At 54.3% G+C, this 69011-nt stretch overlaps 2 protein-coding genes and 1 long non-coding RNA gene across 6 annotated transcripts; all 3 read right to left on the bottom strand.

Annotated features, from left to right (window-relative positions):
• Positions 1-19787: 19787 nt before the first annotated feature.
• RHOD (ras homolog family member D) lies at positions 19788-27171 on the bottom strand. Of its 3 annotated transcripts, none has more exons than XM_027089815.1 (5): positions 26980-27170; positions 23844-23931; positions 22966-23075; positions 20967-21076; positions 19788-20416 (listed from the first exon to the last, which is right to left on the bottom strand). In XM_027089815.1, exons 1-5 carry the CDS (start codon positions 27109-27111, stop codon positions 20254-20256), a joined length of 603 nt encoding a protein of 200 aa, XP_026945616.1. In that variant the 5' UTR covers positions 27112-27170; the 3' UTR covers positions 19788-20253. The 3 variants fall into 3 exon arrangements, with proteins under 3 accessions (XP_026945616.1, XP_026945615.1, XP_026945617.1); XM_027089814.1 differs by having other exon boundaries at positions 20942-21076; positions 26980-27166; XM_027089816.1 differs by lacking the exons at positions 22966-23075; positions 23844-23931 and having other exon boundaries at positions 20942-21076; positions 26980-27171.
• A 5512-nt stretch (positions 27172-32683) lies between these two features.
• SYT12 (synaptotagmin 12) lies at positions 32684-54447 on the bottom strand. The gene is made up of 8 exons (XM_027089813.1): positions 53919-54447; positions 48278-48334; positions 43406-43599; positions 40914-41306; positions 38064-38279; positions 37252-37372; positions 36252-36385; positions 32684-34874 (listed from the first exon to the last, which is right to left on the bottom strand). Exons 2-8 carry the CDS (start codon positions 48309-48311, stop codon positions 34701-34703), a joined length of 1266 nt encoding a protein of 421 aa, XP_026945614.1. The 5' UTR covers positions 48312-48334; positions 53919-54447; the 3' UTR covers positions 32684-34700.
• LOC113611194 (uncharacterized) lies at positions 46975-48271 on the bottom strand. Of its 2 annotated transcripts, XR_003429381.1 has the most exons (3): positions 48180-48271; positions 47715-47874; positions 46975-47536 (listed from the first exon to the last, which is right to left on the bottom strand). It is a non-coding gene; the product is annotated as an uncharacterized LOC113611194 (long non-coding RNA). The 2 variants fall into 2 exon arrangements; XR_003429380.1 differs by lacking the exon at positions 48180-48271 and having other exon boundaries at positions 47715-48154.
• Positions 54448-69011: the final 14564 nt, after the last annotated feature.

Here is a 69011-nt window from a genome sequence, read left to right as displayed (position 1 = left end):
GGCATTTTTCACCATCAGATCAAATGTTTGTTCATTCGTTCCTTCCTAAGAAAGAGCACCTGTCTGTTTGAGACAGTGTGTTTGGCCCTGGGGTTGCAAGGTGAGTGTGAATGAGACCATGTTGGGGCAGGTCAGGTGACCATATAAATTAACCACCAAGCTGAGACCCTTTGAAACAGTGAAAGGGTCTAATAATAACTATATGCACATCAGGTGTAATCCAAGACAAGTGCCCTGATGGCCGCCAGGTCTATGCAGGATATATACACGGTCTGTACAGGATACTGTGAGGGCACAAAGGTGGGAGGGGCCAAGTCTGCTGTCAGGGAGGGGTGTCCAGGCAGGGAAGGCTTCATGGAGGAGGTGATGCTTGAAGTTACTGAGGTTTCTTTTTGTTTGTTTGTTTTAATTAATTAATTTATTTTTGGCTGTGTTGGGTCTTCGTTTCTGTGTGAGGGCTTTCTCCAGTTGCGGCGAGTGGGGGCCACTCTTCATTGTGGTGCGCAGGCCTCTCACAGTCACGGCCTCTCCCACTGTGGAGCACAGGCTCCATACGCGCAGGCTCAGTAGTTATGGCTCACAGGCTTAGTTGCTCCGCGGCGTGTGGGATCTTCCCAGACCAGGGCTCGAACCCGTGTCCCCTGCATTGGCAGGCAGATTCTTAACCACTGCGCCACCAGGGAAGCCCGAAGTTACTGAGGTTTTGATGTTCACCAAGAAGATGGTGGAGGAAGGGTGCTTCCCATCCGTGGTGTGCTCTAGACACAGCAGCACAGCTGACAAGGACCAAGCCTACAGAGGGAATCCTAGCCTAGAGGACTTCTCCCACCATATTCAGCAAGTGGATGGGGCTTTGTCCTCTGTAGGGGATGGTTATTTGGTTATCCAGGCAGCAAATATTTATTGAGTATCTACTAGGTAGCAGGCACTGCTGTAGGCACTGGGAATACCGTGGGCAAGACAGATACCTGCTCTGAGAGGGAACACAGTTTAGTGGTCCAGCAGGGACCCTTGCAGTGAACATGTCACCTTGCTCAAGCTGCACAGCTTCAGGGGTTCGGTTTCCTCATTTATAAAAAGGGTTAAGAATCCCTCCTCATAGGTCACTGTGGCAGGATCTGAATGAGTTTAACATTCACAATGTTAGAACAGCGCCTGGAACATAGTAGATGCTCATAAACAAGTTTGTGAAATAAACTGAGCTTATAGTTAGTTGGGAGAACCACAGCAAATTTATTACGTAAAGTCTATAAAGAAAATAGGAAAGCGGGACTTCCCTGGTGGTCCAGTGGTTAAGACTTCCACTGCAGGGGACATGGGTTCGATCCCTGGTTGGGGAACTAAGATCCCACATGCTGCGTGGTGCGGCTGGGGAAAAAAAAAAAAAAAAAAAAAAAGACTATAAAAGAAAAAGAGAAAGAAAATAGGAAAGCTTCTCTTACAGTTGAAGCTGTCATACAGTTGCGACTGTATGACAAAAAGGAACATTCCAGGGAGAGGCAACAACTTAACCAAAGCCCTCTGTGGGACGGGCATTGGTGTGATCAAAAAGCAGCAGACCAGAGAGGCCAAGGTGGCGAGGCCGGGCATACAAAGCTTGCCGTGAGCTGAGAATGTACTCCCAAGGTGGGGGTAACCCATGGTGGTCGCGGAAGCAGGGGAATGACAAGGTCAAATTTATATTTCAGAAAGAACTCTGAAGTGGAAAATCCAGGAGAAGCAGGGGAGGCAGGGCCAAAAGATGGGTTCACATTCGCACTTGAGGCTGAGAGGCTCTGTAAGGACTTCAGTGGAGAGCAGTCTGCACCCAATTTGGAGCTTCAAGAATCAGCAGTGACAGCTTAAAACCATGGGGGTGGGGGGAACAAGATGTCTCATGGAAAGTGTAGAAGGAGTCCAGAATCCCAGGGACAGGGCTCCATCGGGGAGGACCATGCCTGGCCCATTTTTGGCGCTCCATTACTGCTTGAAGAATGAATGGTTGTAGGAAGTGGCCCACAGAGGAAGAGGAGCCTGTGAAAATAGCTGAGAAGGAAAGACCAGAGGGGTAGGACACAGAGAATGAAAGCAGCGTAGAGGAGAGTGGAGGAGAGTGTCAAGCAGGAGGGAGGGGTTGAGGGGTGAGATGAAACTGGAAGACCACCCCTGGATGGGGAGCCACTATGACATCACTGGCAACTTTTGCCAGCAGTGTCGGTGGAGTTGGGGGTGGTGGAGTTGGAATGCAATGATTGGGAAGTAAGAAAAGATGGGGTGCCTACACCCTTCTTTCAAGGAACACAGCTGTGAAGCGAAGAGCAGAAGGAAAGAAACAAGCTTGTGTGTGGCCTACAAGAAGGTGTCAGGAGAGATAAAGGGCTTGAAAATGGAACCTGGAAATAAGGGATAAGGGATAGAGTAGGAGGTGCTCAGTGTGCGACAGTCAGGGTGACAGACTGGTCCCGAGATTAGCTCCAGCTGAGAGAAGACATGCCTTCCTCTGACCCTGCAGAGAGGTCGTGAGGGAGAGAATTTGGTGCAAGAGGTCGAGGGAGTTTACACTTGAAAACCCTTGGAATAGTAGTCTCGGGCGGAGAAGACAGTGTAGTTGATGTAGGCTTTGAATTCCAACCACTTTCTCTCCGACAGAAGCCATGTCATACTGATCTTAACTTCCTTGATGGGAGAAGCTGTGCCAGTGATAGCCCACAGAGGAAGCCCACTTCCTGTGACCACTAGTCATGCCAGAGGTCGGTGAGGACCCAGGCAGGTGTGCTACACAGAAAGGAGAGCTGAGAGTCCAAAGGACATGATGGCCCCAGCTGACAGATAAACAGGAGTTTCTGTCCTGACCTTCCCGCACCACCTGGCCAGCAACTTCACTGTTAGAGCTCCCCCCGGACTCCCCTGTGAGGGACGCTGTTTCCCACCCGATCCTCCCCTCCAAACAGGGTTTGGCTATGCTCCCTCCTCCCTGTGCCTTCCTCTGCCCCCAAGCCCGTGCACCAGGCCTTCCCTGCTGCCTGCTGTGAATTCCCGCAGTGCCCACCCACCTAGTTTGGCATTTTTTAAAATAAATTTATTTATTTTATTTATTTATTTTTGGCTGCGTTGGGTCTTCGTTGCTGCACGCGGGCTTTCTCTAGTTGTGGCGAGCAGGGGCTTCTCTTGTTGCGGAGCACGGGCTCTAGGCACACGGGCTTCAGTATTTGTGGCTTGCAGGCTCTAGAGCGCAGCCTCAGTAGTTGTGGCGCATGGGCTTAGCTGCTTCGCGGCATGTGGGATCTTCCCGGACCAGGGCTTGAACCCGTGTCCCCTGCATTGGCAGGTGGATTCTTAACCACTGCGCCACCAGGGAAGCCCCGTAGTTTGGCATTCACTGCATGCCCTCTTGCAGTTAAAAACCTCTAGTATGTCTTATTCTCCCTCCAGTGGAGGAAGCCCCTGAAGGCTTAACGTGTGCTTGTTTCCTCCACTGTGTCTGGAATCAGGCCTTGAAAATAGCCATTTTCTCACTCAGTAAATGCTTGGGAAGATAGTGGGAGAGCAGGCCACCATGTAGTGGCTGAGGACACAGGTCGACGAGAGGGATTGCCAGGAAAGAGGTGGAATTTATAAAAGTAACTATCAACTATCAGAAGTAATTCAAATGGGATGAAATGGTGGGAGGCAGGGGATGTTGAGTCGCTTTGCCAGGAAGACCCAGCCAGTGGGTGTAGTTGAAAGAGGAAGAGGAAGCAAGAGGGCCTGGGGAGAAGGAACTGGTGGCGAGTTAAGACTGGGTGGGAATGGGTTGGTCACTGACAGCCACAGAAGGCTCTAGAGAGATTTGTATCATATGCTCCAGGCAAGAGCTGGAAAAAGCAGCACTAGGTGACCGGCAGGCCATCCATTGCTGGAGGCCGAGAGTGAGAAGGTAACCGACAGATGGAAGAGGACTCTGGTCAGAGACAAGAGTGAGAAGGTAACCGACAGATGGAAGAGGACTCAAAACGTGGCAGAGAAAGACCAGTGCTCGGCAGAGGGCATGGAGTGAGGAGGGTGGCGGAACTCACATAGCCCAAGCTTCGCCCCGTGAGTGGGAGAGAAGGAATAAAGAAAAGCTAATGAACACTGCATTTTCTGGTGATCTCCATCCAACCCTATTCAAAGGTGTTGTTCCTGCGGGTACCCCAGTCTCTCTCTCAGAGATCCCCCCTCGGTGGTCTTGAGGGAGAATGCTGGCATCTTCCTTCTGTGGAATTTGAAGGGGCCAGCCCCTCCTCCCCTCACCTGGTGTAGCTGGGGCTGGTTTGTGACATAGGTTTGACCCAGCAGACCCTCCCTGGCAGGATGTTGACAGCCGAGCAGGAGACCTTAGGATGTGGTGGAAAGTGGAGATCATTCCTACCTGGCAGCCTGTTCCTACTAAGTCACTAGCAGTGGGACCACAGAGCTCCCTGGCCTCCCACCAACCCAAAGCTGGTCCCCCAGCCCCCAGTCAATTCTGGGCGCCGTCTCTACCACCGCCTCCACCTCCACACACGCACATACACGCTCTCCTTCAATTCCTCTCTGGTTAGCTGGCGTCAGTTTCTGTTGTTTGCAACCAAGAACTCTGACGATGCGAGAGTTCAATCCTGTTAATTAAAGGTTGAGAACGCCATCCGATTCCTACGCAGATGTGGAAAAATTTGGAAGGACTGCAGTTTGGTTCATCTCTTTAGTCTCCTAAGTGCCAGATGCTGTGTGCTGAGTACTGAGGATAGAAAGACAAACACAGCAGGCCCTGCTCTTCATGTAAGCAAGTGAGTGTGTCTTAGTTTGAGTTCACCCGGAAGCAAACCCCGAGACGAAGATTCAAGTGTAAGTAGTTTATTTGGGAAGTGGTCTGGGAAGCACAGATAGGGGAGCAGGGAAATAAGACAAGGAAGGGAAGGAGGCCAACAGAGGGCACATCATCAAAACTACTGCAGAGGGCCACTGAGCTCAGCCTGGCTGGGGCCTGTGGGAGACCATGTAGCACAGGCCTCAAAGCGTCATTTATCTACCAGCTGCCATCTGCCATTGGTTGAGGGCTGCCTCCAGAGGCCCTGGGCCCCCTGACACTTTCACTGCCTGGCCCATGTGCAGTTAGCAGCCTGAGAAGCCCTCGGGCAGAGGCACAGAATGGGGACTGCTGAGGGGCCATGTGTGGGCCACCACATCCAGGGCTGCAGAATGCAGTGGAGAGAAAGTTCTATGGTTCTTTGAGAGAACTAGGACAGGGACAGTGAGAGAGCTGTCTATGAGAGACAGTGAGAGAGCCAGAAGAGAGCTGTCAACTCCTGAAAGAAAGTGTCCTCAGACTTGAGCGAAGTCCTTCACTAAGGCTTTCTAGGTATGATGGATTTTGAATTCGAATCTGCAGATGTGGTAAAGGAAGGTCATATGGGGAGAAAACTTTCTGTGCCAAGGTCCCACGCCAAGAGGAGCCAGCCTAGCTGGAGGCAGACTGCTGGGCAAGAGGAAGGAGATGGGTGGGGGGAGGCCTGAGCCTGGCAGCATCTCCCCAGACCCCCTGCTCCCAGGGGCCACCCACTGCCACCAGCTGCCAGAGATACCCTCTAAACCATTCACTTTTTCTTTTTTTAATTTATTTATTTTTGGCCACGTTGGGTCTTCGTTGCTGTGCGTGGGCTTTCTCTAGTTGCGGCAAGCGGGGGCTGCTTTTTTTTGCGGTGAGCGGGCTTCTTATTGCGGTGACTTCTCTTGTTGCGGAACACGGGCTCTAGGCGCGCAGGCTTCGGCAGTTGTGGCACGCGGGCTCAATAGTTGTGGCTCGCGGGCTCTAGAGTGCAGGCTCAGTAGTTGTGGCACATGGGCTTAGTTGCTCCACGGCATGTGAGATCTTCCCAGACCAGGGATTGAACCCGCGTCCCCTGCATTGGCAGGCGGATTCTTAACCACTGCACCACCAGAGAAGTCCCTAAACCATCCACTTTTATTGAGGGCCCAACCCTGTCCCAGCTCTTCACACTGATCTTTAACTCCCCATGAGGAGGTGCAATGATTACCCCACTTCAGAGACTGAGGGAAAAGCACGGGGAGGATAAGGGTCTTACCCAAGGTCATGTGGCTAGGGTTTGAACCCAGGTAGCCTGGTTCCCAGGCCTGTGTTCCCAGCAGGATTATTTAAGCATACAACTGAGCGTGTTCCTGCTCTGTTAACACACAGATGGCTGTGTGTGTTGAATGATAAGTGACATAAAATGCAGTTCTCAGAGGGCAGGTGGCTGCTTGGATGGCTGCAGAAGGATGGCCAGGCATGGGCGGAGTGTAGAGGTATGGTGAGGAGTTTCCCCTGGGTGCCGGGCATGGCTGCAGGCTGGGGGATGAGACATGTCACACGACATGGCTGAGAAACCCAACCTGGGGTCACTGTCGGGCACCAGCAGCCACTAGGTTTGCAAAGGCCGTGGAAGACCCTGCCTGCCCTTTCTCTCAAACAGAACCACAGTCCAGTGGAGGAGATCAAAAAGGCCACAACAAATGGCAGAGGGAGGTGACAGCTACCATGCAGGGTGTGACAGCAGCCTGGAAGTGGAGGAGGACTTAGGAAGTAGGAGGGCAGTGTGATCCGAATCCTGCTTTGTGGGAGCAGGCCCTGCTCCCACATCCTCCCCCTCCACACACCCCTCCCTCCTGCCTGCCGGCTCCCGTCCACCCAGCGCCCAGGCTAAAGGCTCCTGCCTGCTGCAGGCCCAGCAGTCACAGCTGCACACCCCTCTGCCCACTCCTCTCTCTGCACGAAGTTCAGCAGGTTGCAGTTAACACATGTGTGCTGCAGTTTTCTGTTGGAAAATGCCCCATGCCCCACCACCCAGAGGTCTACTGTCCTCTTTGATCAATGTTGGGCATGAGGACGTTGAGTTTCGGGCAACGGGCCGGCAGCAATGTGCTCTCTGGGGCCCAGCCGGGGCCTGGGAGCTCATGGGCTTGTGACAAGTCTGAGGACATCAATCCCTGGGACAGAGCCCTGGGCCTTCGCTGCTTAGCTGTGCCTGGGGTGATGCTGTGGCTCTCTGGGTGCTGGGGTGATGCACCGGATAAAAAGAGCTGAGCCTCACAGGATGCTCTTCTAGAGATACTCTGGACCGCCCAGCTCAAGCTTGCTTTCATCTCAAGGTTCTCCAGGGTAGGCATGAGGCAAGGTTGTTAAATTGAAGTTCTGCTTCCTTCTGAGAGAGAGAGCGAGAGAGTGAGAGCCCAGCCAGGGGCCTAGGTGCCTTTAACTTCTTCAGCGATTGTGCCACGGATGGGCCCTTGGTTTGCAGGGGCTGCAGCTGAGGGGCAGGTAGCAGAGGGTGGCCCAGCTGTGAGAAGGCTGCTCCACGCCCACGGACACACTGCCACCAGTCCGCCTTGGATTCCAGCAGCCTCCCCCTGCAGTTGGGGGACTGGGGCGGAAGCTGTCCTCTCAGGGAGGAGACGAAGGATGTGGGGCAAGGAAGGCAGGCTTGTCTGCAAGGCTCCGGCAGCTTCTGTGACTGGAGCAGAAGCCTCTACTAAAAACTGGGGTACGTGGCTGTGTGGGCAGGGTCCCTCCAAAGGGGAGATTTGGCCTGGGTCTTGTCCACAGCTCTGGGTGACCTTGATGTCCTAGGTGTCAGGTGTGCACTTGGCGGGAACTGGACAGAGCAGCTTTGGGGGAAGGGAGCTGGGGTGGGGGAACAAGCTGGGCCTTTGCCCTTAGGTGAAGGGTCTCTGTCCTGGCCTGACTAGCTGTCAACCTGAACGCATGCTTGAGCATTCTCTGTCTAGGTGGGTCTGCAGGCCCATCCCACCTGTGGTTCTCACTTTGCCCTGCACCACCCTCAGCTCAGCTGCAGAAATTCTCCAGGGTTCCCCCCACCCCGCCTGGCTTAGCCTGACATTCTTCTCTCACCTCCACCATGACCCCCATTCCAGAGCCCAGCCTCATGCACAGGTGGGCGCAGACCCCTGCCCTATGAGGCTGGACTGGATAGAATTTTGGCCAGAGGCATAGGGAGGCTCTGGCTAGGTGGGTTCAGGGGACCAGGGCCTCTTCTGGCCAGTGGACAGCTGTGCGTTGTGCCCCAGCAGGTGCCCTGGCCTCCCTGACAGGAGCCCTGCAACTTCTGCCCTGCCCTGGCAGGCTTTTAATACCTGCCTAATCCTTTCTGCTGATGAGGCTGGCTGTGGGGTGGGAAGAGGGGTCAGTGAGCTGAGAGAGGCCCTGGGAGCAGCTCTGAGACCCTGGGAGTGGTGGGCCGGTGTTCTGGGCCCTCAAGACCAGGGTCACTCAGGCAGGTTATCAGCCCAGGGGCGGGGCCGTGCCCTGGGGCTCCAAACTCTTGAGGACAAAGTACTTAGATGTGATTTGAAACTGTTTGGATAATTGACTGTTGGTAAGTGACTTCCCCGACTCCTGGGCTAAGGGAACTTGGCCTTGGCAGGGCAGACAGGACAGACACAGTGAGAGTGAAAACGTGTGAGCAAACCCATCAGGGGCTGTTAACATCTCTACCGTCAGCCGCCAGCTTCTGTTTGTTTAAGCTTCAGGAGGTCTTGCCGCTTCATTTGGGTGTCTGCTCCAGGTGAGAACTTGAATTTCACAAGTAGGTGTGAATTGCACCCATCTTATCTGTCTTGCCTGGAAGTAGAGCACTTCAGGCCTTAGGCAGTCCACATTCATTTAATGAACACTGTCTGCACCGAGGGAGCCCCCGAGGGGGTGTCACGAAGTCTCTGGGACCTGCCCTCAGCCATTTTGCCATCGAGGTTGGTGAGGCTGTTGCTCAGACCCTGATAATTAGGGTCTTCAGAGGCTCTCAGCGGAAAGAACCTGGGGGCCCACCCTGGCAGAGTTAACAGGACAGCCGTCCAACTCCCAAGATTTCTCCGGGTGACTATTTTGACTAATTTTTAAATAACCTTTTTAGTTTAGAAGTTTTAGATTTACGTGGAATTCCCTGGTGGTCCAGCTGTAAGGACTTGGTGCTTTCAGTGCTGGGGCCCGGGTTCAATCCCGGCTTGGGGAACTAAGATCCCGCAAGCCGCTCGGAGCAGCCAAAACAAAAAAACCTCCCTAGGAGTTTTAGATACACAGAAAAAGTGAGGAGATAGTACAGAGGAATTCATATACCCCTGCACCCAGTTTTCCCCCATTAGCACCTTATGTTTGCCTGGACAATAAGGTACATTTTTTACAAGTAAGGAAGCAACATTGATACATTAGTATCAGCAGATTTCCTTAGTTTTTACCTAATGTCCTTTTCTGTCCCAGGGTCCCATCCAGGACACCACTCATTTGGTTTTCTTCCCTTCCTTCCTCCCTCCCTCCCTCCCTTCCTTCCTTCCTTCCTTTCTTTCCATACCATGTGGTTTGTGGGATCTTAGTTCCCTGACCAGGGATTGAACCTGGGCCCTCAGCAGTGAAAGTGCCGACTCTTAACCACTGGACTGCCAGGGAACTGCCAGTTTTCATATCTTCTTAGGCTCCTCTGTGCTACCGTTTCTCAAACTTTCCTCGTTTTTGATGACCTTGACAGTTTTGAGGAGGACCTGTCAGGTAGCTTATGGAATATCTGTCAATGGCGGGTTTTCTCATGATTAAGTAGGGGTAACGGGTTTTGGGTAGGAAGCTCACAGAGGTAAAGTGCTTTGATTAATTTTTGGTATAAAAATACAGTTATTTCCAAAATTGTAACTTTTCGCTCCCTCCATCCCTTCCTTCCCTGTTTCCTTCCTTCCGTCTGTCTTTTTCTTCTGTGGTGCACCTGCTTTGCCGGCCCCGAGAGCTTCCTCTGTCTCTCTGCTGGGTAGTGAGCACTGGGCCTGGCATCAGAGCTAAGAAGTCGAGGGGTGGGGCGCTCAGTGGGATCGGAGAGCCTCAGGGAGGCTGCTGGGGGCGGGAAGGTGGTCTGCGTGGTGCAGATCTGCTGCTTGAGATCATGGACTTCCTGGGGGTTTGAATCCCAGGAAGCCTTGCACTTCCTGCTTCTCTGTTAAGAGCACCCTTAGGTACTTGCTAGGGTTGTTGGGAGCACTAGGGAGATGGTAGATTATGGCCCCATCAAAGGGGGTGCTTGAGGTGAGCCCTAAACAGTCCTGCATGACTGGAGTGATGGGAGATGAGGGGCAGCACCCCCTTGCCCTCAAAGACCCTTCAGTAGCTGCTATAAGCTGTACAGCAAAACTGTCCTCCGGGCTGACCCTTGGGCTGCAGGCCATCACTAATGACAGAATGGCCTCCCTAGAACACCCACTGGGCTCTCATCTGCTGGGCGCTCACTAGGCCGGGAGTTATGTTAAGTCGTCCCATACACAGGTTGGACCTCTTCCAACCTGTGAGCATGGTACATCACAGATAAGTGGTATTATCATTACCCCCTTATAGAAGAGGAAGCCCAGGCACCACTCACTGAGTTAGCCACTGTATACTGATCTTGATCTGACAATAAATCAATGTATCTGAAACCAAGAGTGTCATAGAAGAATCCAGAACGAGTTTTTCCTTCTCAAAAACCTTTCTCCTCTAGTTTACTGATTCCTGGGTGCCCTTGAACAGTCCTGAATAAAAGCCTCACTAGCACTTTGATGGAACAGAGTTTCAATTTGAGGACAGTCACTCCAGTCCTGCAGGAAGACCTGTGTCCTGCCAGCACCCTGTGACCTTGGGTGGGGCTGCTAACCCCTGCTTCCTTATTAGTGCACTGTGATGTGTGCATGGGTGTGTGGGGAGTAATCCAGTGCCCTTGATTGATTAAGAGATACTGCTGATCCGCAGGGCTACTATTGAAATAGCATTTGTTGTCAAGTAAGCTTTCTTAGTTGCAGAAAAACTAGAAACAATGCAAATAAATTTACAACAGGCATAATAAATAAAGTTTTAAAACTTTAAAATATTCACTAGATGAAATAATATGTGGCCACTAAGAATGACAGTCACTTAAATGCACCGTGGTATCCTGGATTGGATCTTGGAACAGGAAGAGGACATTAGTGAAAAAACTGGTACAACCTGAATAAAGTGTGGAGTTTAATTAATAGTGATAAAGTTAATTTCTTAGTTTTGATAAATGAATGTTAACATTAGGGGAAGCCAGGTGAAAGGTATATGGGGACTCTATGTACTATTTTTGTAATTCTTGTTTAAATCTAAAATTATTCAAAAAAATTGAATGACATTCACAAGTTGTTTGGAATATAGGAATAGTTTAGGCTAAAACATTCAATGAAAAAGACAGAATTCAAAATTGTGTGACAGTGTGATTACAGCTATGCAAAATTATTTTTCATAGAAAAAAAGAGGAAAAGAAAATACGCAATTATTGGGACTTCCCTCGTGGTGCAGTGGTTAAGAATCCACCTGTCAATGCAGTGGACACGGTTTCGAGCCCTGGTCCGGGAAGATCCCACATGCCATGGAGCAACTAAGCCCGTGCGCCACAACTACTGAGACTGCGCTCTAGCGCCTGCGAGCACAACTACTGAGCCCACGTCCCACAACCACTGAAGCCAGCACACCTAGAGCCCGTGCTCCACAACAAGAGAAGCCACTGCAATGTGAAGCCTGCGCACCACAACGAAGAATAGCGCCCCATCGCCGCAACTAGAGAAAACCTGAGTGCAGCAATGAAGACCCAACGCAGCCATAAATAAATAAATAAATAAATAAATAGTTGGGTGACTATGAAATTGAGAGTTATTCAAATCCTAGGTTTTTTTTTGTTGTTTTCCAATTTTTCCTTAATATGGGATCTCAACCACTTAGAGCTTTTCAGAAGCTGGGAACATCAGAAGGGAGTGGTTAATTTCAGCAGGAAAGAGCCTTATGGAAAGGCTGTCTGATCACTCTCTGAGTCAGTAAGAGGGCCAGGGAGCAGGTCCCCACCACTCGGATTACAGCCACTGGCTGTTGTCTCTGGGCCCACCACCCCTACCCATTGCCTGCACAATGCAGGCATCCAGCCTGGGTTCAAATTAAACTTGTCATTTGCTAGCTTGAGACCTTGGACAAATTTCTTAATCTCTCTGCCCCTCAGTTTCCTGATCTGTAAAATGAGGCTTCTGCTAGCTGTGCCTACGTCGTAGGGCGGCTATAAGGATTGAATAGGTCTGGCATGTAGTGAGCTCCATATACTTGTTAAAGGAAAAGAAACATCACCAGTGTCAGTGGAACAAATTTAAACATCCCTTTTTGTCTCTTGCCCAGATTCAAAATCCTAAGTGAGGGGGCTAGCAGGTGACTTGACACTGGTGATGTCCTACCTGCCAGAGTCAGGAGAGAGTGAGAGTCCAGTGGGCGGTTCGGCTTCCATAGAAGAAGGGGTGTTGCTTCCCCACAAGGCTCCACAGAAGACCAAGAAACCAGAGAGGGTCCAGGTACTAAGCTGCGAAGCAGGGATTTTATAGTAAATGCTCAATAAATAATTATTGAATGTATGAATGGGCAACCAAATAAATGCAACAGCTGCAACAAACAGTAGAGCTCATTTGGGAAGAGATGCCAGGAAGCAGGAAAGAGTTGGAGAGCCCAGGGTGTCTCAAGTGGCAGGGCTGGGCCAGAGAGAAACCCCGAAGGCTGCCACCTCCTGGTGCAGTGGCAGCAGCCCTTTGTCACGTGACTCAGTGCTCAGCTGGTGGCAGCACAGGGAGAAGAGGGTCCGCAACTCCGCTAACTTTTCCCAGCACCTTCCCGCCCCCATCACAGGGTCTGGATCTCCTTGTGGGCTGGTTCTCCAGCAAGAAGGACCCCAGGGTTCTCCAGATGCCCCCCCTTCTTCCCTTCCCTCCTCCTCCTGCCAGTCCCCCAGGTTCTGGCCACAGTGGCAGGGTGTGCCCCCAGGTGCTGGCTCATAGCACCTTACTTTCTGGCAGCACTCCCTTGGGGTTCCTTGTTTTTAAAACAAATTTTTTTTAATGTATTTATTTGGCTGCACGGGATCTTCATTGCAGCATGCAGGATCTTTTTCAGTTGCGGCATGTGGAATCTAGTTCTCTGACTGGGGATCGAATCTGGGCCCCCTGCATTGGGAGCGTGGAGTCTTAATCCCTGCACCACCAGGGAAGTCCCCCCACCTTGGGGTTCCTTGACATTCTGAAGTTTTTTGATCATCTCCTGAACTATGTTACAAATTCTGGGGTGGGATCAGGGGAGAGGAGGGCAGGGACCGAGACCCCTCAGTCCCAAGCTGCCTCCCCAGGTGTAGCACAGAGGAAGTTAGATGAGGCTTGGTTACATGGCCCCGTGGAAAACTCTTTGCCGAGCTGTCTCCTTTGGTCTCACTCTGGACCACGCACTGGACTATGATCCTGTGAGGTGGTGCGCGCAGGATCGGGATTCAAACCCTAGATTCTGACCCTAGAACCATGACAGATGCGGGACAGCATAATTTTCATTCTAGGTCTGCTCAGACTGGCCGAATAGTCAACTCACTTTGGCCACTCTGAGCTTATCTTTTCTTCAGTAAAATGTTGGGATGGGTGGGGCTCAGTGGGTGGTGGCTGGTGGGAGCGGCGTGTCCCCAGGCAGGAGCGATGAGGTCGCTCTCCACAGCTGGCCAGCCTCCCCGTGCTGGGGAAAGTCTCCTCTCCTTGGGCCCTGCTGCCCTCTGCTGGTCGAGGTCCAGCTGCCTGGCCCGTGCCCAGGGGCGGTCAGGAGCTGGGGCTGGGAGTCCCGTCCTGTCCTGTCCCGTGTCCAAGTCCCTAGCTCTGCCACTCACTGCTTTTGGTCCCACTCTTTGGCTTTCTGAAACTGCTTCCTCAGCTGTAAAGTGTGGGGATGGTGAGGGCTGAATGGGGTAGGATGTGCAGAATGTCACGTACAGCGCGTGGCCAGACAGGACTTTGTGATGCTGCTCTGGTGGGCAGACAGGAGCGGGAGTCCTAGAACAACTCTGTCTCAGATGCCTGGGTGTGAGGGGTGAGCTCGATGTGTCTTTCGTTCATTGACTCCCCCAGCCCCCTGGAATCCCCAGGTTCCTTCCCGTTTATCTCAATGGCAGGAGCAAGCCGCTCAGTGAACATCAGACACTCCCCTCCCCCACTGGTTGTGTCCACATTGGAACTCCCACACAGGATGGGGGCTGGGAAGGCAAGGACCATATCCTGCTCACTCCTCCACCCCTGTGCTCCGCCCTGGACCGGGCTTGGTGTCCCCTCAGCAATCATGAGCCCTGGAGGAAATTCCAACCTATCCTCCCAGCTCCCCTCAGAGGGTTCAGCCAGCCTTGCAGAAAGCCATCTGCCTCATACTCCATGTCCACTCCCCTCTGAGGCTGCCCATCCTTGTCATCAGGAGGGTCTATGTTCCCTCTCAGGCCTGGGATCCAGATTGGGAAGAGGGGACCAACACCCGAGAAACACTTCCATGCTTGCCCCTGCTTTGCAGCCCCTGCAAGAATGTTGCATAGCAAATAACCCTCACTTCATAGTTAATAACTCTAGTTGACACTGACTACGGACTGAATAAGCCCTAGTTGCATTAACTCATTGAATCCAACTCTGGGAGGTAGGTCCTACTCTTACCCTCATTTTACAGATAAGGAAACTGACACAAAGAGGAACCTAGTGACTCCTCCGAAGTCACAGAGCTGGTAAATTGCAGAACCAGGATTTGAAACTAGGAAAATCCCCTGCTTTCCATAAGCTGGCCTACGTGTCAGAAGCCTTTAGCTTGGAGATCAAGCTCTGGGTAGGGTGGGTGGTCAGGTATTCCATGCTGTTTTGGATCTCTCTGCCCCTCTGGTCTCAGGCTCTGCTGGATCCCTAGCTAGTGGCTTCGGGATGACTTCCTGGAAGCTGTGAGTTCTCATCCTCCAAAGGAAGGGTCCCCAAGAGCAAAAGGCAGGAGAGAGCAAACAGGGTGGCCTGAAGTGGGTGATCTGCCAGCCACCCACCCCTTCCCACACCCAGACGCGGGCCCAGGGTGCTGTCTGGGCAGAGGGGAGAGGAAAGCTTCGTGACTCACAGATAGTGTGCCCCACCCTCCCTGCGCAAGGATGCCAGGGAGTGGCCTGTCCTGGGGAAGATGACTTGGGGTCCCCTCCCCTACCCCTTGCTTTCCTGGCAGACACCCCCAAGGCTGGGCGGAGGCGGTGTGAAGAAATGAAGACACTGGTTTGTGGCTCTTGGCCCCAGCTGGCCTCCGGGCTGCACCTTCCCCAGGCTCCCACTCGTCTGGCCACGCCGCCCTGCCAGGCCGGTTGTGAGAAACTGAAAGCGGCTCCTCAGCTGGGCATCTCCAAGTGCTGCCACTCACCCTGCCCTCCCGTGACACCTGGGACAGCTGTGCGGTGGCCGGGATGGCTGGGGGCCTGAAGCTGGAAACCAGCCACCGAGTGGTTCCCACCTCTCCCAGAGCAGGTGTCTCAGGAAGGGGCTCGCCTTCTCACGCACGCAGGGGTGAGGCCTGCATTCTTCCCTCACTCTCAGCATCCCCACCCTTCCCACACGCAGTCCACCCTCTCTGCAGCCACCGCTTCCCAGCCCAGAAGTCACCCGGCCTTGACTTGTGGTGGCCTGTTTCTCATGTCTGGGTGTCTGCAGCTGCCCAACTGGTCTCCTGCTCCCACCTCTGCCCTCCTGGCCACCCTGCCTGGTCTCGTCACCAGATGTGTCATCTTAAGGAATCCAAACTGGTCTTTCCCACAGCACGGGAACAGAGGTCCAGTTCCTTAGCCAAGGGGCCCACGCAAAGACAGTAAACGCTCTGGTGTGCAGGCGGGTCCGTGTGTGTGCGGTGATGCAGGAGTGAGGAAGCCAGCAGAGCCACAGGCTTCCTGGACAAGGTGGTGTCTGAGCTGGGCACCGAAGGATCTGGGGGTGGAGGGGGGTTTGAACAAGCGGTGACTGGGAGGAAGGGCAGGCCGAGGTGGGGAAACAGCCAGAGCAGAGACTTGGAGGCTGGTCCAGCTACCCTGGGTGTGGCTGGAGTGTCAGGTGTCCTAGGCGTAAGGTGGGGAAGGTGGGCTTCAGCCAGATGTGAGAGACCTCCCAGGTCTCCACCTGGCGAAGTTAGACCTCCTCTGGACAGGGGGGCTGCAGAAGGCTCAAGGTGACGTGACTGGATCTGTGCTTTGGAAGATTGCTGATGGGGAGGATGAAGGAGGCCAAGAGCCTGGAGGCTGGGAGACCTTTGAGGTGGTCCAGGCAGGCGCGGCTGACAGCCTGAAGTGGGGCGTTGCCTCGCGGCACTCGCCCATTTGTTCATCACGTATTTCTTTAGTGCTTCTTCCATGCGAGGCACTGTTTGAGGCACAGGGGATTCCAACAAACGCAGTCCGTGCTCTCAAGGAGTTGGCAATTCAATGGGAGACAGGATCCCGTCAAAAGTTGATGAGCTCTCCAAGAACGTAAAAGAGAGCAGCCAAGGGTGGGGGGCGGGGGGAGGTGTGGCTGGAGAGAAAGTAAAGGTGTGAGTTCCTGCCTCAACTGCTCCCCTGCAGGCACTCTCCTCTCCAGCGGCCCCCATCAGAGCAGGCCCCTGCCCACTTCCCCCTCTGTGCAGTGGCCCCAGAAGCCCCCCTTCTCCACCTCTCACACCTGTGGATCCTTCCACCTCCTTGACCCCCATCCTGCTTCCCCGCTGCTCACAGACAGCAGTTGTTCCCAGACCTTGACCTCCCAAACTGTGTCCTGGGTGAAGTACAGCAATGGCCAGAGTTGAACTTCAGTCCTACTTCTGGCCACGTGACCCTCTTCTTCCGGAAACCTCAGTGCAGTGTTTGAAGGCATTCACCTCATTGGATGAGGCCCACACACATTATACAAAGTAATCTGCTTTACTCAAAGGCTACAAATTTAAAAGTAATCGGGGGCTTCCCTGGTGGCGCAGTGGTTAGGAGTCCGCCTGCCAATGCAGGGGACACAGGTAGGATCCCACATGCTGCGGAGCAACTCGGTCTGTGCGCCACAACTGCTGAGCTTGCACTCTGGATCCCGTGTGCCACAACTGCTGAGGCCTGCGCACCTGGAGCCCCTGCTCCACAGAGGGAGAGCCACCGCAAGGAGAAGCCCACGTACAGCAAAGAAGAGTAGCTCCCGCTCCCAGCAACTAGAGAAAGCCCACGCACAGCAACAAAGACCCAATGCAGCCATATTTATTTTATTTTAACTAAATAAAAATAAAAGTAATCGGGACTTCCCAGGTGGCACAGTGGATAAGACTCTGCGCTCCCAATGCAGGGGGCCCAGGTTCAATCCGTGGTCAGGGAACTAGATCCCACATGCATGCTGCAACTAAGAGTTCACATGCCACAACTAAGGAGCCCACATGCCGCAACTAAGGAGCTGGCAAGCTGCAACTAAGACCCGGTGCAGCCAAATAAATAAATATCTTTTAAAAAAGGTAATCCTATCAAAAAAATACCTTCACAACATCTCAACTGGCATTTGACCAAACAACTGGGCACTGTAGCTGCATCAAGTTGACATTTAAATTTTTTTTTTTTTTGGCTGCGCTGCATGGCTTGTGGGATCTTAGTTCCCTGACCAGCAAACCTGGGGCCAAGGCAGTGAAAGCACCGAGTCCTAACCACTGGACCACCAGAGAATTCCTGGGAAGTCCCAACATTTAAATCTGGCCATCACACCTATTTATTTATCTATCTAATCATCTCTTCTTGATATTCTTAACCCTGCTGAGAGATAAGAGGCAACAAGGCAGAATTTATTCTTCCTGTTTATCAGGTGAGTAGACTGACACTCTCCAGAACCAAGCCCACCACTCCATCACCTTCTAGTTAATACTCTCAGCCCTCCTTGGCCTGAGCCTCTTGTCTCGTCTGCCTGGCAAAACCTCACACAACATTCGACGAGACTCTCAGTGGCACTCATTACCCCCCAGGCTCACCAGGCTGTCTCTCTTTTCAGGGAAGTGCCTTTTCTCTCCTGGTAGCTTCCCAACCACCCTGGCATGCTGGGGTTAGGACCCCTCCTCTGTGGCACTGCAAACAGATCTGGCTTTGAGAGCACAAACTGTGGGTTCCCTGTATAATACCCCTAGTTCTTGTCATGGTGTTTTGGGCACATCAGGGAGCTCCTTGGACACCAGGCTGTTGAAGGCATGGATGATGGAGTCCCTGGTTGTCTCAGGGAAGGAGTCTGAGCCAGCGCTCAGGTCTCCTGACATCTGGTTCAGTACCTTGCCCTCCCGTATAGGATACACTGTCCAGTACAGCTCTACTCCATGCAATCCAGCCCGTGTTTCCTGCACACCTCCTTTATTCCTGGCACTGTGCTAGGCGCCTGACAAGCAGTTTGTCACTTTACCCTCACAGCAACACTCTAGGACGGGCATGATTACCTACATTTGCCAGATGGCATGTTGAGGCTCAAAGAGTGTGACTCTCATAAAGTCACATGGCTCTGGAAAGTGGCAGGACTAGGATTCACACCCAGATCTGCTACTGACTCGAGAGACGGAACACTCTGCCTCTCTGCAACGCCAAGAGGCCAAGCCACATCCCCAACTAGGGTCTGGGAACAAAGAGATGAGGGAGACGAAGAGCCTGACTTCAAGGGAAGCCCAGGTCTGGTGCAAGAAGTCAGTGTGAAAAGCTTCCTATAGCCAGATAACTATCAAGGGTTCCAGGGACCCACATTTGGGGAAATTAGAGGAGATGTGTGAACTGGGCTTAGCTCACTGGGCTGGGGAGGGCAGGCAGGGGGAGAAGAGGGAAGAACATTCTGGGCATGGGGTGTGCTTGGGGAAGGAGCAATCAGGCGAGAAATCTAGGCCAGGAAGAGTTGTTTCCCACCCCTGAGCAGCTTATATTAAAACACTGGAGTGGAGCCTGTAATCCAGGTGGGGTTTTCTGAGCAGGTCCCTAACATCACTTCCTCTGCCTCAGCTCAGCTCTGTAACCTGAGCCATGAGCCCTCACCTGGAGGAAGTGGTCCCACCCCTGGAGCTGTTTCCTAATGAAACTGAGGGGGTGAGTGTTAGTGGCTGGTTCTGTGTGGGTGCACCTCATCCAATCAGTTGAAGGCCTTAAAAGAAAAGACTGAGTTTTCCCAAGGAAGAAGGAATTCTGCCTCAAGTCAGTAACACGGAATCCCTGTCTGAATTTCCAGCCTGCTGCCCTGCAGAATTCAGACTCAAGACTGCAACATTGGGACTTCCCTGGTGGTCCAGTGGGTAAGACTCTGCGCTCCCAATGCAGGGGGCCCGGGTTCGATCCCTGGTCGGGACACTGGATCCCGCACGCATGCCGCTACTAAGAAGTCCACATCCTGCAACGAAGATCCCACATGCCGCAACTAAGACCCGGCACAGCCAAAATAAATAAATAAATAAATATTTTTTTTTTAAAAAAAAAGACTGCAACATCGACCTCCAGCCTGCCCTACAGGTTTCAGACTTGCCAGCCTCCACAATCGCGGGGACCAATTCCTTAAAATCTCTCTCTGTATATATAGAGCCTATTGGCTCTATTTTCCTGCAGAACCCTGACTATCCATTTTATCAATCATATTACATACATCTATAGAATATTGTCTATTGTATTTATCATAAATAAAAGTGACACCTGTGAACCTTTTGTGAGCACTTACTGTGTGCCAGGCACCTGCTACGTTCTTCACAGGTGTCTCACGATGCTCTTACTCATCCCAAAGCTCCATGAGGTCATCTGTGATTGGTCCTATTTCACAGACGAGAGGCCCAGAGAATTCCAGTAACTTGCCCAGGGTTCTAAAGTGATAAAGCCAGATTTGGATCCAAGGTAGTTACACTGGGTCCAGTGCCTACGTGGGGTGTGCTCTTATCCACCATGGAACGTGTGTGTAAAGGCATTTCGAAACAAGAGGCGTGACGCAACTGAAAAGTGATGTCATTTTAGTGTTACAGTTACCACTGGGATGGGCAGGGCGAAGGGGGACGGGGCAGGGTGTGAGTTCTGGCTGGAGGGTCCTAGCACCACCGGGTCCTGAAGGTGCAGGCCCGGGAACACCCACGAGGTGGCGCCAGGCTGCACAGGCCGCTCCAGGATGTGTGGTCCAGGGCTGGGAGCTGGGAGTGATTCCAGGGGTCTCCAGGCCTAGCCCTCCACAGGGCTGGTGAGCCCGGGAACCCCCTTCCTCAGGCTTCAGAGGGGTTTCTCTCCAGTCCAGGGATACCAGCGCCAGAGTCAGGGGCCCGGCCCCGGTGGTGCCCATCTGTTTGGGGTACAGTTCGGTGGTCACAGCCTGGGGACTGGGTCCAGCCCAGCCAACTGGCCAGGTCAGCGCCCAGCTCCTTCCTGTGCCGCTGGTGTGGTCAGGGAAGGAGCGCCCCAGCCCATCAAGTCACCACACAACAGCTCTGGGTAATCCGCTTCCAGAAGTTGCGACGGCGGCTGCTGAGGGCCACCTTGGCCGCCTCCTGGAAGATGGTGTGGACGTTCTCCTGGAGCAGAGCCGAGCACTCGAGGTAGGCCACGGCGCCCACGGCCCGTGCCATCTCCTGGCCCTAACAGGGAGAGCGGACGGGGCTGCCGTCAGGTGGGTGCCGCTGGGGCCTCACGTCCCGCCAACCCCCAGCCCCCTTGGCCATCCTAGGTGCGTCTTCCTAGGACACCCACAGCTCCTGTCCCCTGGCCTGACCAAGCCCACTGATGGCTTCATCGGGTTTCCTGCCTCAGTTCCCGGCTGGGTCTCTGCCTCTCAAGGCATCAACGAATTAACTTCCCGGCCTGACCCAGGCATGCTGCAGAGAGGGGCCTGTGGACTGGAGACCTGGGGGTCCCCCCCGGCTGTGAGGCGGGTAGGCAGGATCTGATGTGCACCGCACTCACTCACTCTCCATCCCACAGCTGGAAACTTCCAAGCCCGGCAGTTCTTGACCATGACTGCCTCCAAATCAACCCCTACCCTGACCCACACCCTGCAGGTGCCAGATGTCTGGTGCTGCTGAGAGGCTGGGCCGGAACAGCATTACCCCAGGGGTTTCCTCTCCTGGCACCCCTACCCCCGTGCCCTGGGCTGGGTTTCCTACCCTGTGGTAGGTCACAGGTTCCAACCTATTTTTCTGCAGCTTCTTCACCAGCAACTTGTCCTTGCGCAGGTCAGTCTTGCAGGCCACGACGATGATGGGCACCTCCTTGCAGAAGTGATTCACCTCCGGGTACCACTGTGGGGAGGGAGGTGGGGAGGGGGTGTGTGTGAGCCATCAAGGGAGTGGGCCGCTCTCCTGCCCTCCAGGTAGACTCCCACAACAATAATCAGCAAAAGCCAGTGTAGGGAGGACTACTCTGTGCCAGGCTAAGACTTTACATGTAATGAATACATTAACCCCCCAAGTCCCTGTGAAGCAAGTTCTATTATCAATCCCATTGTACCGATGCACAAACTGAGGCTCAGGGACGTTATATAACTTGCCCTTGGTCACACAACTGGAAGTGGCAGAATTTGAACCCAGGGGGTGGCACCCAGAGCCCGGTTCCCACCTGCTCTAGAATCCTACCTCTGCAAGGTAAGGGGTCCCATGACCGTCTCCCCAACAGGGTAAAATATATAAAGAAATCAGTGAGGCTTTAAAATTAAAGCAGCTCACAACATGGTTGCAGCAGCTGTTGCCTGTTGGAGGGGGCACTCCTGTCCCATGTCAGCTGCTCTTCGGAATGTGAGCCTCCAGGGCCTGGTTATTTCAGTCTGGACTATAACCTGGGAGCCTGGAATCCAGGCTTTAGATCTCCAGCAGCGCACGCCTGCTCAGTTTCAGGAAAAATTTACATCAAACCGTCTGGCTTCTGGAGCCAGATGGGGCCGGTGTGCGGTCCCAGCAAGTCCTCCCCTCCACAGAACTGCCCTTGAAAAGGGTCTCCTCCCCGACTCCACTTTGCTAAACGCAACAGGGAATCCTCAGACCTCATCCTACCTGAGCCCTGACATCAGCGATCACTCCCTCCTCTGAAACCTGGTCTGCGCTTCACCCCAGGGCCGCGCTCTCCTGGTTGACCCCAGGTCTCCAGGTGACAGCCCCCCTCTCCCCCACGCCCAGTCCACAGCTCTTCCCCACCAGCAACTCCTAAATGGATCTGCCCAGCCCTGCCCCCTCCCAGGAACTGCAGCCTCAGACTTCTGCCTGCCTGCCTGACCCTCCACTGGGACGCCCAACGGGCCTCCATCGCCCACCTCCCTGCCCCCAGCTTGCTCCTTCTCATCTTGGGAAATGGCAAGTCCACCTTCCAGGTGCTCTGATCAAATGTCTCTCTCCCACCCATGTCCAATCCATCTGCAAATGCTGACGGTTCGGTTCTGCCTTCCGAACAGATCCGCTGGCCTCTCACCACCGCCTCTGCTGGCACCCCGGTCCCAGCCACCACTTGCCTGGTCCTTGGTGCCTACAACAGTACCTGGCACACAGTAAGTTCTCGATAAATGCTGCCATCATCGTTGTGGTTACGGTTACTAATGCTGTCACTGGCTGTGTTCTGAGGAACCCTGGAGCACGCGGTTCACACGCGCATGGAGGCCCTGGCAGCAGTGGGGGCGGGGCTGTGGCTGCTGGGTAGGAGCAGAGGAACTCAAGGGACCGTTTCCCTGACACCTGTGTGCAGCCTCGGGAACCTCTGAGATAACTGGGGGACATCCTGGGAGGCCGCTGGGAGCCAGCAGTCACACTGATGGAGGCTGAGGGCTGCTGGAAACTGATGGCTCATGTGACCTTGGGCAGGCCCAGGCTGGGGAGATGCGGGGGCCTCTGGGTCGCCCAGAATCTTCAGGCAGGGTCACGGTAGAAAGAGCCACAGCGTTCTGAGTCTGCAGTATGGGGCAGACAAGGAGCACTGGACCGGGAGTCAGAGGGCCGGCCAGTCCAGACCCTGCCACCAAATCCCTGGGGGACCCTGACTAAGTCTCTCTAGGCCTCAGTTTCCCCATATTTATGCCAAAGGCACTGGACCCGATGCCATCCAGGGCCTGCCGAGCTCTGACAGTCTGCTGGGTCAAGGGTAGGGGTGGAGCAGAGTGGCCCGGCTATGGGGCTGTGCCTGTCTGCCCCCCACCCGCTGTACCCACCCGGTTAGAGATGTTGTCAAAGCTGTGTGGGCTGGTGACGTCAAAGCAGAGGAGCAGGACGCTGGCATCAGGGTAGAACAGGGGCCGCAGGCGGTCGTAGTCGACTTGCCCTGGGTAGAATAGGGGTGGTCACTCCCTCCAGATCTCCTGCCCATTGTCAGCACCTCCCCAGCATCAGGGAGGTCACCCCAACCAAGACTAGGGGCGGGTGTCGATGGGGATGGTCTGGATCAGGGCCTAGACCTGTGCCTCAGGATCCAACACGTGAACGTCCCCCTCGGGGCTGTGTTCCCCTGGCTGGCCTGTGGGATGTGCCAGCGCTGGCCTGGGCGAGACCACTGCTGAGAGAGCCCTGTTCTGGAAGGAGTGGGGGATGTCTGAGGCCATCACTCAGAAGCCTGCTTTGCCCTGGACTTGGGGCGGGGATGGGGGATGAGAAGAAAGAGGCAGGCGGGACCTGGGCAAAGATATCACAGCCCAACCAAGGTAAGGGGGCTGCTGGGATTCCCAGAGTTTAGCTTTGCGTTCTGATGTAGATTTGACTCTGAACCCTCTTATGGGCTAGGTCAGGAGGCTAGAGGGCAGAGGTCACGTTCAAACAGACCTTACAGAAGCTAAAGCCAGGGTGGACCGCTCAGGAGGCCAGAAACGGTCCATCCCTTGAGGGCTAAGAGCTCCGGTTCACCTCCAGGACATGGTGGGCTGCTCTGGGCTGGGGAAGCAGCAGACAAGATGCCGAAGAGAGGAGGGTTCAGGCTCCCGGGGGCCCTAATCCTGGCCAACACCTGTTCCCTGGAGACTGGTTGGCCTCCCTGGTTCGGAAGGAAGGTCGTGGGTCCCTTCCTCCCACTCTGTCCCTCCCCCAGCCTGGCACCCACCTGCTGTGTCCCAGATTTGGAGGTGCACGGGTTTGCCCTTCACGTGCAGATTCACGGTGAGCTGCTCGAATACCGTGGGGGTGTAGCTCTGAGGAAGAAGGGGTCAAGGGGGCAGCTGAGAAGGCGGCATCTGAAGCCGGTGGTCACAGTGCCCAGGCCAGAGCCCAGGAGTGCCCGCGGCACTGCCGCTCTTTGGAGTAGCTTGGAGCAGAGTGGAGTAGTTTCTGGGGGGGAGTCGGCTGGTAGGTGGAGGCCTAGAGCTGCCACTCTGTAGCTGTGCACCCTCCCAAGGCACTGAGCCTCCCTGGCCTCCTCTGCGCCTAAAAAGTGGGTCTATTAAGGCCCCCAGCGCAGCACGTTGCCGAAAGGATTCAAGGAGGAGCTCCATGCGGAGCCCTGAGCACAGGGCCTGGTAGAAAATAAGCACTGTACACATGCCGGGACTGTTATTTTTATCTCTGTCCTCGTCCAGACTGTCCCATTTCTGAGCCTGCCTTCCTGCCGTCCCCTCCTCCTGGAATGACATTAACCTATGTTTGTTCATTCACTCACTTACTCATTCATTCATTCATGAGCACCCTCTCTGGATCCGATTCAGGACACCCGGGAGCAACTAATAAAGACTCATTGCCTGCCCTGGGGAGCTCCTAGCTTTTGGGGGCCCCTCCTTTGCCTCTCAACCTTTCACAATCCAACCAGGATGCCCCTGTTTCTGCCTGGCCCCAGGGGGAGGTCACCCAGGCCAGAGGCCCCTCCGCCCCAGGCCTGCTGAGCCTGAGCTCACCCTGTCTCCACAAAGGCTGGATGAATGGAAGCAGGATGGGTTTTTACACAAGTGCAGGAATAAAGAGGGGGAGCTTTTAAGGACGGGGTCTGAGCAACAGGGGAGAAGGTTTTCAAAACCCTGCCACGACACAAGCCCTTTGCACCAAGGGGCGTGCTGGACCGCCTGCACCTTGGGTGCCCAGGCCTTGCTCCCTTGCTCAGGGCTGGGTGGGGGGACCACAGACGGGAGGACACTGTGGGGCCCTGTGCCCTGAGGCAAGACTCTTCTCTCTGGCCTCAGTTTTCCCATCTGTAAAATGAAGGCCTTGCCAGCTCTCAAACCTTGTGTTTCTTTTAAATGAAGAGGTCTCTTGGGAATTCCCTGGCGGTCCAGTGGTTAGGACCCTGTGCTTTCTGTGCCAGGGCCTGGGTTCGAAACCTGGTCGGGGAACTAAGATCCCGCAAGCCGGGCGGTGCCCAGATAAATAAATAAATAAATAGATAAATAAATAAATAAATAAATGGAGAGGTGTCTCTTGTGCCTGGAGGCAGACAGGTCCCAGGAAATCAGGCTCCCCAAACAGGAGAGGAACCTAGACAAGGCAGGTCCAGCCCTTTGGTGACAGGCATGTTCTTCTCCCTTTCCCTTCAGAGTGTCCTTCACCATGCACTGTCTGGACTTCCCTGGTGGTGGAGTGGTTAAGGATCCGCCTGCCAATGCAGGGGACACAGGTTCGAGCCCTGGTCCAGGAAAATCCCACATGCCGTGGAGCAACTAAGCCCGTGCGCCACAACTGACGAGCCTGCACTCTAGAGCCCATGAGCCACAACTATTGAAGCCCGTGCGCCTAGAGCCCGTGCTCCGCAACAAGAGAAGCCACCGCCAGGAGAAGCCCCCACACCACAACGAAGAGTAGCCCCCACTCTCTGCAACTAGAGAAAGCCCGCGTGCAGCAACAAAGACCCAACGCAGCCAAAAAAAAAAATTAATTTTTTTTAAATTGTGAAAAACACACTGTCCATCAACTGTGAGATGCCCATTTCCGCACTGTAACCTCTCTGCAATTGGGATGGGTCTCACTCTCAAGGCCATCTCAGAGCCCAGGACAGTGGTGGTGAGCGACCACCCCTCCCAGCACTGCTTCTGGGCCCCGGCTGGCCTAGCCTCTCTGTGGCACTCTGTGGTGCTCCCCACACTGCCATAATTGTTGGGTTCTAACAGGCAGCATCTGGGGGCCTGGAAACACATCCCTCCCCCCAGCTAAAAAAAATGTGACTGGCCAAAGGATGTGACATCAGCTCCAAAAACCACAAAGCAAGAGTCGGCTCGATGCTGCCATAGTGGAAAGAAAGGCTGACTCTGGGTTAGCAGGCCCGGCTGCTCCTGCCTCCCGCATCCAACCCCCCAGTGCTGTACCACCCCAGGGCTTTGGCGGGGGCTGGGATCAGCAGGCAGGGGGACGTGATGCTGGAAGCAGACCCACGCATGGACTCCCAGGGGAACTGGGCTGAGTGGGGCACGGTGGGTGGGTGTGTCCAGCCCGTCCTGGTACCAGTGAGTCCGCTTGGACAGGCAGTAGGCATGTCAGTGAAGGAGTGACAGTCCACATGCTCAGGCGTCAAGGACATGCCAGGTACTCGGGGCCGTCTCTCAGCCTTACCTTCCACCTCACCACCACCCTCGGGTCTCTCCACCCGGCAAGGTCGAGCGAGGGGTCAGAGGCTCACAGAGGCTGAGCAAAGTACTGAGGGCCCCAGAGTTTGTTGGAGGAGACTGAGGTGCTAACCCAGCTGTCTGAGCGGCTGGTGTGCTCTTACTCTCCAAGGCTGAGCCCACGGGACATCCACTGTAGGGGCAAGAGCTGGGGGAAGACACGATGTCTCCCAAGAAAAACGCTGGCCACTTTTCAGTGAGTCCTTCCTGTTGCAGCTCAGAGCTGAGCCCCTGACCTGTATGAACTCTCTCATCACTGCGACCCTGGGAGGTGGGCACCACGGTTATTCCTATTAAGCAGTTAAGGAAACAGGCACAGAGAGGGTAAGCGGCTTGCCCCAGGGCGCACAGCTGTAAGTCGCAAAGCCGCGATTCGAAGCCAAGGCTGTCCGTCCCACTTACCCAGGCTGTGCCGCCAAGTGCTCTCTTAGGACCCTCTATGTTCCCCAGGCTGCCTAATTCAGTCCCCGGGACACCTCCCCCGGGTAGGTGGCATTTTTGGCACTTGACAGGCTATGTCACTCCCGCGGGCAAAGTGAGAACTGCTTTCGACCCCACGCTCTGCGGGGAGGCAGAACGGGCGCACTTCCCTCCCGGGGTGGAGAAGGATGCACCCAGGCCGCGGCGCCCCGTTGAGCCTGAGGGGCCGGCACTCACCTCGGGGAAGGCGCCCTCGGCGAAGACCATCAGCAGCGACGTCTTCCCGCAGCCGCCGTCGCCCACCAGGACCACCTTGACGGACCGCGCGCCGGGCGGCGCCTCCTCGCCTGAGGCCTGGGCCGCCTTCATCGCGGGGCAGCGGAGGGAGGGCCAGGCGCAGCGGAGCGGCGGCCTCGGGGCCGGCGGGGCAGGAATGTGGAAGGGGCGGGGCGGGGCGGGGCGGGGCGGGGCGAGGAAGTGCGGGCGGCGGCTGGCGGCTCAGGTGAGGGGCCGGGCGGATTCCGTGGCCTGGCGCCGGCTGGGCCCTGCCCCTCGCGTCCCAGGTCCCAGGCGGCCCGAGGAAGACACACCTCTGTGTGGGGCGCTAGGTCACAGGAGTGGGCACCGAGACTCGGCCTCCGTCCTCAGGAGCGCACCCTGGTCTGATGGGGAGCAGACACGTAGCTGGGCAGTGATGGTGTGGACGGGGAAAGAGGAGCGTCCTGGCCCCCTTCCCCGGGAGAAGGGAGGTGGGGGTCAGCCCTGCTGGCCCACTAGCTTGCTGGGGACAGGGACTGGGTACCTGGTGCCCAGCCTAGGCGGGGCACCCAGCAGGAGCTGGTGACTTTTGATGGATGAATGAATGAGTGAATGAATGAATGTGCATTTCCCCAGGGCTCTGGAGAAGCCCTCCACACCACGGCCTCCCTACAGGTGTTTCAGGGCAGGTGGGAAGGGGGTGATCTGGCAGGCCTTTATGCGTTAGTCACTGGCACTGCCAGCTGGGCCTACCCTCCCCCAGCCAGCACCAGGAAGTCTCACTACAGGCGGGTCTCACCTCTGCCTCGGTCATGGTCTGGAGAAAGCGATGGAACCTTCCATCTGTCAAGCGCTTAGAGTAGGGTCTGGTACGTGGTTGGTGATGCCATGTGTGAGTGATTCTTATAATTTAACCAACACTGATGGCCCCCTGTGCCCACGGACCTGGGGACCCTGAACCGTTGAAGTCAAAGTCTCCCAGGGCCTAGAATGGGAGACAGGCAGGACATCACTGTGATAAGAGCTACAACAGTGGGGGGGACAGGCAGCGGACGGGAGTCGGGAAGAGGGGCTCCTCACCGGGGTTGGGGGTGGTCAGGAAACCCTTCTGAGAAAAGGGGCCAGAGTCTGCAGGAAAAAGTGAGACACAGTTAGATAGTGGAAGGGTAAAGTGTTCCAAACGGAGGCAACAGCACGTGCAAGGTATGGAGGCAAGGGGGAGGGGGGGATCCTTTGCTGGGGGTTGGGGGGCGTGGTGTGGTTCTTCCCTGTGATGATGGTGAGGCTGGTTTGGGGAGTTGGTGCAGGGGGTGAGGCTGAGGGTTAATTAGGGCCTGGAGAGTGAAGCACTTTGGACACCAGGAATAAAGACAGAATTGAACTGGAAACTCACTGTCACCCGACCTCCCACCCCTGTTAGTAGACAGAGTCAAAACATGTATTTAAAAAATGGGCACAAGGGCCCCCAGATCTTGGACTGTTTTCACTGAAGCTCAGACAAACAGAGGGCAGAAGTTTTGGGGTTTCACACCCTTCCCCACACAGGTCATGACATCATTCCTCATGGAGTTCCAAGCCAGGCAGGTGAAAAACCACCCTCAGCCCCCTTTAAACCTCACTGTGGCCCAAAGAGGCAGCCAGGGCAAGAGTCACGGCCCCTCCTGCACAGAGGCAGAGCCCAGACCCCTGACTCCCATTCCAGGCTCACCCAGGACCACAGTCAGCAGGCTGAATGAAGCCTCACCTGGATGGAGGGAGTGCCCCAGGACATCCCCAACCTTTAGGCCCCTTCCTCCCCAAAACCACCAAAGGGCTGGACAGTGACCTGGCACCAGGCTGGGTGTGTAGCCACTGATCAGGACTCCCCGCCCCAAGGAGTGGTGGGGAGGGACCCCATCCCCCAGCGATCAGCTGTCAGCCTCGTCATCCCCTAGTCTCTCCACTACTGCTGTCATCAGGCTTTGGGTGGCAAGGCTGGGAGGCAGGTGGGGTCAGACAAGGGGTGGAGGGAGCTGAGAGTCAGACAGAGGCTTTTGGCCTTGGTTGCTATGGGGATAATCACTCTAATGACACTCCTGATATGCGTCATGCTTTAGAGTTTCACTGAACATTTCCTAATAGTAACAGCGCCCATTAATGGATTGCCAACCGAGTGGAGGCACTGTCCCCTCGCAGGTGGGAAGTGTTAGCCCTGGTTTACAGATGGGACACTTGAGGCCCAGGGAGGTTTAAGCTCTTGTCTAAGATCCAAGAGGCTAGCAGGAGGCAGAGCTCTGAGTTTGAACCCAGGTCTGGTGACAAAGCTGGGCTGTCTCCCAACATCACACCTCATGTGCATTATTTCATTTAGTGCTCAGACCGTGAGCTGGGCAGGGTGGGTGATTGGGAGCTGAGGCTCAGAGAAAGGCATTGGCTTGTGGCAGGCTAGCACGACCCAGAGCCAGGATTTCAACCCAGGTCTCCTGATGTTAAACCCAGCCTCACTCCCACTCTGCGTTCCTGATTCTGTGAGAGGGAGATTAGTCACTGGGCTGGGGAAATCTGCCTTGGTTGGCAGGGAATTTCTCCAAATCTCAGACATTGCCAGGCCCTGGACGGCACCGTTTTCCTGGAGTTTATTTTGGAGTGGGGAGGCGGCCCAAGTCACAGTCCGCCTGGTCAGGGTACTGTTAACTGTCTTACTGTTTTCTGTGGCTGCTGGTCACTACCGGCTTGCGGGTGACTCATCCCCTTGAGGCCCCACCAGTCCCGGGTCCAGAGTCCTTCAGCACCCTGCTCAGCGGGTCACTGCCCTGCAGACCCCAGGCCCTCGGCCTGAGGTGGAATCCCCTCCTTCAGATGCAGGTGGCCAGGCAGGATCTTCCAGTCCCCAGCCAAGTCTTGAGCACCTCCAGGGCAGGGGCCAAGTCCCACCCATCTCTGTATCCCAGACAGGAGTGCCTGCCCCAGGCTGGCATCCAGCTGTGGCTCAGGATGTTATGTCCAGTTCACTGGCTGGACAAGGAAAAGGAAGGAAAAGGAAGGAGCAAGGGAAAGAGAAAGGAAGGAAGATGGACTGCTTCAAAAGCATTTACAAACTGAAGAAACAAAGGAACAACAGTTGCATGGATGAGTGAATTCAGCGAATGACCTGAGTGTCGGGTCAGTAGACAGGTGACCACCCTCCGGCCTCCATCTGCTCCAAGGCCCCCCTGGCCTTGGCCCCTCTGCCCCATTTTCTGACCTCCCACCCCCATTCTCCCTGAGGCCGGAATCCCCTGCTGTCGGGGCCGGGTCTCTGCTGCCCCGTGTGGCCGCTCTGCTCCCTGCACCGTCATCACCCGGGGCTGCCGGCTCTGCTTCGGGCTCCTGGCTTGGGGTCTGGAGTGTTTATGGATGGTTGAAGGAGTGGAGGGACATGGAGGCACCCTGGAGTTGGTGCCAGAGGGGGTGGAACTTCATAGGCCCAGTCCTGCCCCTTGGGATGCCTTGGAAGGGGACACAGACTCTTTGCTCCCGACGCCTCCTGGGATGTCCCCTCCCGATGTCCCCTCCCCTCCCTTTCATCCCAAACACCAGATCCCAGAGCTCCAGAACTCCTCCACCCAAAGCCTTGACCTCACGTTTACTGAGCACCCACTGTGTGCCAGTCAGTTGGCATGTGGCATTTAATTCCATCCTGTGAAGTATGTATAATTCTTATCCTCCTCTGACAAATGAGGAAACTGAGGCACAAAGGGGCTAGATAATTTGCCCAAGATCCCACGGCTGATAAGTGGGGGTGTGGGTGCTTTTAGAGGCCTTCTTGACTAATACGCTCATTCTCCAGATGGGGAAACAGGCTCTTGAAGGGAAGGAATTGTCACACAGCAAGTAAGCAGCAGACCCAGCCTATGGCAGGTGGAACACAAAAGGGCTTCTTCTCCCAAGTTCCCCTCCGTCTGGCCTCTCCAGACCAACCCAACTCTGGCTGCCATTTAACTGGAGCTCAGGGCTGGGGCCGCAGGCCACCTGTCCCTGCCTCGCCATTACTGACCCTTCTGGGTGGGATGGGAAGGTTGATAACGGGGTGGGAGGGGGTGGAGAGTGAGGGAGCCCCGTGGCCCAGTCTGAGTGTTCCTTTAGTTGTTTGGTCTGTCCCTTCAGGTGTCTGCAGGCAGAGACAAGGCAGGAGGGAGGAAGTGAAGCTTCGAGCTGCTGTGGCTCACCCTGCTCCTCCCACACGCAGGCGTGGACCGCCACTGCCGCTGTCAGGACAGGGACCTCCATACCTGTCCTCTTGGGTGGGACTCGGCTATCCTGAGGGCTCCCAGACAGAGGGGGCTTGGGACCCTTGAAGCAGGCCCACGGGCCTGGGGCTGGAGGAGCGGGGAGAAGAGTGGGGTGGCAGGGGAGGAAGAGGCAGGAAGAGATGGGAGTACAGTGGTTTGGGCCCTGCTAAAGGCGGCTGGGATGCTCCTCATTGACCAAGAGCAGCACTCGCTGATGTCCCTCGTCATCACTTCAAAGCGGCTTAGAGCAGCCCCTCCTCCCTGCCTCCCTCCCTCCCTCTGACCTCTCCTGTCCAGGGCCTCACTGCCAGCAGGACCAGGACCTTCGGCCTCACCCAGGACATGAAGCTTCCCCAGCTCAGCCCCACCTGGCCTTTCCAGCCCCAGCTGGCTGCGTGGCTCCCCAGACACCCGTGGCACCTTTGCATAGGCAGTTTCCCTGCCTTGAGGCTGCTCTCCCTTCTCCACCTGCACAGCCCTTGCCACCCAGCGAGGCTGGTGCCTCCATCTCCTCCAGGAAGCCTTCCCTGGTTTCCACCCTTCCTGGGCTCCTGTAAGGCCTGTCTCATTGGTTACCTCTGTCTGCCGGGCTCTGCAGGGGGTGGGGGTGGTGTTCCACAGAAGCTCTTCCTTCAGGCCCTGTGGTGGGCAGGCCTCCTGAGAATTTCTACCCAGATTCTCCTCCTTCCATGCTTGCTGTGATCTTCCAGGGGAGGGGAGGGGAAAACCAGAGCAGCCTGGGATCCAGAGGGGCTTCTCTGCTGCCCCTCGGCCCCACTGTCGAGAAGCTGGGGAAGGCGGCATTATGGTCTAGTAGTTAAGTCATGAGCTCAGGAGCTAGACAGCTTGAGCTCAAATCACAGCTCTGAGATGCTCTGGCTGTGTGATCTTGGGCTAGTTACCTAGCCTCTCTGAGTTTCAGTTTCTACATCTGCAAAAAAGGAGCCAACAACAGACCTACCTCTAAGTCTGCAGGGTTGCAGGCCAGGCAGCAGTACTCACTGAACTCACATGGCCCGTCTCCCCTCCAAGCCTTTCCCCGGGCTCCCTTCTCCCCATCCTCCCCAACTTTAGCAAAGTTGATGCATTGGCCAACTTTTTGTCCACTCCTGCCCTTTTCTACATGCTGTTCCCACAACCAGGAAGGCTGTTTTGGTCTTACCCCCCTTTTCTGGCCTTATCCCTCTCGCCCTGAAGACAGCGCAGCAACACCACTGGGCGGCCTTCCTTGATATTCCCTTCTGCATTCTCCCTGCCAGCCTGGCTCGGGGCCGCTTCTCGGAGCTTCCCCAGCAGCCTCGTGGCACTGGTCCTTGTGACGGTCTCCCCAGCCAGACAGAACCCTCCTGCTCCTCCGGGCGCCCAGCAGCAGGGGAACACGTGCTCACAGCAACCCGCACCAAGGCCCGGGGCCCTGATTTCTGGAGACAAAGGTGATTTGGGGCAAGCAGGGCTCCCCGGAAGCCCCCTCCCTCCTGCCCCAGCTTTATTTTGGTTCTAGAATTATTCCAGTCAGCATACTCGGTCCCCACCACGCCCATCCGGGTGCACAGTCAGCATTTCATGCAGTTAGAGGGAGGGATGGAAGGGGAAGAGAAGGCAGGCGAGTAAATGGTCTGCACAGCAGAGCCACTGGGGTGGAAGGGCGGGGGCCTCTCCCCGGCGGCAGGGGCCCCCGCCAGCTGCGTGTCCCCGGGCCCTGGGCTGGCCTGGGCCGCGCAGACCTCCTGGCGCCGGCCACACAGTGGGCAGCCCGGCCTCGGGACCGGGCCGCAGCTGCGTCAGGTGGGGAGAGCCACCACGCTGCCTCAGGTCCCGTGACCACCCTGGGCTCCCCGACATCACTGGGGGTAACTGGCTGGGCCTGGGTCTCCGCAGCCCACCAGGTCCAGAGGCAGCCAGCCTGAGGACCTACCTCTCACCTCCCTTCCCCCCATCGCTGTAACCCGGTGGGCCCCCCACCCCTCAGCTGCGAGGGGCGCACAGCGCCTGCTTCTCTGGGGCTGCCTTCGGCGGCTTGGAGCCGCCTCAGTGACACCTAGAAGGCCACGCACACCTTCCCTCCAAGACTCCTGTGGGTGTGTAACGGTCCAGCCCTTGGCTCCTGGGCAGGACTCCTCTGGGGTGCCATTCGCACAAGCCCTCACCGTTGGGACTCCGCGGAAGCCACAACCTGCCGGCTCCTTCGCTTGCCCCGAAGCCCCCTCTCTGCCTTACAGGGTTTTCCTGAGGGCTCTCCCCCAATAGACCCCTTGCCTGCGAACCTCGGGGTCTGCTTCTGGAATCAGCCTTGGGCAGCTGGTGTCCTGGGGGTCTGAACCAGGCTCCAGAGCCATGTCCCCCGCTGGCATTCAAGCCTGCCCCCCCAACTCCATCCTGACCCCCTCAACTTCCCCTCACGGTCGCCACTCAGGTCGCCCCTTCCTGCAAGGCCCAGCCCAAGGCCTCGGGCTCCACTGTGTCCTCCCAGGTGCCTGCTGCCCACAGAGGCCTCTCCCATGCCCCTCGGCAGTCTGTATTCTGCCTCCCCATTGCCCACCAGCACCCCCCAGAGGCTGAGGCATCTCTCTTCCCCGCAGGGCCTGGCCTGAAGGGACACCAACCAACGCCGTGGAGCCAATGCCTGAACACAAGGACCTGGCTCTGGGACTCTTTGGACCCCTGGGCCTTATAAGGGTTACAGTTCTATTTCATAGAGGATGACCCAGCGTCCCACATGGCCTGAGGGCCACCGATTGGCCTGGTCCCTCGATCTCTCCTCCTTCCCAGAAAGAGGCCCTTGTGTCCACGGCAGTAGGGTGAGAACTGCGTTTGTGACAGGGATGTTCTTACCCTGCCATGCTGCGGACGGGCCACTGGCCTGGGACACTCAGTTCTTTCCCTGACCCTCACAGCACAGCTCCCATCTTGTCCCCGCGCTCCCCGGCCCCAGAGCCCTCCCCAGGTCTACGTGGAGGGGCCGCCATCCGCAAAGAGCAGATCACCAGGGCAAGGGGATCTTGTCTTCCCGACGTCCTAGGGGCTGTGCCTTGTTCGTGTCACCCCAGCCTGTGCCTTGCACAGCACCTGGCCTCCAAGACTCATGGTCCTTATGCGTGGCCTCCCAGCAGGGATGGGATGTGGGGAGCTCTGAGAGGCCAAGGCCCCGCCAAGGCCAAGGGACAGGCCTGTTGGGGAGCTCAAAATGGGAGCACAGCGGGCCAATGCCTGGCTGCCCTCCCCGGGCCCTGGCCCAGCCACGGCTGGTCCTCAGTGGGAGACAACCCTGGGTCCCTAGACATCCAGCCAGGCCTGTTCCTCCACCGCAGCCTAGATAGAGGGACCAAGATGGCTCTTGGGGACTCCACCGGGGGACCCCAGCGTTCAATGGTTCCAGCCAGACTACAGAGAAGGGTGTTGGAGCTGAGTTCACGCCGGGCTCCGGTGCCCACCCGGGCCCTGCCCCGGCTGCTAGTTTCGACGGACAGGGTGCCACATGGACACGGGCCTGCGCAGCGTGGCCAGCATCTGGTTCCAGTGCGTGGTGCCCATGCCACTGGCCGACGGCCCAATGATGACATGGCCTACGTTGTCCCCACGGCCATCACTGCTGCTCTCAGCTACCGTCACACGGAGAGACAGGTCCTGGGGAGGAAGTGACATGGGTGCTAGGGACCAGGGGCAGTGCCAGAGGTCCCCCATGGCCCCCAGGCCCCAGCGGGGTGCCAGGCACGGCCCCGTGAATCCTCACCTCTGACCTGTCTAACCTCACAGCCCAGATGTAAATGCTGGCCTCACCACTTCCTTGCTGCGTGACCTTGGGCAGTGACTTGGGCTCTTCCTACCTCAGTTTCCCCATCTGTAAAATGGTGATAATCATAGTTCCCACCTGTTCTGGGAACGAAATGAGTTAAAAGGTGTAAAGCACTTAGAACAGTGCCTGCACACCATCAGCGCATTATAGATGTCTGTTGTTAATCCTGAGATAATCATATGTTGGACTCATAACAGGAAGGGAAAGAACTTGCTTGAGATCAAAGTGGTGAAGCTGAGACTGGAACCCAGCCTGACTTCTCTCCTTCCCCTCCCCCCTCCCCTCCCCTCCCCGCACCGCCGGTCCCAAGAAGTGTCTCGCCCTAGGAGGCTGCAGAGTAGGAGTAGTGGCACTAGAACACCCAGGGAAGCAGGGGGCAGACGGGTGGCCTGTCCCATGAGGGTGGCAAGGCAGGACCAACCAGGGATGCTGAGATGTTTTTCTGGATTCCGAACACCCAGAGTGCGGCAGAGTTCTGGGCTTTCAAATTCAGGCCGGCTATCCCAAGAGGGGAGATTAGGGGGTTTCTGTACAGCCCCAGGGCCAAGGGGCAAGTTTTGGCTCAAGGCACAAAAGGACTTTCTCACGTGGTCAGGAATGCCCAAGGATGGAAGGAGGGAGTGAGGGAAGGTGGTGAGCTCCCCATCCTCTGAGGCATGCAAGCCGGGCCACTTCTGTGGCCCAGGGCACATCCTCTGCAGTCCTCCCACCCTTGGCCTGTGATATCTGTGCTGGGAGGGGGTCTCCCTGGGGCACATCGCCTGCTGAAGGCCAGGGGGGTTCTGGGGAGCTCCACAGGGCCTCTGTAGGCAGAACCTCGGGAGATTTAGGGCCAGAGCTCTGGGCGTTGGGTCAGTCCTGGCTCATCCCTAGTCCTCTGCAGCTCCCTCCACCGGGAACTGTCTTCCCACAGATCTCAGCTTAGCTACCCCCACCTGCAGAGGCCTCCCCTGACTGCCAAGGTCTGGCATGCTCTTAGTGGATGTGATTGTCTGCAGACTTTCCTGCCTGTCCCTTGTGAGCGCCAAGGAAGCAATTCCCATGTCCCCAGCACCCACCAGAGGGCTGGTACCTAGTAGGTGCTCAATACACGCTTCTCGACTAGAAAGGTGATGCCTTAAGGCAAACCATCACCCCCTGCAGGAGCTCGGAGGAGATAGACTGGAGGGGATAGAGGGGCCCCCACCCCCTGCGCCATCCCCCCTCACCTGGAGCACGATGGCTGGCACTGAGAAGATCATGGCTTCATTGAACACTGGGTTAGGGTCGTCCCTCTTCACAGCCGTCTTCTTTTTGCTCATCTTCCTCCCATCCTGCAGCAGGTACACCTTGACGAAGGGGTCTGTGGGCGGGGAGGGGGGTGGGGGTGAGAGCCAGTGCGACACTCACTTGGCATAGACCTGCCCAGTCACAGCGGCTCACCAGCCACTCTCTCCTGCGGTCCTGCCATCAGTTCTTTATTGCGTTCCCATTTTACAGATGAGAAAACTGAGGCTCACGCGCGAGTCAGGAGAAGAGCTGGGCTTTGGACTCCGGCAGCCGGCCCACCAGCCCGCACGAGTGCTCCCCTCACGTGAGGCTCTGGGGAGCTCAGCAGACCCACCAGTTTTCATTCTATAAATGGCCCAAACGCAGATGTCAGCCCCGAGTCACCCGGCGCCTGCTCAGTGGAGCCTGACTCAAGGACATGCAGCTCTGGAATAACGAGTCGCTGCCTGCTCGTCACTTACCACCCACTGGGTGTCCTTGCTGCACCTGCCTGGACCCGGGTCCCCCAGGCTCCCAGTCAGCCTCCTGCAGCCCTCAGTTTTCAGTTACTCGGGGCTGAGGCTCCTGCAGACCTGACGCATCAGGTCCTGCCTGGCACCCCCACCATCTCGGTGGCCCTGGTCCCCGTTTGGGATCTGGGATGCAGTCCAGCCTCTGGGAAACGCCTACCTTGTTTTCATACCAGTGCCCCAGCCTCCTGCTCTCAGACTCCCATCCCTCCCCCACAGGGGCTCCCTGCCAGCCTCTGTGGTTCCCATGTTTCCCCAGCTAGATTAATCTTCCCACTGTGCATGGCTCCTGAGCCCAGCCAAAGCCAGGGGTGGGGGGCCTGGCACTGTGCCCTACACCTGCTGATGCCTCCAGGTGCCCAGGGCTTAGCAGCTGGGCCATGGCTCCCACCTGCCCCACGGAGGAGCCAGGCAGCCAGGAGGGCCTTACCCGCTGTGGTCTTGTCGTTGGTCCAGATGAGATTCTTGGCTTTCACCACGACCACTGTAAGACGCTCGGCCGTTGGGAGGTAGCTGAGGGACAGCAGGATCTCGCCCACAGCGTCGGCGGCCTGGAGGACAGGCAGGTGACTCAGAGGGCTTCTGCCCCTGGACTTGAGGGGCCCAGGGAAAGGCAGAAGCTTCCTTCTCCACTGAGAAGCTGCTGCTCTTGGGGGCCCTTACACCAGGGCACCAGGCTGGTGGGATTGAGAAAGGGACCCCTCTCCCGCTCCACAGCGCCATCCCTGCCTTGTACCGGGTATGGGTCCTGCCTTGGAAGGAAGGCCATAGGTTGCCTGTCAAATGCAGCAACAAAATGCAGTTATGTTCCCTCATTCCAGACCAGAGAAAACATTCTCCGGTAGTAGCACTTACAGGTCCAGGTGGACTGGAATTAGTAGATCATTTGCTTAAATAACAGTGATGCTCCCTAAGCGCTGCTACATTTATGACGGTAAACTGCAGCTTGGCCTCTGTCTGAAATGACTCACTTGAGGGCCAGAGGAGTACTTCCCTAACAGAAGCTCTACAGGAGTAGAGCTTCTAAAGGTTTGGTGGTAGGAGCAGTAGAAGGGCTGTAAAGAGTGGTCAGGGTGCCTTTCATTTGCATGCAGTAAACTTGAGTTTCCTTGAGTGTGGCTCAGCTCTTTCTCTAATCTCCTAAAGATGTTGGTGTTCAGGCTGTTGCGAGGACAGTGGATTCCCTCCTCTGAAGTGTACATATGGCGCTGTCCTCAGGCACAGGCAGGTGGGCGGGCTTACCTTGTTCTGGTCCTGTAGGTAGAGCCAGCCGCCAAAGGGCTGCAGCGGGAGGTCAAGCACAGAAAGCTTCAGCTCCACCACCCCTGTGCTCACATTCCGCTCATCTTCATCGATGCCAAACACGGAAAACCGCAGGCTCTTCTCCTCCAGGGCTGCAGGGTCCAGGGGGATGGAGAACTTCTCGTCGAAGAAGATGGAGTAGGCGTTCCTCTGGATCTGCAGAGAGAAAGAGCAGTGGAAGGAGGTCCAAAGCTGGGGAGGAGGTGGCAGCTGGATGCCTGCGAGGCCATGGCAGGGAGTGAGCGCTGGATGGGGTGTCTGGAGACCTGGGCTAGCGTCTTGGCTCTGCTGTCCCCACACTGCAATGCCAATCCTTCCTTTGGTGGCTCAGCCCTGATGATATAAAAGCCCCCTGTCCTCTCCTCAGTGGTGGCCAATCTAGTGGCCTGGCATTCGAAGCTTCCACAAGCTGACCCCAACTAATTCCCATCCTCAGTGCCCATGGGTCCACAGAACCCTTGCAATGTGCCGGCTGAGCTGGCCATCTTTCTTGCACGTGTTCAAGTCCAGCCCTGGGCCAGGCATGCAGTGAGTAGGGATAACTGTTTGTGAAGTTGAGAGTCACTGATGTCCCATCCCGCATGGGGCCTGGCCTAGGACTCTCTGAACGTTATGGGGTGGATGGACCGATGGAGTGACGAGGCAAGGCTGGGCAGACTCTGTTTCTAAGCCTAGTCCTGCCTGGTGGGCGCCACTGGCCTCTTCCCAGGAAGCCGTGGGTGGGCCCTCTGGGAAGGTGCACTTGTGGGCACTGATCCCCCTTCCGTGGGGGGCTGCTTTGGTCACTGCCTGGCGATATTTTAAGAGAGGAGATCTCATCCCAGGCACCTCGCCTGATGCCGGGGGGCTGCCCAACCTGGGGGCAGCCACCCACTCACTGGGATTGGCTGGGCTGTGATGCTAAGAAGCCTGCATTCTTGGGAATAAATCTGTCGGCATCTCCAGATGCCCTGAGCTGCACTCTTCGGTCACTGTCTGGGCTGGAAAAGCCTCTTCTTACCTTGCGCCCTGAAGGCTACATCCCCTACCCAATCACCTGCTTGAGAACCAAGGGCAACCCTTCCTTCCTGGGATAAAGCCCACCTCCTGATCCTGACCCTGACATTCAGGCTTTTCACGATCTTTGGCCCTAAATTCCTTCCTCTGGCCAAATTAGCGCCTTGACTGTCCCCTGCCCATAGGAGTACAGGCTCCCTGACGATCCATTCTCTGTACGTTGCACTTTATGAGCACGTGGAGACCCCTGGGGTGGAGTCCTGGATCTCCTGCTCACTTGCTGGGGTTGTCGTGGGCAAAGCACTTTCCTGAGCCTCAGTTTCCTCATCTGTAAGATGCCCTCAATCCATCCCCCATCACTGGGGCTAATGAGAGGGTCGCAGATGCGTTGGGCTCTGTGAACCAGGTTCTCAGCATACATCAGGCCGTGGTGGCTGCTGTCAACGTGCTGCCTCGAGGGGTGTGTCCAGAACCGCCCAGGTCCTCCAGGCAGCTGAAGCCGCGGGCAGCGTGGATCTGGGCTCAACAGGAACACCTCATGGTCCTGACAGACGACAATCCACTGAGCGCTTACCAAGGACTGGGCTAAGGATTTTGCGTTTCCTGAAGCACTATGATGCTCACTTGACAGATGGGAAAACTGAGTCACAGAGTGCTTAAGTGACTCACCCAAAGTCACACTTCTAGGAAGTAGGGAGCCAGGATTTGAACCCAGGCAATCAGGCTCCAGGGTCCTGCGCCTAACCACCCACTGGGCTGCCTCTCTGAAGCTGGCCTCCCCTTCTCGGCCCTACGTACGCCCTGGTGGTTGGTTCTAGACCCTCCTAGAGTGCGGGGGGCAGGGTGGGGCGGAGAGGAATGACAGTCTCCACCTCTGAGGGGCAGCCAATTTCAGCACAGGAAACAGGACTGGACACGGGTGGGTCTCTGAGGAGCCAGAGCCACTTGGCCGCAGGATCCTCCTGCCCTGGTCACAGCCCGTGCTGGGCTGACCTCGACCGCTGGTGCTGGGCAGCAGGGTGTCTCACGTAGACCTCTCTCTCTCTCAGCAAGGGGGGCGGATCATGGAGGGGTATCCTGGGGGGGGTGCTGGGTCCCTCTCCTTGCCCCTCCCGGCTTATTCTGCACCCTCCCCCCTGCTTTCGGCCCCAGGGGCTGACCTCCATGGGCTGCATCAACAGGCTCCCTAGGCCTCTGGCTTCCGGTGGGGTCAGCCAGTAGGGGTCACTGGAGGGAAACCAGAGGTCGGAGGGAGGTCGGGGTGCTTATTCCTCCAGGTCCTTCTCGGCAGGATCGCTGCGAGCAGACGGCGCCTCTTGACCAAAGGGCACAGCGCCTATCAAGGTGGCCCTCTGCATACACTGGTCCTTAGGTAACCTCGCGTTCCCCTCATCCCCTCAGGCCAGGGTACCACGCCATCCCTGAGGTCGCCCCCCACACAGCATTATAACAGTCCTGTTATTAAGCTGTCCCCAAATTAGCCAACGTGAGCTTGTCATCCCTTCCCTGCCAGGTCCCCAAGTTGACACAATTGACAAATGGACAATTACCACACACTGGATTCATGTGGCAGGACTGCTGAGAACTGCACACAATGGGAGCCTGCAGGTGGAGGCCCCAGACTCCCAGTTCTGTCCTCCCTATAGCCAGCACCTTCCGCTCTGGGATCAGCACCCAAATCTGCTCTCTAGCACCCTCCTGAGATTCTGCCTGGCCCTGCACCCCTGCCTGCCTGGGCAGGACTCCTGAGAGCCTGGGGCACACGGCTGCCCCGCCCTCCCAGCCCCCACTTACCCGGGAAATGCCCACGATCTGCTCATCCGGCAGCAGGCTGACGCGCATGAAGCAGGACTCGAAGCTGGCTTCCTCCCGCTCCAGGAGGTCCTTGCCCTGCAGCACAGCCACGTGGAGGGTGTGGGAGGCGGCATCGTAGTCCATGCTCACCTCCACCTGACCCAGCGTGAAGTCCTGCCCGAAGGTGTTGCTCACGGAGGAGATGGAGTTCAGGGAGTCGGCCGACTGGGATTTTCGGAGGGTCCCGTAGGGGGCCAGGTCCAGCTCACGGCCCATCAGCTCCAGGGGTCCCAGCTCGCTGACGCTCTCAAAGGTGTCCTCAATGCTGAGGCTGCCTTTGCGACTGGGTGCCCCCCTAGTGCTGGCCCGCTGGGCATTCCAGGCAGGCACTCTCTGGGGGTGAGAAAAAGGGACATGGGAGCATCGAAAGGGCAATAGGCATGGTCTTGAAGAGACAGCAAAGAGATCCGGTAAGCCCTGTTCATGCAAGGCACCTCCAAGTTCCCCTTTCGCAAAAACAGGGCATGCCTTAGTTAGGAAGGTTCTTCTTTTTTGTTATTTCATGTCAGTTTTCTCTCCCTAACCAGAAGGTAAGAGAGCTTTTTCTCAAAATGTTTATTTATATGGACTGAGTTTCATACATAAAGATGTTCACTGCAGTGATGTTTATAAAAAGGAAAAATAGTTAGCAATCTAAGTGTCCAGCAGAAGGGGAACGGGTAAGAAAACTAGAGTACAGATACTCAATACATGACAGAGCAGCCTCAAAGGAAGTTTACAAAAATGTCTAACACATGAGGAAGTTTTCAAGTTGTATAACACTAACTCTAATATTCAAATTTTTCTTTTCTCTCAATTGACCTTGGGATTTGAGAAAACAAAAACCTTTGTACTGTAAGCATCTCCCATGTTGGTACATAATCTTCATTACCATAATTTTTAATGGTCCCCTTAATTTGCCATTGAGTGGATCGCCATAGTTTATTTTACTATTCCCCTACAGTTGGACATTTATATTGTTTTTAATTTTTCACAAATATAAACAATGCAGCATTGAATAGATTTCCTTTTTTTTTTTTGGCCGCGCTGCGCGGCATGCAGGATCCTAGCTCCCTAACTAGGGAACAAACCCGTGCCCCCTGCAGTGGAAGTGCAGAGTCTTAACCACTGGACCTCCTGGTAAGCCCCTTGAATAGCTTTCTTAAAATCTTGACTTAGAGGACATAGTTCCCTTTTTTTTCCTTAAATCTATTTTATTTATTTTTGGCTGTGTTGGGTCTTCGTTGCTGTGCACAGGCTTTCTCTAGTTGCTGCCAGTGGGGGTTACTCTTTGTTGCAGTGTGTGGGCTTCTCATCGCGGTGGCTTCTCTTGTGGAGCACAGGCTTTAGGCATGTGGCTTCAGTCGTTGTGGCACATGGGCTCAGTAGTTGTGGCTCTCGGGCTCTAGAGCACAGGCAGTAGTTGTGGCGCACGGGCTTAGTTGTTCCACGGCACGTGGGATCTTCCCAGACTGGGGATCGAACCCGTGTCCCCTGCATTGGCAGGCGGATTCTTAACCACTGTGCCACCAGGGAAGTCCTGAGGACATAGTCCTTTTGAAAGCTTTTGATACATGTTTCCAAAATGCTCTTTGGAAAAGTTGTTCCAATTTACAGTCCCTCCAACTGAGCGTGAGATAATTCCTTCCAAAACCCCAAATGAGCGAGCATGTGGGACCTTTATCTGGTAACAGATTCTGGCTATGCTCTCTGGAACTCTACGTGATGTTAGAAAAATTCTCTGCCAATGTTAAGTGATGAAGCATTTAGCAATATATAGAGAGCCCTAAAAATGTTTATACTCCCTGATACAGTAGTTTCACATCTGGGCATTCATTCAAAGTACGTAATCCCAAATGAAGACAAAGTTTTACACGTAAACCATTTACTGCATTATTTATAGTGGCATTTAGTAAACCATGGCACATACACAAAAAGGAATCTTAGGCAGCCATTAAAATAATGTTTACAATCAACAATATGAGAAAGTGCTTCCGTTTTACGTGAGATGAAAAGGGTAGGGTATAAAATTCTCTGTAGAGATGACACCCATTGTGTAAAAACTATGCATGGAAAAAAGACCGGGGGGGAGGGGCCTAGATTTAAAATATTGGAAAGAAATAAATCAAAATGTTAATAGTTTGAAGACAATTCACAGTTGCTTGCCTCTGGGTGGTGACATTTGGGGAGGTTTTTCTTCTTATTTTTATTTTCCTGTAATTGTCACAGGATGGTGTTTTAAATTGAAAGCATTCATTCATTCGCCAAGTATTCATGGATTACCTAGCACTGGGCTATGTTGGAATGTGGAGGAGGACAAGGGTCCCTGTTCGCAGGAGGAAATTAACCAGGAGGGAGTGAGGCGGGGAGGGAGTGGGGGCCAGTCCTGAGAGTGGACGGTTGGGGCATGGGGTGTGCAGTCCATTGTGCACCCATGAAAACAGAAGCCTCACCTTCTGCTGGGCCTCTGCGTAGTTCTCACCATACTTCTGCTGAAGGTACCTGTAGTCGTAGTTTGGGAACGGGGAGGGGCTGGGGAAGCTCCCCGACGTCCAGAGCTTCCACAGGCTCACAGCTGCAATTCCCAGCAGTGCCAGGGCCCCGGCAGCATAGACACCCACTTCCCAGTCAGGGGGGCTCTTGATGACTGCAAGGCAAGAGCAGAGCCGTCTCTCGTTAATGGGCACTAGGACCCCTCAGTTGTTACACATTCCCACCCAGTGAGCCTGTAGTTCAGCACTGATTTGCTTATTCATTGAAAAAATATTTATTGAGTGTCTACTACGTCAGGTTCTGTGCTGGGTGCTGGGGATCCAGTGTTGAACAAGCTATACACCCTCCGATATCTGCTTTTAGCTCCTTTCCACAAAAACATACATTACCATCAGGAGCGACCCTTGGGTAGAGCAGATGAAGAGCTGTGAACAATGGTTAAATATTCCTTAGGCTTTAAACAGGTAGGGGTTTTTTAAAAATTAATTAATTTTATTTTTGGCTGCACTGGGTCTTTGTTGCTGCACAGGGGCTTTTCTCTAGTTGAGGTGAGCAGGGGCTACTCTTCATTGCAGTGCACAGGCTTCTCATTGTGGTGGCTTCTCTTGTTGCAGAGCACGGGCTCTAGGCACGCGGGCTCAGTAGTTGTGGCTCACGGGCTTAGTTGCTCTGCGGCATGTGGGATCTTCCCGGACTAGGGTTCGAACCCATGTCCCTTGCTTTGGCAGGCGGATTCTTAACCACTGTGCCACCAGGGAAGCCCCAGATGGGGTTTTTCTTGCCTCTTTGAGTTCTCTCTACCTTCAGAGGACTTCTGTTTCCAGATAATCAATGCAGCCTGTTGGGATCTGAGGAAAGTGGAAGGGAACTTGGGGGAGAAAAAGAAATGACCCCCTTTTTGCCTCAGACCTCATCTAAAACAATCCAATGTCCATCAATTGATGAACGGGAAAATAAAATGTAGTACATCATACAATGGAATATTATTCAGCAATAAAAAGGAAAGAAATGATACACGTTATAACGTGGATGAACCTTGTAAACATCAAGCTAAGTGAAAGAAGCCAGTGCCCCAAGACCATACGTTGTATGATTCTATTGCTATGAAATGTCCAAAAGAGGCAAATCTGTACAGACAGAAAGTAGATTAGTGATTGTCAGGGGCTGCCAGGGGTTGGGGGGAGTAGGGGGAAATGTGGAGTATGGGGTTAATTTTTGGGGTGATGAATATATTCTAAAAGTTGATTGGCTGATGGTTGCACAATATACTGAAGCCCACTGAATTGTACGCTTTAAGCGAGTGAACTTATGGCATGTGAGTTTTATCTTGATTAAGCTGTTACCAAAAACCAAAAAACAAACAAACAAAAAACTCAGCCAGAAGTGAGAGGTGGCTGTAGGCTGGGCAGGGCTTGGGGACAAATCCAGATGCTCAAATGCGTTCTGCCCACGGATGTTTTAATAACCTCACTTATCTGAGCCTCACTGTCCCCAAACAGTAATTAACTACCCCCTCAACTGTGTTGGGTAAGTCCTCACCTAGCACAGAGCTTGGCCCACGGCAGAACCATAAATGTTAAGTCACTCTTCTGGGAAACCTGGCTCTGCATTCCCAAAAGAAGCCAATGAGACAGTAGGATTCGTTTTGCAGAAGATCACGCTGTTGGCAAATATAATTCTCTAAACCATTCTCAGTGTTGCCTCTATACTCGATTCAAATGGGGAAACTGAGACACACAAGAACTTGCCCAAGGTCACAGAGCCAAGATGGGGTGGCCCTGGGATCCCAACACTGGCGGCCAGATTCCAGAGCAAGCAGAGGTAAAAACCACTGCCCCACCCGGCCTCCACCCAGCACGGTTCCCTAGCAGCAGGGCGGAGAGATGTGGGGAGGGTGTTTCAGGGCGGAGATTTCTCATCACACAGCCACTGAGCACCTACCGTGTGTGAGCACCCTGCGGAGCGGGTCAGCCCCAGGCCCAGTCCCCGTCCTTAATAAGTGGCTCATAGTCTAGTGGGTGGGGTGGGCAGATAAGTAGACAAAAGAGGGATGGGGGTCGTGATGAGAACAGCCCAGGAGGGCTTCCCAAAGAGAGATGCCTAAGCTGGGATATGCAGGAGCAGCAAGAAGTGTGCCGGCCAAGGCGCCAGGCACCAGGAGTTTACGGAAGGAGGAGGAGGGTGTGCAAAGCTCAGAGCGTTCAGAGCACCCAGTGAGAGAGAGGGAAGGGGGCATTTGGGGATGGAGGGGCCACTGCCACTGCTCCCCAAAGCCTGCGTAGGGAGGAATCATCCAGCAATGGGAGGCCCCAGCCGGGCCCTGCTCTGCTGAGCCCAGCCAGCTCCAGCCAGAAGCTACCATACTTGCTCACCCCAGAGAAGGGCAGGGCCCAGCCTTCAGCCCTGGCATTTACGCAGCACTTAGCACCCTACGAGCTCCCTACCTCCACTTTCCAGAGGAGAACCGAGGCGGATAGCAGTTAAAGAACACATCTGTTGGGTTGGCCAAAAAGTTCGTTCCGGTTTTCGGGCCCAGCTTCTAGACACACCCGAACGAACTTTTTGGCCACCCCAATATTTATGGGCTCAAGGCCACAGGGGTGAGAAATGGAGAGCGTGGTGCAGGTGCTTTGGCTCCCTGAGGCCACCTCACCTCCCTGGCTCCAGTCTCCTCATCCAGAAAGAGGAGATGACACCAAAAACATCCCCATCCAGTGGTTCTACCCCAAAGGAATTGATTCTAAGGGAAAAATCCCAACAAGTTTTATGTCTGGAGTGAGTCATCGAGTCTGTATTTATAACAGCAGAAATCTGGAAGCAGCCTGAGGGTCTGAGCAAGGGTGCCTGTGGTGCTGCCTCAGGAGGGGTTGTCACTGGGCTTTGAGAATGGCAGTTGAGGTCATCAGGATGTCACCGTGGCAATGCAGAGAATCATTTCAGGCATTGTTAAGAGGAAAAAAAAAACAAAAAACAATCCCCAACATGGTATAAGCACGTGATTTTGATGTAAAACTCACGCAGCAGCATATGGGCAAGGGCTGGGCGGACCAGGGAGGCATGGGAGGAGCCAGAGATGCAAACCTGTTTACTCCTGACTTCTGTTGCGAGAATGTAATTTGTGGGATAAATAAAACCACAACAAAGAGCTACCGGGGGCCCAGGGCCAAGACCTGGCCAGGCTCTCAGGAAGTCCTGGGAGTCCTGCGAATAGGGGATGGGATGGGAATGTACCTGGTGCCTGGAGAGTGAAGTGCATGTGCGGGGGGGCTCCCACCTAGACACACACACAGCCCCAGCCAGCTCACAGGGGCTTGGGTGCTGCCAGGAGGCGGGCCAGGGCCCGGGCACAGCGTCCACATAGGCGATGGGCACAGCAAAGTGGCAAAGCAGCCCCAGGCTCCCCTGAGAGTGAGGATCCAGGGGCTGAGGGCCTGAAGCCAGCACCCTGGCTGGCATGAAAGGGGGGCCAGGGCCAGGGACACGAAAGGAAAAACCCCAGCAAGCTGACATGAAATGATGACAGTTAATGCTCATTTATTTACTCATTTTATTGCGTACCAGCCTCTGGAAGGTATGAGAAGAATTCCCCAGGGAAGTGAGGTCTGAGCTGAGACCAGAAATGAGGAAGGAGGAATCTTAGTAATAATGGTTCCCTTACTATTTTCCATTCGCCAGGCTCTGTTCCAAACACTTCATGTATACTAACCCACTGAGTCCTCAGAACCACCCTGTGAGGAAGGTTCTATTATTATCCCCATTTTACAGACGATGAAGCTGAGAGATAGAGGAGCTATTCGCTGCCAGACAATCTGGCTCCAGATCTGTGCTCAAGATCTCCACACCAGTCTCAAGGCCTTAGCCAGGCAGAGGCAGTTCCCAAGGGAAGGGAACAGTATGTGCAAAGGCCCGGAGGTCGGAGAGAGCTGTGTTCAAACTGTTGGGCACTTCACACATGTTAGCTCGTTGAATCTTCCCAGCAGTCCCTGAGGCAGGCCGCATTGCCCCCATTTTACGGATGAGTAAGTGGAGGTTCAGAGAGGTTTCATCACTTACTGATGGCCACGCCAGGGCCTGGACAAAGACCTGTGAGCCTGCAGGTGAAAAGTGAAAATTCCTGGCTGGGAGTTGGAAAAGGTGGTTCCCCCTTGTACGTCCTTCAGCTCAGCCCTGGGCTCGCTGGGGTCTGAGCTAGGGGAGGAGCTGGAGTGATGGGGAGCACCGGCCTGGGAGTCAGGAGACCTGGGCCCACGTCCTGACCCTGTTACTTACTTAGTCACTGTCCCTTTCCTTTGCTGAGCCTGCCTTCTCCCATCTGTAAATGGGGAGGGGAACGTAAGGAGAAAAGATGGCGAGGGTACTTCAGTTCTGACACCATCCATCGTCAGCTGGAGTGTGTCTGGTGTCTTGAGGCCGGTCCCAAGCTCAGTGCCTGCAGGGGCACACATGAGGAGAAGGTGGGAGCTGCCATCCCTGGACTGGGCGACCTCTGAGTTTAATGTCCTGTGGATCTAACATCGACCTTCCTGGGTTTCCTCGCCTTTGGCTCCAGGAATGGCCCCAGGGGAGTGGATTCCCCATGACAGGCTCGACCTTAGGGAGTAGCAGCACATGGGCCTCCCGGGCGATCCCCTCAAGTCCTTCCACCGGAGCAGAAAGACGAAGAGACCTCAGACTGGCCCCAACCCGGCGTCCCCAAGGCTGTGTGATCTTGGGCAACTCACTGACGGTCCTTACCAGTAAAACAGGGCCGTGACTGGTGTCCCACTGACATCCCCCACCCCAGGCCCGGTGGGAGGGTCCTGTGAGATGGCACGTTTGCCGCGGGGACTCACCGCTCAGGTGGTATTCTGCCACGTCCACGGCCATGACGCCCACCACAGGGGCTGAGACTGGAAGGGAGAGGAGAGTCAGTGGAGGGGGCTTCAGAGGGTCATCAACCCCACCCTCCGCTATGGCCCAGGTGCCCATCATCCAGCTCACACTCAGGTGGAGGGGGCCTGGGCAAAAGTAGTGTTTTTTTCATTCTTTCATTTTTATTTTTTGGCTGTGCTGCGTGGCATGCAGGATCTTAGTTACCCGACCAAGGATCGAACCTGGGCCCTCCGCAGTGGAAGTGCGGAGTCCTAACCACTGGACCGTCAGGAAAGTCCCTAAAATAGCATTTTAAAAAAATGGTGTTTAAAGCTCTTTTCAAGCACTCTGAGACCTCATTTCAGGGTTGCCAAACACGAAAACACGAGACACCCAGTGAAATGTGAATTTTGGATTCGTTTTTAGTAGAAGTATGTCCAAATATCGCATGGGACATGCTTATACTGAAATATTATCCACTGTTTATCTGAAGCTCAAAAGTTGCTGGCATCCCGTATTTGTACTTGCTAAATCTGGCAACCCTGCTTCACTTCCGTCCTACCAACAACAGGCTGACCAGCAGCAACTCTGTTACTCCTTAGAGCGGCCCCTCACGGTGTTCCCTAAGGCTGACTTCAAATGCTTTTGTTTAAATGGGACCCGAAATGCTGCATTTCTACAATATTCTATTATCAGTTCTTTCTCTGCTTGGGATGGTTTCCTCCCCACCCTCCGCTCCCAAGTTTTATGAACCACTGAAGGTCTGAGAGGTTTGAAGGTTTAAGTTGTTTAGAAAGGTCTAGAAGCTCATACAAGCCATCACCTGCCCAGGCAACTGCTTACAGTTTTATTATTTTTGTTGCTAAGAAGTAAACTGGCTCCCAGACATGTTCTAAATGGGGTGGGGGGTTGAAAAAGGGAGGCTAGGAGGAGCTGTATGGATCTCAGCTCAAGGGACACGGAGGACAGGATGGCCCCCACGCTAACCTCTGCATTCCCTCGCGGTTCAGAGAGGTGGTTATAAACAGGTAAGATGGGGTACACGGGGCGGTGGCGGGGGAGACCTGCAGAGTGTCCGTCCACCCAAGGGCAACTGCTTTTCTGTTCCCGCGGGAATACCAATGCAGCCTGGCTGGATCTTCTGAAAAGCCAGATACCGGTATTTTTTAACATGCAGTTTCTTGACTTTTAAATGTTGCAGCCAACTCATAAAAAATGTAAACACTACTGGGTAGAGAGGAAAAGGGTCCTGGGTGGCGGCTAGCCTGTTTGCAACTCCTCAAAGGATTGTGTGGGCTCCCTTTGGGACTGGGGTCAAATCAGGGGGTGAGCATTTTCTAGAATCCTGGGGTTCTCCCCAGTTTGTAGCTCTGGAGTCAAGAAGCTGGGGTGCCTTGATCCAGACGGGGTTATCCGGCACATGTGGGAGTGCCGTAGGTCCCAGGACAGGAGGCCTCGAGAAGCAGGGCGGAACAGGGCCCTGGGGCAAAGCCCTGCCAGGTACACAGACAGCTCCTTGCTCCCAGCTCCCCTGATGATGCCCCCACTCCCACAGTGAGATGTGGGTTGTCATGGTGATGGGAGGGAGGCGCTAACCTGGACCGGCTTCACCCATGCCAATTCAAGTGGAAGCTCATTGCTGGGACCTGCTGAGATCATGATAAGTACCTTGCTAAGCACCTCTTACACCCAAGCCCTAAGCACTTTGCATGTATATTACCTCATATATTACCTACCTCTAACAGCCCCTTGAGGTAGGTGCTATTACTATCTCTGGTTTGTGGAAGAGAGTCATGAGGCAAGGAGGTAAGGTCATTTGCCCCAGGCTACACAGCTAAGAAACTGTTCAACCCAGGCCACTGGTTCCACGCTCCCTAACCCCTGTGCCTTACTGCGGGGGTGGGGGGGGGGCGGCATAAGGATTCAAAAGTTGCCTGAGAACCCGCAGGCCAAATTAGGCACTGTGTACAAGCCCAAGGTGGCCCTACTTCGTGGCAGAAGGGAGGCTGGATACACCAAAACACACATGTTAACATGAACACACATGTCCCAGTCTGCCTCTGCCTTGCTGGGAACCTGATCATGCCATCAGCTTTCTTTCCTGTTTCTCTAGCACAGGCTGACTTCCTGCACGGGGACAGCCCATGCCAGCAGCACACTAGAGTGGGTGGGCTGGGTACACCCCTGCGGCAAGTTCCTGTGGCTGGGGACAGAACCCCATACCTGCTGTATCAGACCTCTGGCTGTCGAGGGGCCCCCATGTATCAGACCTCTGGCTGTCGAGGGGCCCCCATCTCTCCAAGGCTGGTCCAGCTCAGACCCCAGACTCCCACTCTGCCCACCTTTCCCCCTCCCCTCATCACAACACCCCGGGAGCTGTGCTTTCAGTGAAGGTGTGAATGACTCTAGGCTCACCCAGGCCAGAAGGTCCCACAGATGTGCCCTGGGAACGGGAGAAGCCAAAGCACATCTGCCTGAGAGGAGGGAAGAGAGAACTTGGGGGAGATGTCGAGGTTCCTGGGATGGGGCGGCAGCCTGAGCACAGCTCTGAACCCCAGATCTGCCCCCTCTGTAAAATGGGGCTTAAGATGGCCTTATCAGGGTGTCAGGAGGGAGGAATGAGAAGTGCAGTGGGGCTTTTTGGCAAATCTTAGCTGCTGTGCTTCCTCGTCTGGCAATGGTCCGAAAGGCCCCTGAGCCCCTACTTTGAGCAGTGGAATTGTGTGGGCAGCACTGCCAGCCTGCAGATGTGTTATATTTGTCTTAAAGTAAGTTACCAACATTTAAAAATTGGGAAATTTCCCATTAAAAAATGAATTTCTTAAAAAAAAAAAAAAAAAGGATAGATTTCCAGCTTCCCGTTAAAAGTAAGATTTGGGAACAGTGGGTCTGTATACCCTGCCACCCCCACCCCCCACCCCCAACAGCCAGAGCTGGAGCTGAGTAGGCTCTGTCCCTCAGACGGGGCATCTGCTCTTCCGGCCTGGCACCTCCTACCCTTCCATTCACTTCCAGAACCTGCTGGCCCCTGGAAGCATCTCTATTCATGAGCCTGGTAAGCAGGCTTTTGGATGAGCTAGGGGAGGTTCAGACAGGTTAAGTGACTTGCCCAAAGCCGCACAGCCAGCAGTGGTAGAGCTGGGCCTGCCACCCCATCCAGCACCTCTTCTATTAGTCGCCACAGCCCCTGTGCAAAGGACTTCATGTACGTCTTCCCCATGGCCTCGCCCAAGACCCCTAGGGGGCAAATCCTGTTATTATCCCCACTCCACAGAGGAGGAAAGTGAGGCTCAGGGAAGGGCAGTGAATTTGCCCAGGGCCACCCAGCCAGTAAGCAGAGAGCTGAGACCGAGCCAGATCTGGCTCTGCAGCAAGCGCCCTTCTTAACGGCTTTACTTACTATCCCTGAGACCCCCTGACTCCATCTCAGCCAGTACTGACAACCTCCGCAGACTCCCGCTGGCAGCCTGGAGGTTTGCCAGGTAGAGGGGCTGCAGCTTCAGCTTGGAACAGGACGCCGACAAGGCACATCCGAGGCCAGGGCAGCCTCTGACCAGAGCTTCCCTGCATTTCTGACCCACAGGAAATGGGGCACAGCAGGGGTGGGTCAGAGCTGCCCCAAACCTTCATCTGAGCCCCTTCCTGGCACCCTTCCTCACTCCATCTATTCATTCTGGCCCCAAACCCCCAAACCCTAAATTGCATGGCGCTTGTTCATTGAAAACAGCTCTGGGTTCCAATGCTGGCTTAACCATACCTACCCGGCAATACGTACCTATTGCTGTAAGAATTAGACATAATTCATGCTAAATGCCTAGCGTAGTGCCTGGCTCGTAGTGTGAACACGATATAGACCTGATGACTGAATGGATAAACGGATCCCCCTTTTACAGATTAGGAAGGCGGGGATGGAGTCACTCGGCATATGAGTAGCAATACTGGGACTGACTCCCGGGTACAATGCATCTGGGCCTGGGCTCTTGGCCACCATGCCACCTCCTGACCAGGCCTTTCGGGGGTGGAGATGGGTGGGAGGAACTGCCACGGGCCTTACTGGAATCTGACCACAGTCGAGGCCTCCTCCTGGGCTTATCAAGAAATGGCTTTCCAGGAATTTGGTGACTCTGCGGCGGAGAGGGTCCCTACGTCTCTGCTCCCCCTCACCCCATTTCCTTGCTTAGTGTCCATGTCACATCTCTGGCTAGCAAGCTTTTGGCTCCCCCTACCCTCACCCTGAGGCCAGCAGGCAATGGGAAGGATCAGGGGGTGGTACAGGGGAGCCCTCGATCTTCCAGGCGGGGAGTCTCTTTAGGAGCGTTAGCTTTGAGATCCTTTTCAAGTGCTCCCACTTCCTGGAATAACCACATCCTGATACCATCCCCCCAAAAGCCCACAAAAACCACAGTACAGACTGGCGAGGATGGTGGTAGCTGGCATTAACTGGGCACCTACTATGTGCTGAGCACTGTACCAAGGACTCGCCAGGTGTTATTTCGGCAAATCCTCCCTGCTGCCCTCTGAGGGGGCTGATACTCTTCCCATTGTACTGGTAAGAAAACTGAGGTGCAGGAAAACACTTGCCCATAGTCACCAGAGCAGACAAGAGGCAGAGTCCAAGGTTGAACCCCAGGCTGGGAGCCCCCTCTCTCCCAAGCTGTTTGGAAAGGCTTCAGATTTCAGGGTGGGGAGGCCAGGGGCTTGGGTCTTGACCCTTCTCCAGACTGGCTGTGTTAATTTGGGTGAGCCTCCTGCCCTCTCTGAGCCTCAGTTTCCCCACTTCTAGTAGGATGCATAGCTCCTGCCGCTCTCCAAACCTGTCACCCACCCCCTGGCTCAGGGAAGAGGCTAACATTCCAGGGTGCAGGTTTCCCAGGCTCTTTGTGGGGGAGGGTGGCCTCACTGGCTGAGGAGGGGGCACCCAGTCCCTCTGCAGCCCATGAAAGAGGGGTCACTAGGAGGGCGTGCTCAGGGCTCCTCCACCCACAGGCCTGGCTCCAGGTCCCCATGTTTGGACCCAGTTCCCCCTTCTTCAGCCCAAATCTACAGCCCCAAGGCCCTGGGATGGGCAAGCTTCCTCTCCCAAAGAGCAGTGGCATCAAAGGTTGGCAGGGAGACCCTGGAAAGCTCCCCACCCGTGCTGGTGACACCAGACAGAGGCTGAGGATCCTCTTGGCCTCCCAGGGCTTCCTGGCAATAGGGTGCGACATGGGGCATTTCCTGAAAACCCAGCACCCATGCCGCGGTAACCCCCAGGATACATGGGGACCGGAGTGTGGGGGGCTGACCCGGGAGTCGGGAAGAGGGTGTGAGGCGGGGCCGGGAAAGTGGGGACAATCAGGGCGCTGTGTGTGTGAGGGGCGTGCGTGCAGCGCGGGCGCCGGGGAGGCGTGTAAATGGCCGGGTGAGCCGCGTGTGTGCACACGCGGGGCGGGCGTGTGGGGCACGATGCGATGCGCAGTGCATGGAGTGGCAGGGCCGGGGAAGGGTGCCCGGCGTGCGCTGTGCCGGGCTTGCGTGTGCAAGCGCGGCGCGGGTGTGCAGACGAGAGGGGAGCTTGGAGCCCGGGGGTCCCCGGCGCTGGGAGGGGCACTGCGTGCATCTGCGCGAAGGGCGCGTACTCACCCCGGCTCCGCGGAGGGGCCGCCGCTCCAGCTCCGGCTCCGGTTTGGGCTCCGGCTCCGGCTTGGGCTCCGGCTCCCGGCCGGCCTCCCGCAGCGCGCACGCACCGGCGCCAAGCCCGGCCGTAGCCGGCGGAGCCAAGCCTGCAGTGTCTCCCCGCGCCCGCCTGGGAGGAGCGCGGCGCGGTCCGGGGGCTCGGCCGGGCCGGGGCGGCAGTCGCGAGCTGCGCCGCAGTCCGGGCACGCTCCCAGGAGCCCGCCGCGCGCTCCCTCGCGCTCGCCCGCCCGCTCCCTCTTTAAAGTGACAAACCCGCGCGTGGTCTCCGCTCCCGGGAGTTGCGCGGCGCTTCCGGGGTCTAAGCCGAAGATCCCCAAGCGCTCCCCGGATCCCAGGGGGTCGTCCGAGGCAGAAGCCAAACCCTCACTCCCTGGCCCAGGATGAGTGGAGATGGGGAATGGGAACGTGCTCACCGCGAGCTTCGAGAGGCTGGCGGAGCACTGGGCACGGAGTCAGCAGGCTTGGGTTCTAGCCCCAGCTGCCGCACCCCGGCTTATCCTGTTCCCCTGTTAGGCCTCAGTTTATTTTTCTGTAAAACGGGCTGGATACTGTGCACCTCCTAGGAACCGATCAGGAAACAGGAGGCGGGAGGTTTCCGCTTCTCTGAATGGTAGGCCAACATCATCTCAGTTAATCCTCACAATGGCTTAATGGTGTCAGTGGTCACTCCGTTTTCTTTTTACAGGAGGAAACAGGTTCAGAGAGGTGAAATGACCTTCCAAGGTCACAGAGCCAAGGGTCAGAGCCAAGACTTGAACCTAGGTCTATGTGACTTTAAAGCCCATACTCTTAACCTCTTAGGGGTCCTACTTTCTCTCAAAAGGAATGAATGAATCATTCAGGAGATATGACGCCCCCGCTGGATGCTAGGCACAGTGCCAGGTGTGGGCGATCTTCCATCTTCCGGGAACAGGGGGACAAGTCCCTCCCTGCCCGCGCAGTCTGGCAGGGAGGCACGCACGCATTAAGAGGGGCTGGGGTGTGCGGGGGGAAGGTGCCACGTGCTGTGGGCTCAGTTACCAGGACAGCAGGCTTGGTGGGTACCTGGGAGGGCTTCTGAGGGGATCTGTAGAATCTGCGGTGGGATGGGAAGAGGGGAGAGGATCTCAGGTGGGGAGCAAGTGTGCTAAGGCAGCAGTAGTTTCTAGATCATCTACCCTCTGGGATTTCGGGGCTGAAAGCAACCTGCGGGCACTGCCCTCTCAGTAGGAGCTGGGTCTGTGCTGGCCTTGTTGGTGGGAGGGGGCATCCTTGGTCTAGAAAGCAGGACCCTGGGGAGCCAAGGATTCAGTTTCACTCTCGTCCACAGGGGACACCCTGTTTTCAGTTCATTTTATGGATTCCGAAGAAAAAGGAGAGAAAGGTCATTAATTATGCCCCTTTGAAGGGGGGGGCTGGGCACTGGGCCATGGGCTCTCATTGCCATTTCTCATCTAAGTTAATCTTCATAGCCAGCCAGGTGCAGTTTGGAATGACCGAGCCCATTTTTCCACATGAGGACACTGAGGCATGAAGGGTTCCCGGTTCGGGAGGGAGCATTGAAATTAGACACACCATCAGCACATAAAATGGCACACTGATACTGGCTTCTGTTGGAGCAGTAAAAAGGTGAGGTTGATCAACAGCAAAAAACCAAATAATTCAATTGAAAAATGGGTGGAAGACTTTAATAGACATTTCTCCGAAGAAGACATACAGATGGCCAGTAGACACATGAAGAGATGCTCAACATCACTAATTATTAAAGAAATGCACATCAGAACAATGAGGGACCAGCTCACATGGGTCAGAATGGCCATCATTAAAAAGTCTACAAATAACAAATGCTGGAGAGGGTGTGGAGAAAAGGGAACCTTCCTACACTGTTGGTGGGAATGTAAGTTGGTGCAGCCACTATAGAGAACAGTATGGAAGTTCCTCGGAAAACTAAAAATAGAACTACCATATGATCCAGCAATCCCACTCCTGAGCATATACCCCGACAAAACTGTAATTCAAAAATATACATGTACCCCTATGTTCATAGCAGCACTATTTACAATAGCCAAGCCATGGAAACAACCTAAATGCCCATCAACATATGAATGGATAAAGAAGATGTGGTACATATATACAATGGAATACTACTCAGCTATAAAAAAACTGAAATAATGCTATTTGCAGCAACATGGATGCAACTAGAGATTATCATTTTAAGGGAAATAAGTCAGAAAGAGAAAGACAAATACCATATGATATCACTTATATGTATAATCTGAAATATGGCACAAATGAACCTATCTAAAAAAACAGAAACAGACTCACAGACATAGAGAACAGGCTTGTGTTTCCCAAGGGGGAGGGAGGGAGGGAGCAGGAGGGACTGGGAGTTTGGGGTTAGTAAATGCAAACTACTACATTTAGAATGGATAAACAACAAGGTCCTACTGTAAGCACAGGGAACTATATCCAATCTCTTGGGATAAACCATAATAGAAAAGAATATAAAAAAATGTATATATGTGTATAACTGAGTCACTTTGCTGTGCAGCAGAAATTAGCACAACATTGTAAATCAGCTATACTTCAATTAGAAAAAAAAAAAAAAAGGTGAAGTTGAGGCTGTTCTGCTTCTGATGTCAGCCCAGTGGGCTGATGTGGGAACTGGAGTCTGGAGTGAGCTTGAAAGGAGGTCTTGCCAATTTCATGTAATAACCCTTCAGTGACCAGAAAAGCATATGTATGTGTGCCAAAGACAGGAATTACAAGTGCCTATCCACAGGAGAGTATGTAAATGCATAGCGGTACAGTCACAATGGCACACGGTGCAACAAAGAGGAGAAAAGAGCTACCACCACCTGCAACAGGTGGATGAATCTTGCTTGTAAAGTTGAATGAAAGAAACCGGCCACAAAAGACCACATGGTGTATGATTCCATTTATAGAAAGTTCAAAAAGCAGGCAGAACTACTCTCTGCTGTTAAAAGTCATCATGGCGGTTACCATGCGGTGGTGACTGTGAGGGGCCTGAGGGGGATTCTGGGATGCTGTTCATGTTCTGGTTTTGATCCCAGTGCAGGGTCCCCCCCACCCCTCCCCCCAGCTCTGTTTTGTGTGTGCGTGTGTTTGAAAATTTGCAGCACTGCACACTTATGATTTGTATACTTTTCTACATGTGCGATACACTTCAATACCACTTACAGAAACACACAAAAACCTTGTGTGGCTGCCCACTGCACTGGAAAAAAGCCAAACTCCTTTCTGTGGTTTACAAGGGCCTGCTGGCCTCTCTGACATGCCATGCCGTCCTCACCCACCAATCTCCTGCCTGTCAGCCTTCTGGTGTTCCCAACACCTGCCAAGCTGTTTTCCTCCTCAGGGATTCTCACTCGCTGGTCTCTGCCTGGAAGGTGCTTTCCCTGTTCTTGCCAAGACCGCTCCCTTCATCCTCTGCACATCACCCTAAAGAAGTCACCTCTTCCGAGAGACCCTCCTGACGACCCCACCTAGAGTCCTCCACCCACAGCATGCTGTTTGTTTCCTACAGAACACTAGCCATAATCTGCAATTATTTTATTTGTTTACAGTTCATTTTCTGCCTCTGCCAGGAGACTGATAATCACAAACACACGGCACACTTACCGTGTGCCAAGCAATATTCAAACATCGTATTAAGGCATTGAATCTTCACCCCAACTCCATGGGGGGATACTCTTCTTAGCCCTATTTTACTGTTGAGGTAATTGGGGCTCAGAGAGGTTATATAAGTTGCTCACGGTCACACAGCTGGAAAGTAGCAGAGCCAAGGTTTGAACCCAGGCAGCCTGGTTCCAGAGTCCTTTCTTTAAACTCTACACTTTGACAGATCTGTTCTTTTTTTTATTCCCCTGTAGTATATCTGGGACAGTATGTGGCACACAGTTGGTACTCAATAAATGTTGGGGGAATAAATGAGTGTGCTAAAGAGACGTGAGGGGGAAGCTTGGATCCCAGAGTGGGTGTTGAGGGGAGGGATTGTGCAATGGAATCTGGAGTCCCAGGAGCAAGGTAACCAGCGAACCGACAGCAGATGGAGGTTCCCAGACAGCTGGAATTAACTGCAAGCTGTAGTCAGGACCAAGGCCTTGCCTGGACCTGGGCCTGGGCACATCTTCCCAAGTGGAGCCCACCTTCAGCCTCCCCTACAAACCCTACAAGACACATAGCCATTCACAGAGGGGGCTCTGCCTTAAGGGCATACAACCTGTCTAGGGTCCCTTGAAGGATGGAAGCCCCCCAGGAGGTGATGCTACCTATCAAGTGCCCAGGGCTGTGGTGGCCCTGGAGAGAGTGACATGAATCTTGTGAATCACCTGCCTCTGGCCAGAAACTTTCTGGACCTTGGAACCTCCCCCAGGGATAGGAAGGTCCTATGTGACTTACTTGGAGTCTAAGATGTGGCTACAGTGCTGGTCAGTGAAGGCCACAGCCTGTGTCATCATCTCCCTTGAACTTGTCATGAAGTTCCCACACCCCGGTAGCTGGAGCCAGCGCGTCACTGGTCCCCCACCATCTTCTGCACCAGCCTGTCCTGGTGGGGCTGTCACGGCTGTGAGCCTGCTCAATCCATCTCCCAGCGGGACCCCTCCTCATTCTTCATCAGCCTGTGGGACAATTGCGACCAGTTCCTGAAGAGCAAGGGCGCCTTAGGTGAGGCGTCGCCCTGAGGTCTGGCCCAAAGGATGCTCTACCCCTGCGGCTGCTGGGTGTGAAGTCAGCCCAGCTACAGATCACGAAACTAAGGCCCAGAGAAAGGAAGGGCCAGCCAAGGCTGCGCAGTGGGGGAGTTCTGGAGTCAGGACAGGAGCATGGGCCCCAAGGCCAGTGCTCCAGCAGCAGTTCCACATTGCCAGGGCCCTGGCCGGGAGCTTGTCCATTCTGCATCTTGAGACCTGGGCCTTCTGCGGGCCCGACTCTTTCGTGTTCGGAGAGGCTCAGACTAATTCCCGTGGGCATGAGCTCTGAGGTCAGGCAGACGTGAACTTGCACTTCCATCCCTGACAAGTGGTTTCACTTCTCTGAGCTCAATGTCCTCATCAGTAAAATGGGGCTGAAGTTCCTCTCACCTCACAAGCTTGGGGGAGCATTAAAGGAGCTGGTGCCCGGTGTAGAGCAAGGCCTCAGTGAATGGGAGCTGCCGCTATCACCCGCTCTTTCCTGAGCTCCCCGTTCAGGTTTTCCCAACCCTGCCCTCAGCCTGCCTCTTTGTGATGATGTTTTGCTCCAGCCATGAGCTCTCTGGCCTCCCTCTGGCCTCTTCAATGCCTTTCCTCCCACTCCCACCTCATAGAAATCCAGAGCCCTCCTTGCCAGCAAGGGGGGCAGGAACCGCTGGACACTTCTGTATTCATAGTTTTTTACTGGTCACATACAGGAAGGAAATTCATAAAGATCAGAACACTAGACACAAAGGGATGCTAGCAGTGAAGCCACAACTGCTGGGATCTGTCAGACATGTTTCAAACCCTCTTTCTATTCATTATCTCATTTGATCCTGCCAGGCTGATGCTACTCTTTTGCTGATGAGGAACCCAAGTCCAGGAAAGCTGAAATCACTGGCCATGTGGAGCCCACGAGTCCTGGCCCCAAATCCTGAGCCCCCTCTCTCCGAGAAGCCCTTTATGTTCCCTTTGCTCCCAGTTGGGGCTCCCATCAACCCATCACCTGAAGGCACCCACCTTGCCTGATCCCACACGCCTCCCTTATCTATGCCAGGGTAAGGAAGTGGCCCCTTGAGCAACTGCCACCGACACAGCTCCTTGGAGAGTTGCCCGCTGGGACGCAGAGAGCATGAGGCAAGGGGCCAGGACCCAGGATGGGTGAGTGTTGATGAGGGCAGCCCAAGGGAGGCCTGGAGATGCAAATACTGTTGTGGTAGCAGGGGCAGTTCCCAGAGCTGGCTTCAGCCTCCCTGCTTCCCTGTTGCAGGGACCATCAGTCTCTGTACGCACAGGACACCTGGGCTGCCTGTGTCATCTGCAACTAAGAGCCCCTCGGGTGGGGACAAAGCTGCCACTGGCATTAGGGCAGAGGAAACCCAAGAGGGAGCTGCAGCTCTGGAGGTAGGGGCCCCTGTTCCAGCCACCCAGCATGTGCCCAGGGCAACCTGTCTGCCAGCCCCTTCTCTCCTGCTGGGTATCAATCTGTCCACCTGCCTCTGCGGCTCAAAGGCCCAGGGTTGCTGTGACTCTCCCCACCTCACTCCCAGGCCCGTCGGCTCTCTGGGCCCACATTCGCTGGCTGAGATGGTCCTTCCATTGCCCCCACCCCACCACTGTCTTTGGCAGTCCCAGCCTCCAGGGAATGTCAATGTTGGAGTCGGGAGGCCACGAGGGTCCCAGCTGCCTGTGGAAGGCCGGAGAGAAGAGCTACGTCCATCTGTGTCCTCAGACTCCCATGCCAAGCCTCCATCCCACCACCCGCCCCTCCCCCTCCCCCTCCCCATGCTGCAACCCCTCAGCCCTTTATTCTCCAACCTGGGTTTTGCCCACAAGGCCCCAGGTTTCCACCAGGTCCCAGTTGCTGGGGACCACGTTGTGCTCACAGCCCGGCCTCAGTGCCCAGACAGAGGGCAACCAGGCCCTTTCCCCAGTCCTCTCCAGAGAAGCTGGTATTTGGGAGGCAGGGTTGCTAGCCCGTGGTATTTGTGGTTGCCATTCCATCTACTCCACCTGCCAAGCTCCCCCACCGACCCTGGCATCTGTTCTGGACATGTTACTTGGATTCCCAGTCCTTGAGTCCTGTCAACAACACCTCTTTTCTTCCAATGAGCATTTTTTGTGGGGATGTGCGGGTGAGGTTGACACTGTCCCTGACCCTTGATGGGATGCTGGAGTGAGATAAATTGTGCCCCCCTCCAAAAAAAAAAAAAAAAAAGATATGTTCAAGTCCTAACCCCTGGTATCTGTGAATGGAAAAATAAAGAAATATATTTGCTGAGGTAATTAAGGATCTCAGGATGAGATCAGCTTGGACATAGGGTGGGTCCTCAACCCAATGACTGGTGTCCTCCTAAGGAAGATCACAGACGCAGAGAGGAGAAGGCCAGGTGAAGACAAGGCAGAGACTGGAGTTAGGAAGCCCCAAGCCAAGGAGCGCCAAGGGTTACCAGTTGCCACCAGAAGCTGACAGGGAGGCATGCGAGAGATTCTCCCTCAAGTCTCCAGATAGAACCAGCGCTGCTGACACTTTGACTTCAGACTTCTGGCCTCCAGAACTGTGAGAGAATAAAGTTCTGTTGCTTTAAGTTGCCAACTTTGTGGTCATTTGTTACAGCAGCCCAAAGAACCTCATACAGAGGGTTTGAACCCCGACCTGCACCAAAGGCACTGAGCAGAGGGCCACGGGGTCTGGGGGCAGAGCAGCCCCGACCTGGGGGTCAGATGAGGCTTCTCAGTCATGGCCACACTTGACATGGGCCTGTAACCTCGCCAGGAGGAGACAGGGACATGGGAGAACCTCACAGACAAGGTCCAAGGCAGGACCATTCAGTGTTTTCAGTGCCCAGTTAACTGGCCGGTGGGGCCTCAGCCCAGGGAGGGGGGCTGTAGACCAGGGGCCTGGAGTAGTGATTGGGGTGGGCGCAAGGGCTGAGGCCTTGAATGGTGGGGTTGGGGCAAAGAGGAGAGAAGCAGGAATCTTGCCTAAAAACCAGAAAGATCTGGATGGCCTGCTCAGCACCTGGAAGGGCTGCAGGGAGGAAAGGGGGAAGGGGGGGGGATCCAGGTGGGCCTTGAGCACCAGGCCACCTGAGGAATCTTCAGGGAGGCGGATGTCAGCTCAGCCCCCCAGACTGAGAGCATCTCGGAGGGACAGCAAGCTCCCCATTAAGGGAGGTGTGTAAACAAGAGTGCCTGGGGACTTCCCTGGTTGTCCAGTGGTAAAGAGTCCGCCTTCCAATGCAGGGGACGATCCCTGGTCGGGGAACTAAGATCCCACATGCCGCGGGGCAATTAAGACCTCACGCCACAACTACTGAGCTTGGGTGCCTCAACGAGAGCGCCCGCGTGCCGCAAAACTACAGAGCCCACGTGCCCTGGAGCCCGTGTACCACAGCTAGAGAGAGAAAACCACATGCCACAACTAGAGAGAAGCCCAAGCGCCACGACGAAGAGTCCGCGTGCCGCAACTAAGACCCAACACAGCCAAAAAATAAATAAATAAATCAATATTAAAGAGAAAAAGAATGTAAAAACTTATTTTAAAAAAAAGTGCCTGGGAGAGACCTCAGCCCCATACAAGGCTTGTTACCGGTGGCCCCGAAGGACCCCTTTCTGTCCTGAGACCCTATACGCTGCCTGACTGGGCCCTCACCCCAGCGGCCGGTCTCGGACCTCCCCTCCCCACTCCGGGAGTCCATTTCCCTGAATTACTCTGGCCCAAGCCAGCCATACCCCCTTTCCTGCCAGACTCTGGAGCCTGCCACCTGTGAAGACACAGGTGCCATTCTTTGAGACCCAGAATTTGGGAACGACAGGCAGATTCTCATCACCCCCAACCTCCCAGAAGAAAGGCTGGCCCTCCTGGGCCTCAGAGCCCCAGCTTATCTCCCGGGACTCCCCTCCCCCTGGGGGAGCAACCACTGCCGCCCCCTTTTAGTGTATTTCCTTCACACTAAACATCTGACGTCTGTTAACCTTCTCCACAACCCTCAGAGGCAGTACACAAGATTAAGAGCACCAAAGTTGCTGTGGGACCTTGGATAATTTTATAACCTCTCTAGGCCTCAGTTTCTGCAAATAGCAAAATAAATGTAACTGCCTCCTAGATGGGTTACAATCTGGAGTGCGGCTCCATGAGTGATGGCTCTTATTATCATTTTGAGCCAATGGGGAAACCAGCCCCAGTGCTGACTGCAAGGCTCTTTTGCCCCATTTACCTGCTGACATTTATAAGCCCCTACATTTTCAAGTGGATGCTGGTCTGAGGGCCAATGAGTGAGATAGACCCTACCCTCAGGGGGCTCACAGTCTGATAGTGAAGGCCAACTTATGACCAAGTTACAAGGCGATGTGATAAGGGAGTACAGAGCACCGTGCGAGGGCAAAGGAAGGGTGGCCCGTCCAATCTGAGGGGGGAGGGCTTCCTGGAGGAGGTGACATTTAAGACCTAAAAGATGACCAGGTATAGGCCAGGCAAAGGGGGTTGAGGAAGGCATTCCAAGCAGAGGAAACTGCAGATACCAAGGAGCTGCAGTTCGCTGGGCTGTAAACTCCGTGAGAGTAGGGAGGGGGTTTCACCTGATCAACCCTGCACGTGCAGCACCTGGGAGGTGCCCATAAGTATTTGTTGAGGGAATGAAATTCACTTGGGGAGGGGAAAGGAGCAAGACGGGGCTGTGGAGGTGAGAAAGGACTGAGCAGGGTCTTGTGGGTCCCAGGAGTTTGGACTTTATCTTGAGGGCTTAAATGCAAGTCAGAAGGAGTCCTTTTGCTGGAACAAGAGGGTTGCAGTGGAGATGGAGGTGGGAGCATATCTGGAGGCTTTGCCACCCACATGGGTACCTGGGCTCCAGTGCCAAGTCCCTAGCCTGCCGATCTGTCCAGCCCTGGGGCCTCCCTCCCTGGGCCCAGGCTTTCCCTCACCCCCTCTTGTCCCTGAACCCCGGCCTGTGCCCATCCAGGTGCTGCGCCCCACCCCTGAGCATAGCCCCAGACCCTGAGCCTTTGTCCCTACTGTCAGTCCTGCTGTGGAGGTAACAAGCAGCGGGGGCTCCCCCTGTCTTTTGCAATAGGTTTCTTGCCACTAGGGTTCTGACCTAAGAACCTCAGTTTTCCCGTTTGTACAATGAGCATTGCTCGTCCTTCCTCTCACAGGCTCGCTGTGATGAGCAGTGAGATGGTGCATCTGAAATGTAAAGCACACTAAACACACGTAGTGTTCATTTTTTCCTTTCACCATTACGGTAGTCAGATGTGTGTCCGAGAGAAAGATTGTAAAATACTAGTAAATAGAAAAAGGAAAACAAGTGTAATTCCCTGAAGTCCCACTGCCCAAGGGGAACATCTTGGTTTCTGCCTCAAGTGTGTGTTGTGACCATTCCAAAGGGAAACCCAGCCCCGGAGGAAGCGTGGGACAGGTCAGGCCGGCCCTCCAGGCTCAGGCCTTCTTTGAGGAGGAAAGGTTATATGGAAGCCCGTCAAGGCACATTTATTAAGCACCCACTGTGTGCCCGCGCTGGACCGGGAGACAAGCCCTTCATATTTAGTGAGAATGTTGATTTCCCAGAAGGTTTGTCACTAAGGGTGGGATTGTGCCGGGGGACACTGCGGGGTTCAGAGCGGAGGCTCCTGAGGGCTGAGGGGTTGGGAGCCTCTGTCAGAAGTTCTTCAGAAACAGTCTGGTACCTCCAATCCAGTTTGGCCTACAATGTCTGACGCCTGGGAAAATTATTGCCTTCAAAATAAGGAAAGAAAATCAAAGTTAATATTTTATCTCACACAAATATTTTGACAACTAGTAAACTGCACGTCAGTGTAGTGTGATACAGAACTCTATTTCTGTGAAGTGTGGACCCATTTTGTGTGATGTGTTGTGTTGTGGGATGAGGCCTTCAGGAGAAAGAGGCCCTGGGGCCTAGGAAAGTCTTACATGTCTCTGGCCTCCAAGTTCTTTCCCCAGACCCGGAATTGCCTTGGCTCAGCCTCCTCTGGGGGGTGAGACCAGAAAAGTGCAGGCACCATCACCAAGAAGTCACTGTTAACATAAGACAAAAGGGTTTCCCTGGTGGCGCAGTGGTTAAGAATCCGCCTGCCAGTGTAGGGGACACGGGTTCAAGCCCTGGTCCGGGAAGATCCCACATGCCACGGAGCAACTAAACCCATGAGCCACAACTACTGAGCCTGCGTGCCACAACTACTGAAGCCCACGCAACAAGAGAAGCCACTGCAATGAGAAACCCGCACACCGCAACGAAGAGTAGCCCCTGCTTGCCGCAACTAGAGAAAGCCCGCGTGCAGCAATGAAGACCCAATGCAGCCAAAAATAAATAAATAAAATAAAAAAAAATAATAAAAAATAGGACAAAAGAACCACAGGAATGCGTCTCCCAACACCCCCCCACCCCTGCCTGAAGACCCTGAGATGCGATTGAGGCTACCCTCCCCCAGTATGCCCAGGGAGAGGCGTCAGGGCCTTATTGGAGTAAACAGGATGTGGGGCAGCCGCAGAAAACATTTGGAGGTGGTGGCAGGTGTCACCAGCAGGCCTCTGGCTGACACAGAGCCGGAACAGTCCTGGCAAGACGAAGGGGCATGAGCTCAGGCTTGGGCACGGAGCCCAGGAAGGGGTCAGGTGGGGCTGGGCACTGCCCACCTCCAGCTCCACCATGAAGCCTACTGTCAGGACACTGACCTCCTCCCCCTGCCACCAGCTCTAACTTGTCCTGCCCACCCCTCAGAGCCCAGTGCGTCAGAACTCCAGAAACCATCCATACCCACCCCCTCAAGGGAGCCTGGGATAGAGTTGGCATGGATGCTTCTGTGGGGGAGGAACAAATGACTGAAGATTCTTCTTCAGGGTAATTCTTAAGACTCTGCTCTTTCTTTTTTTAGCCTGGGAGGTGGCAGAGTATTTTCTCTAAATGTCTCGGTAAGCCAGAAATCAGGTCAGATATTTTTGTTGTATTTTCTCACCCATCGCTTTGGCCTTTTGTCTAGCCCTTGCCATCCCTCAGGCCACACACTTTAAGCTTCAGCCACGATGCCCTACTAACTATTCCCCAAACACAACAAACTCTTTCTTGCCTCCAAGCTTTTGCTCAGTGCAATTCCTTTTGCCTGGAATGCCCTCTATTTGCTTCTCTCCATGTAAACTCCTCTTCATCCTTCAAAACCCTCTCCTGTAAAGCCTTCCACGATTGCTCCAGCAGGTCAGTCAGGCTCCTGTCCCACAGTACCTGGACACTCCCTCTAGCACATCACATAGAGTGTCTTTCCTGGAAGTATTTCCTTCCGTGCCTGTCCCTACTGGATGCTGGCCAATTGAAGAGTAGAAGCTGGTTTTTAGTCATCTCTCAATCCTTCACGCCCAGCATACAACAGGTGCCTTGTCGATATTTAAAAATCAAGAACCCACATTTACGGCTTCCCTGGTGGAGCAGTGGTTAAGGATCTGCCTGCCTATGCAGGGGACATGGGTTCAAGCCCTGCCAGGAAGATCTCACATGCTGCAGAGCAACTTAACCCAAGCACCACAACTACTGAGCCTGCGCTCTAGAGCCTGCATGCCACAACTACTGAAGCCCGCGCGCCTAGAGTCCATGTTCCACAACAAGAGAAGCCACCACAATGAGAAGTCCGCACACTGCAATGAAGAGTAGCCTTTGCTCTCCGCACCTAGAGAAAGCCTGCATGCAGCAACAAAGACCCAACACAGCCAAAAATAAATAATTTTTTTTAAAAAGAACCCACATTTATGAAGGCCTTCCATGCCAGGCAGAGTTTTCAGTGCATTACGTGTATCTAAGACTCCCAACACCCCTACAATGACGATTGCTTTATCAGCCCCAATTCTACATATTCAGAAATGGAGGTATAGAGAGGTTAAGAAATGTGGCCAGCAAGACATGGAAACAACCTAAGTGTTTGCCAATGGATAAATGAATAAAGAAGATGTGGTAGACATTCACAATGGAATATTATTCCGTCATGAGAAGGAAGGAAATCTTGCCACTTGTGACAACATGGATGAAACATGAGGGCATTATGCTAAATGAAAGAAGTCAGACAGAGAAAGACAGGTACTGTATGATATCATTATGTGTGGAATTAAATTAGCCAAACTCATAGAAACAGAAAGTAGAGTGGTGATTACCAGGGCCTGGGGGAAGGTGGGGGTGGGTGGGAGATGCTGGTCAAAGGGTACAAATTTCCAGGTATAGATGACTAAGTTCTGGGGATTCTAATGTACAGCATGGGGATTATAGTTAACAATTCTGTATCATATACTTGAAAGCTGCCATGAGAATAAATCTTCAATGTTCTCATCACAAAAAAGAAATGGTAATTATGTGATGTGATGCAAGTGTTAGTTAACATTGTGGATCATTTTGCAATATACAAGTATATTAAATCAACCCCTTAAACGTACACAATGTTATATGTCAATTATACCTCAATAAAACTCGGGGAAAAGTTATTTTTAAAGAAACAGAGTGGTTTCTGACAAATCATAAATGAGACCTGATGAAGGAGTTCATGTATTTGATGCTCGTACAATTTGATTGTCTTAAGTGTGGCTTCTACTTTTATCTGGTGGGGGATAAGTCAATTAATTGTTCTACTAAAAAGAGAAAGAAAAAAAGGAAGGTACAACAGACACCGCAGAAATACAAAGCATCCTAAGAGACTACTACAAGCAACTCTATGCTAATAAAATGGACAACCTGGAAGAAATGGACAAATTCTAGAAAGGTATAACCTTCCAAGACTGAACCAGGAAGAAATAGAAAATATGAACAGACCAATCACAAGTAATGAAATTGAAACTGTGATTAAAAATCTTCCAACAGGGCTTCCCTGGTGGCGCAGTGGTTGAGAGTCCACCTGCCGATGCAGGGGACACGGGTTCGTGCCCCGGTCCAGGAAGATCCCACATGCCACAGAGTGCCTGGTCCCGTGAGCCATGGCCACTGAGCCTGCGCGTCCGGAGCCTGCGTGTCCGGAGCCTGTGCTCCGCAATGGGAGAGGCCACGACAACGAGAGGCCAGCATACCACAAAAAAAAAAAAAAAAAAAACCTTCCAGCAAACAAAAGTCCAGGACCAGATGGCTTCACACGTGAATTCTATCAAACATTTAGAGAAGAGCTAACACACATCCTTCTCAAACTCTTCCAAAAAATTGCAGAGGAAGGAACACTCCCAAACTCATTCTATGAGGCCACCATCACCCTGATACCAAAACCAGACAAAGATACTACAAAAAAAGAAAATTACAGACCAATATCACTGATGAATAGAGATGTAAAAATCCTCAACAAAATACTAGCAAACAGAGTCCAACAACACATTAAAAGGATCATACACGATGATCAGGTGGGATTTATCCCAGGGATGCAAGGATTCTTCAATATACACAAATCAATCAATGTGATATACCATATTAACAAATTGAAGAATAAAAACCATATGATCATCACAATAGATGCAGAAAAAGCTTTTGACAAAATTCAACACCCATTTATGATAAAAACTCTCCAGAAAGTGGGCACAGAGGGATCCTACCTCAACATAATAAAGGCCGTGTACGACAAACCCACAGCAAACATCGTTCTCAATGGTGAAAAACTGAAAGCATTTCCTCTAAGATCAGGAACAAGACAAGGATGTCCACTCTCACCACTATTATTCAACAAACTTATGGAAGTCCTAGCCACGGCAATCAGAGAAGAAAAAGAAATAAAAGGAATTCAGATTGGAAAAGAAGACGTAAAACTGTCACTGTTTGCAGATGACGTGAAACTATACATAGAGAATCCTAAAGAAGCAACCAGAAAACTCCTAGAGCTAATCAATGAATTTGGTAAAGTGGCAGGATACAAAATTAATGCACAGAAATCTCTTGCATTCCTATACACTAATGATGAAAAATCTGAAAGAGAAATTAAGGAAACACTCCCATTTACCATTGCAACAAAAAGAATAAAATACCTAGGAGGGCTTCCCTGGTGGCGCAGTGGTTGGGAGTCCGCCTGCTGATGCAGGGGACATGGGTTCGTGCCCCGGTCCGGGAGGATCCCGCGTGCCGCGGAGCGGCTGGGCCCGTGAGCCATGGCCACTGGGCCTGCGCATCCGGAGCCTGTGCTCCGCAACAGGAGAGGCCACAACAGTGAGAGGCCCACGTACTGCAAAAAAATTTAAAAAAAATAAATAAGTAAAATAAAATACCTAGGAATAAACCTACCTAGGGAGACAAATGACCTGTATGCAGAAAACTGTAAGACACTGATGAAAGAAATTAAAGATGATACCAACAGATGGAGAGATATACCATGTTCTTGGATTGGAAGAATCAATATTGTG

This window comes from Aethalodelphis obliquidens, unplaced genomic scaffold, assembly GCF_003676395.1.
Source record: "Aethalodelphis obliquidens isolate GAN/ISIS:26980383/991018 unplaced genomic scaffold, ASM367639v1 scaffold69, whole genome shotgun sequence".
Taxonomy (NCBI): Eukaryota; Metazoa; Chordata; class Mammalia; order Artiodactyla; family Delphinidae; genus Aethalodelphis; species Aethalodelphis obliquidens.
The sequence above is the reverse complement of the archived record's forward strand: the minus strand, read 5'-3'. Positions and strand labels throughout refer to the sequence as shown.

What these genes read in the sequence shown, in the direction of transcription:
- RHOD (XM_027089814.1), bottom strand. Translation starts at nt 27,111, where the DNA reads ATGAAGGCGGCCCAGGCCTCAGGCGAGGAGGCGCCGCCCGGCGCGCGG. An exon ending in CCAAATCTGGGACACAGCAG is followed by an intron (nt 23,076 to 23,843) that starts GTGGGTGCCAGG and finishes TATTCTACCCAG; the next exon opens with GGCAAGTCGACTACGACCGC. An exon ending in TTGACAACATCTCTAACCGG is followed by an intron (nt 21,077 to 22,965) that starts GTGGGTACAGCG and finishes CCCTCCCCACAG; the next exon opens with TGGTACCCGGAGGTGAATCA.
- SYT12 (XM_027089813.1), bottom strand. Translation starts at nt 48,311, where the DNA reads ATGGCCGTGGACGTGGCAGAATACCACCTGAGCG. An exon ending in GGCAGAATACCACCTGAGCG is followed by an intron (nt 43,600 to 48,277) that starts GTGAGTCCCCGC and finishes CTTGCCTTGCAG; the next exon opens with TCATCAAGAGCCCCCCTGAC. An exon ending in ACGCAGAGGCCCAGCAGAAG is followed by an intron (nt 41,307 to 43,405) that starts GTGAGGCTTCTG and finishes TCTCACCCCCAG; the next exon opens with AGAGTGCCTGCCTGGAATGC.